This window comes from Varanus komodoensis, unplaced genomic scaffold, assembly GCF_004798865.1.
Source record: "Varanus komodoensis strain SLA01 unplaced genomic scaffold, ASM479886v1 scaffold59_1, whole genome shotgun sequence".
Lineage (NCBI taxonomy): Eukaryota > Metazoa > Chordata > Lepidosauria > Squamata > Varanidae > Varanus > Varanus komodoensis.
The window spans coordinates 676,819-748,907 of record NW_025336221.1 but is presented as its reverse complement, the minus strand read 5'-3'; the positions used below and the strand labels follow the sequence as shown (position 1 = coordinate 748,907).

The 72,089-nt window shown below is 41.1% G+C and overlaps 2 protein-coding genes across 4 annotated transcripts in view; both read left to right on the top strand.

Annotated features, from left to right (window-relative positions):
• PITPNC1 (phosphatidylinositol transfer protein cytoplasmic 1) overlaps positions 1–22,928 on the top strand; it is a 154,650-nt gene extending 131,722 nt beyond the window's left edge. For 2 of the 3 annotated variants that reach the window (XM_044449551.1, XM_044449553.1), the window contains 3 exons: positions 7,538–7,693; positions 12,064–12,127; positions 20,768–22,928. In XM_044449551.1, coding sequence (XP_044305486.1) covers positions 7,538–7,693; positions 12,064–12,127; positions 20,768–21,027 — 480 coding nt within the window. In that variant the 3' untranslated portion in view covers positions 21,028–22,928. Of the gene's footprint in view, positions 1–7,537; positions 7,694–12,063; positions 12,128–16,651; positions 16,771–20,767 lie in introns of all 3 variants that reach the window. The other variant, XM_044449552.1, reaches the window with a different exon arrangement.
• Positions 22,929–32,279: 9,351 nt separating this feature from the next.
• On the top strand, positions 32,280–69,562 carry NOL11 (nucleolar protein 11). Its single transcript, XM_044449548.1, has 18 exons — positions 32,280–32,411; positions 34,394–34,507; positions 39,712–39,768; positions 41,175–41,320; positions 41,731–41,788; positions 42,556–42,697; positions 44,296–44,493; positions 45,019–45,095; positions 48,754–48,877; positions 55,357–55,460; positions 57,387–57,452; positions 60,288–60,472; positions 60,651–60,776; positions 62,544–62,771; positions 67,719–67,797; positions 68,491–68,583; positions 69,099–69,206; positions 69,413–69,562. Exons 1-18 carry the CDS (start codon positions 32,280–32,282, stop codon positions 69,521–69,523), a joined length of 2,148 nt encoding a protein of 715 aa, XP_044305483.1. The 3' UTR covers positions 69,524–69,562.
• The last annotated feature ends 2,527 nt before the right edge of the window (positions 69,563–72,089 follow it).

Below are 72,089 nucleotides of genomic sequence, written 5' to 3'. Positions count from 1 at the left end.
CTCTTTCAAGCTCTTATACAAATCTGTGGTGCCAATATCTTCCTCACTTATACAGTGGAAACAGTGCAACTCCCTTATGGGGAAAGGCTACAGCATCTGGGATTGTTTAGCTGAGAAAGAAGGTGAATGAGGGGAGATATGGTAGCAGTATACAAAAATATGGATGGGGTGGAGAAAGGGGTGATGGAAACATTTTTCTCCATACTGGAATACTAGAACCTGGAATCATTCTGTGAAGCTGATTGGTGGGAGATTTGGGACAGATAAAAGGAAGTGTTTCATCACACTGTATGAGATTTACCTCCACTAGATGTAGTGATGGGCACCACTTTGGATGTCTTTTAAAGGGGATTGGATAAATTTATGAAGGAGATGCATATCAACAGTTACAGCTCCTGTTGAGTGTATGCTCCCTTCAGTATCAGAGGCAGTATGCGTATGTATAGTGGTTGATCTCATGTCCTGCTTGCAAGCAGTTCTTTCACCACTATGAGAACAGAGTGCCAGACATGATTGAGCATGGCTCTTATGAACCTGTCTCTACAACCATAAAATGGAGTTTATTGCTATTATTATATGCCATTGGGTCATCTCCACCTTATGGCCACCCTGCCCTATCCATAACAGCCCTGCTCACCTCATACAACAGTGTGGATGATTCTGGCCTTGGTCTCCAGTGAAAACAAAAAGGAGTAGAAACAGGTTGATTTAAATTAAATCAAATTAAATCATGATTTAAATCCCTAGTCAGCAAGATTAGATTTAAATCATGGTTTTCTATATAATTTGCATGCATGCCTTATCCATAGGTAGAGGAACTTCATTAAAATATTCCAAAAGTGCATTTCTTTTACAGCTTGCTGCCATTATAGGTTTTCTCCTCCAGGGAAAGAATAATATGATAAGTCTCATGCTAGACACAAAAAGATTCAAAGACTTGTGGAGTATTCTTCTCAAAAGATTTCACTCTAATTTTTCCTGCTTGCCCCTCCCTCCTCACACTTCTTGTGCAGATCTATTCCACTCTCCACAATCTTTTTCTATTCATTTAATTTTTTGAAACCTAGCAGTTAAGTGGTAAGGGGTTGATTCCGTGTACATAGATTTGAAAAGGAACAATGGAATTAAGGTCTTTTTCAAAACTCTGTATGTTTATTCCATAACATTTTTGCTGTGAAGAAGAGGCATGTGATCTCTGCAGACACTAATTCACAGTTTTGAGAACTATAAAACCAAACATCTGTGATAATAGCTTCTAGATAGAAAACTGCCCAATAATCTTACAGAAACCTCTGGAAGAGCATGGCATTGTGAATGGATTAATGGAATTCATTTCCGCAAGAATTTAAACATTGCACAAATATACAGCCTCATGCTACATAATTAAAAATTAATCCTTATTTCATGATGAATAATATTTGGACTATAATGTATCTTAAATTTTAAAAAACTATCTTTAGATAGATTTTTCCTGAGAAAGTATTTTATTTTTTTTAAATCAAAACAATTTGATTTTTTAATTTAAAAAATCATTAATTTTTACCCAACCTGAGTAGAAACTTGCTTTTCAGAAAATAAATGTGGAGAGTCTCAGAAGTTTAATTCTGCAATGGATACTGTATTCTTCATTTTTTCTCCACTTGCACAGTATCACAGAGTTAAGATAGCCTTGCTTGTAGACAAGGAGAAACAATAGGCTAATGACATATTAGAATATGATCCCAGGAAATGGAAGGCATTGTTCTCTATTTATGACATTATAGTTTATTGTAGGGATGGAAACTGCCCAATAATACATCAAACTTAGAACCAGCCAATCCTTTTTTGGAAACAGAGCCACCAAAGGCCACTCATTCTTCAGAAAAGGAAGTCAAATTATGGGGCTCAGTGGTAGAGGACATGCTTTGCATGCACAGGATTCCAAGACAGGCCTAGAAATACTGTCTAAAACTCTGGAGAGTCAATGGAGAACTTCAGGTATTGGACATACAGAAGATGAATGAATGAATGATACCCAGTGTGGTGTGGTGGTTAAGATCATGGGACTGGGACTCAGATGATCTCGGTTTGAGTCCCCGCTCAGCCATGGAGCCAACTGGGTGACTTTGGGCCAGTCACAGACTCTCAGCCCAACCTACCTCACAGGGTTGTTGTTGTGGGGATAAGATGGAGGGGGAGATGTAAGCTGCCTTGAGCCCTTTGTAGGAAAAAGGCGGGATATAAATCAATCAATCAATAACCAGATAGGTTGTAGGGACCACTAGCTGGTGGTCTAGGTACCTGCCTGCATAGATCAGCCTTTCCCAAATTGATGTCCCCGCCCCTGTGCAATATGTTGCACTATATTGCTGATCAGGGCTAGCAGCAGAGCCTAGTAGGCCCTCCGTCAGCAGTGTCTTGCCCATTGATGCTTGCAGAAGCTTTGCCCGCCCCCTGCAGCCAGCCAAAGCCTCCAATACCCTTTTGCCTCCTCTGTTCTCCAGTCCATAGCCAGCCAGAGTTCCATGCCTGCTGAAGGCCCTTGCCCATTGCAAGCATTGATGAAAGCCACACACCTACCATCTCTGGCCACTGAATCTTCCCTTCTCTGTGCTTTTTTTAATTTGGGAGGCCTGTGATAGCTGCTTCTCTTCCCCCTGCTGGTTCTGCTGGCTTTTGAGGAGCAGGGCACCTGGCTCTGCTTGCAGGGTTCCCCCTGTATGTATATTTTCAGCAGCAGTGCTGTGCATCAGTCAGGTGCTACCTTTGAGGGGATGCAGCCATGATGGAACAGGAGAAACATAATGGCTGCTCTTTTTTCTCACTGGTTTTGTCCCCCTGCACCTGGCAACTTATGATTGGTTTAGATCACTGCTATTCAAAATGCAAATAAGTGTTTTTTTCATTGAAAATGGAGTTCTGGGGCCTGCAGGCTCAGCTGGGTGCCATGGTGCTTTGCCAGTGAGGTCAGCCATAGGAGGGGGAAGCCGGCAGCAGCTGCACTGAGCTTAGAAGTAGGTGCTTCTTTCTAAGTCTCTGGGCCCTTGGCAACTGCCTGACTATGTTGATCACTGACCCTGGGCCTGACTCTGGTAATTCCCAGCCAGCATAGATCATCAGTGGAACCTTTGAAGTACACAGGAAATTATTATTCTATAGGGGAAAACCGTTTGTTGTTACAACTGTTATGTAGCATATGAGAATTCATTGCACCAGATTGAGGGTGACAGGATGTTTATGACATTTTGCTGGGAAACACACTTGTGTCCTCGAGCTGGTGTGAGGCATCACCTTGGGAAATGACTCAGCCACTTATTATCTTAAGTTTACCCAGTACTTTTCTTGTTCTGTAAGAATGGAATGGCAGCTACAGGAAATATCAAATAAACATAATTAAACTGGCCAAGCTTTGTATAGCGGATTAAATTGTGTGTGTATATTTAATCTTCATTGTAATACGTTAGGAATATAAATATGACATCTGAATATATTTTTATGTGTTTAGTTCTGCACTTATTTTTATGTTGACACTGTCAGTTTGCAACATAGAATCAAACATATTTTGGCAAAAGACAGTCAGGAACTAATTATTATAGCTCAGGGACAAAGTTGGACAATACATTACATATTCTTAGACAATAGAATAATTATTTTTTCAGTAATGTTTCTTTCACTACAGGGATGCAGCTTATGCCTAACTGAGGACATCTTCCTGGAGCAGACAAAATGTGAAACATTTTATACATTTTCTGTGTGAAAGCAGAAGTTCTTAGAAGACAGCCTATAGTAATAAGTACAGCAGCATAAGTACAACAGTATGCTATTACCATGGCGTGGTAAAAGAAGATGCTGCTAGACATTTGAGGCCACAGTGCTGTCCCTGTGAGCTTAGGATGACTAAATCTGGATTCAGACCCATATATTTAAACCCAGAGCAATGGATTAGCCAAAGTAGAAATGAGTGTTTATTCAGTGAGATAACCTGGAGTTGTTCGTACTCTCATGACTCCTTTCCTATACAGCAAAACCTCCAAATTGGCATTAGCCCTTTGACAGATTCAAACCTATGCACAGCTACATAAGTTTATGAGACATATTATAAGACACATTTTAAAATGTTATGTCAAACCCTATCCCAAGAGCAAGTTGTACATGTGTTTAAAATGTTAGTTTTAAACCTTTTCTTCAAGTGAGCCCTGCATATGTTGGCAATGACACCATATAGATCGATAGCTTTGCTAAGTTTCAAAAAGTTTGTTTTGCTATTGTTGTTTGCAGCATATGTCAGACATTTTTTGGTAGAATACTCCATGCCAGGAAATTAAATAAGTAGCCATATGCTACTTTAAAGAAAATTTAATTTTTCTTTCTATACCCTGTGCTGCTGAACTGTCTACAAAACATCTGCCTTAACATTTATAGGCAATTCAAGGTGATTGGCTGGCCTAGGTCCAGGAAAAAATGACTTCCTCTTCTAGACTATGTTCTTTTGAAATAACATTATATCAGCTATCAAGCTTCCTGAAATAAACTCAGTAAAAGTAATAAAGAAAAATGTACAGACATACAAATATACATAATATAAGCATGAGAACTACCTCGTTTTTTTCTTTGAAAACCTTTAGAAACACCATGGTTGGTTGATCAGATAAGCCCAGATCTTCCTTTCTTGAATCTTGCAATATCTTGCAATAGACCATGAAGCAAGTTTTTTTTTTAAATAATATGCCAAGGATATATTGTAATGAAGATATATCTGACTTTGTCTCGATTCTAGGCTTTCAACTGAGCAAGTTTACTACATCCATGAAGATACTTTCTCACTGATAGTAAACGGAGGAAATTTTATAGTGAAACTATATCTCACAGATGTAATATCTCACTATTAATTTTACCTGAAATAACAGTATCTAATATAAACATGAATATGATGTTCAGTGTAAATGTTCAAGATCAAACAGGCAGAAATTTGTATGATGATTATTAGTATTATTTCAAGCAGAGCAGTTCTATAGTTGTTAGACTAGGTTTGCTGTGGGATTGCTTGGATCCCAACTATGAGGTCAGAAAATCACTCCAACATTGTGATGGAAAGAACCATACTGGCTACATCTTTGCAATCACAAAGATTGCAAAGAACCTCAGAGACTTTTTTTGGGGGGGGGGGAGATGAAATGGATGCTACCAAGGTACAAGGTATGATGGCCGCATCCTTACCTCCTGCTCTGAGGTATCACACAACAGCTAAAATCAGCCGTGTGAGTGTTCTGTATGGCAGGAGGCATGTGGATCCTTTTGCCTTCCTTCTGCCTTGCATGAGATGCCTGTAATCCCCGAAGTTTGGGGCATCCAGATTGGACTGTGCCCTTAGTCACCTTTGCAAAGTTATTTGCAATAAAATGGGTAAGGCATTCAAAATATAAAACTCCTAAAAAGAATTTCTATTAAAAATACCAAAACTTCATAGAACCACTAAAAAACATCAGAATGGATTATAACTCAGACAGCTGATGCATCAAACAATCTGAGACTTAACTAGGGTTATCATGACTTGTTGATAAAGACAGTGGCCAGAATCTGAAGGACTGCTGCTGACCATCTCCCTCATGTCATACTGCAATGTACTGTTGAAACTCCCTCCATGAATCATGGTGTTGTTTGTGTGCTGTTAAGGAAAAGACCAGTCTCTAACGTCTTCTTTGGCTCACAGGGCTATGTTTGTTCTAGGCCAGTTGTAATATTCTGTGCTCTATAGTCCCTAGGCCAAATGTAAATTCACTTTTTGATAGGAGATACTTTTTTGAAAAAATTAAAAGGGTGTTATGCTCTTCCCAGTTCATTACGAATTCCTCTTGAAGACAGTGGGGTTTGCTCATGCTGAACTGCCACAAGGTTCCAGCCAGCAGCTGTCGGTCTAGTTCAGAACACAGTTGTTCTGCTAGTACCATATTAAAGACTGCTTGTAACCACTCGGTTTAGCATACCCCTCCCCTGTCCTCTGTGCTTCTGTCAGATACAATTTATGATGCAAACTCATTTTGACAGAATAATTTTGTACCAAATGGTACAAATTGCTCCATGTTTTCAGTACATTGTAATGCCAAGTGCAGAATGATTTAAAAATAGCATTTTCCATATTGGGTGCTAACAAGGCTGAGATGCTGCTGTCTCTCTGTGTGTTTCGTTTTTTGGATTTAAAAAAAAACCACCCTGAGATGCCAAAAGGAATTATGGTATTTGTGGGAGGGGGGCATTGTGGCAATGTTCAATCGCACATTCAATCAAGTGTTACATAAGAAGTCTAAAAAGGGTATTTAGCCTTGATTATGAATGAAATGTGTATTTATTGGAAAAACAGCAAAGCCAAAAACCCCCTCATTGCTAAAGTACTGTAACCAGAAAATCGAAACCAGAGATGTGTGTTTTTTGTAATAGTCCTGGTGGACTATATTACAAAGCCTGCATTTTAGAAGATTACTTTATGAAAGGGTCACATCTCTTAAAAAAAGTATTTCTAATTCTGCCCCAAACCCAGCATGTGTTATATACCATATTTTAAACCGAACTTACATACACTTGTAATGTGTAAAAGTATGCTTACATTTAAGTTATATTCTAACATTTGAGTAGAGATGTATTTTAGTGTATGCTGCCTCCTAAAGCAAGGTTATCTATTAAAAGAAATGTATCATCATCATCACCATCACATTACATTTACATTCTAACGGAATTAGACAACTAAACACTAAAAATGAGTTCCTGCTGCTGTTATTGAAACTCATAGGGAAGTGACCAAACTTTCAAATTGACTGCATGTTACTTTAGAAAACAGAACTGTAGAATTAATTTTACCCACCAATGAGTCTCCTTCCTCTCTTCAGTATATTTGCACAGTTTTCCAGCTGCCATTACTGATAGTAATAAATGGGATGGAGATGTAATAAGGGCTTTTCTAGCCCAGGTATCTTCTGTGATACTAAAAGAGGACGTGTGCCAGTGTGTCAATGGCATAGCTCCAAAATCATGAACCCCAGATGCCTGAAAACTTCCAGGTGTACTAAGAGGGTTCTAAGAATGTGCACTGTGGAATTATTTGAATCTAATGCTTTAATTACTTTAAATTAAATAAATGCATCTGTGTGTTGAGCCTGTGGTACCATCTTCATTCACTAAGGGACAGAGTTCCTTAAGTTCACAGTCACCCTTTGAAGCTAGAGGGAGTAGAAGGCAGTTATATGGTGGCTCCCTCTTGGGGGATGGGGTGGGTAGCAGCCCCCCTCCGATAGCTACTGGTGTGCAGCATACTTGGGGCCATTCCTATTGGTACCAGCTTTACTCAGTTGGGACCGGCACAATGAATGCAACCTTGACAGTAGAGTATCATTGCTTGGGCTTGGCTGTATCAAACTAAGGGCTATTCTGACCTGTATGAAGCCAGCTGTGTTCATTAGTTAGTAGGTATCCCTGTGCTAACTTGCAAGGGTCTTCCAGTGCAGATGTTTTTGCCCTACCATGATTAAAAAAACAAAAAACCAGATATGTCGCTTTTCTTTCGTAGGATCCGAAATACTTCAAATCGGAGAAAACTGGCAGAGGCCTATTAAAAGAAGGCTGGAGAGAGACTCAGGAGCCCATTATGTGTTCCTACAAGCTGGTGTCTGTGAAATTTGAAGTGTGGGGACTTCAAACACGAGTAGAACAGTTTGTTCACAAGGTGAGTGAAGGACAGTGTCCCTAGCTCATTTTCCATCTTATCCTGTGTGTGAACATAAGTTTTATGGGCAAGAGTCAGAATGCTCATGTGTGAATCTTGTTTCAGTGATTCCAATTACACACCATGTCCGTATGTTTAGCCTTGGATTTAATGTGCAGACCATTACAGAATTTGAAGTAGATTTTGTACGGCAACAGTTTTACAGTATTTTGAAACCAGTTTAGTTAATATAGAAAGTGTTCCAGATCACCTACGGAAGAGAATTGACACTGCTGCAGCAGCAATGCAGGATAGGAAATAAATTGTTTATTTTATTAAACTAGATAGCATTTGTTTATCACAAAGAGGAACAGTTTTCATGCTTTGTAATAAGGTGACAGTCCAAGTTCGGTTAAGAGCACATTAGCTCCATTTATTTCAGTGAGGTATCTGTGCACCAGTTTTGGCACATGAGGTACACTTGATGTGAGAATCTATAGATGGGATTCTGTGTATGAATCTACATAGGTATGGTTTCTGGGAGTGGGGAAATGCCAGGTAGAAGTCAAAAGAAAATGCCAGGTAGAGAAAAGAAACACAATAAGAAGCCATCTGTAAGCTTGGGGGAAACATGTTAGAAAGGGATGGAAGGTATTCATTTTAACGTCAAGGCCAGAGTGGGCCTTGTATGATTTTTGCCATGTGTAAACAGAGCCAAGGGAACCATAAAAGAAGGGTAGGGAATATCATACTTGAAGAGCAGCTGCATGCTAGCTTTTGCTTACTCATATTTTTACCCTGGGGCACACAGAAGAAGCAGTCTCACACAAAGCAGTTTTTTTCCCTTAGAGTAAATCAGAAATGCCCGCTAAGTCAGAGGTCCCCAGTGCAATGCCCATGAGTGCTGTGATGTCTGTGGGAACCTCCGCTGGCACCCATAAAGCTCTCACTTCTTTGCTCCCTTCAGAAATACTGCTTTAAGAAAACCCTTGGAAAATGTTAAGGAAGCCTTCTTTCTCTCCCTTTTTAACCTATAGCCTTGCTCTTTCTCTCCTCTCTACCCCTTTGCCTTGCTGTTGCCCCCTTCCTGCTAGCTAACACTGGGTGAGTGGTCTTGTTACTTCTCTTAGGTGGTTGTATGGAGAAATGACAGAGGTGGGAAGAAACAAAATAAGATGTGGTGGGTTCTGGCACTTCCTACAGACAAAAGCTATCAGAAAGTGCCAGTTTATGTCTGAGCCCAATGTGTGGTCTTTGAGAAGCTGATTCTCTCTTTTATTATTATTTCAGTGACCTCTCTGCCATTTGCTTTCTGGAAGTGCATCTTCCATCCATAGATTCACTGGAAATTGAATAATTGTTTTGGGGGTTTTTTTTGGCGGGGGAGGGATGCCTTCTGTTAGATTTCTACTATGTGCTACTATTGTAAGGGCCTGGGGGATTCCGTGCTTAGGGCAGGTTGTATGGCACATGACAGGTCTTCTCCACTGATAGTCAGAGGGCATGGCCAAGAGAAAAGAAAGGGCTGCCTTAAATCTCAAATGCCCCCTGACATTCTGAATCCCTCTCCCCAGTTTGTAGATCATTCCTTGGGAAGCTGTGCAGCGCCCAGTCAAGAACCACTGCTCTGTGCCCTCTTTGGCCTAAAGAGTAATACCTCATTCAGTATGCCCTTCCCTTTCTTCCTATACAATTTATATCCAGAGAGGATCAAATCCCTCCACTTATTTATTTATAAATTTATAGGCCATTGAATACCCTAACAAGATCCTCTAAGCGGCATCCAACGACAATAAAATATAAGACAAAGCATTACAATTTCTAGTAACAATTAAAAAACCCCAATGGCTGGTAGTGCACGAGATCTTAAAACAAACAGTTATTAAAATCAGGTTTCAAAATGTCTATGAAAGGTCAGTCTTCACCTGGCACCAAAATGAAAGCAGTGATGGCGCCCGGAGGACCTCTCTAGGAAGCCCATTCCAAATGGTTCTTCCCATTCTGTCAGGTTTCCTTTATAACAGCTCGATCTTAGTCCTTCTCTAGAACCATGCACCCCAACTCCTTTATCTCAGCTCAGAGTCTTCTAGTATTAGCATAGAAATGATTACGCAAATGTGTCTGACCCCTTTGACTGGCTGTCATGTCGTACTGTATTTTATGGGTGGCCAGGTTCTGAGGGCCCAGCGAGCCATTGGAAAAAAACCACGGGTGGCACTGCCTCACCATGGCCCACTCCTCTCCCCCAACACTGAAATCAGCCCTGATTTGCTACACATGGGCGCAGTGCCTTGCTGGAATGCATAATCATACTCCTGCAAGCCACAGGAGAGAACAAATTTACTTTAAAGGAAGGCATGTGGTCCCTGTGCACCCTGTTTTAAAGTGAAAATGTGGCCTTTTTTGCCACCACTGCCTTGCAGCTGATATTAAATGACAGTTTGGTGGCAAAAATGGTGAAAGCGGTGCCCTTCAGGTGGGCCCTATTCTTTCTGTACAGTATCATCTTGCAGTAAAACTTCCCCCCTGCAATCTCCTCCACTGAGTCCTCTCAGCTCTGCCTGTCCTACTCGTTTGGTGAGTGGAACAGGATAGCGCTTCAGAGAAAGCTGCTTCGGCAGTTGGAGGTCTTGGATTTCCACTTTCTAGCTAGCAAACTAACATTTGCTTCCAGGAATGCATGATGACCTGTGCTGATGTGACTGGGCCAAGGTGCACCATGACCACTGGCTCCTCCACAGCACCGTTTGTGAGCTTATCTAGTCAGAAATGTACATACCAAGAATGTAGCTGTTCTGCATTCTTCTCTTCTGTATTTTTCTATATGAGAGGGAAGGAGGCAGGAGTGAGAGAAACCCCTGAGCTATGCACTTGTTGGCCTGCTTGTAATTTATGTGCTAAAAATTCTGCACATTTTGTTTCAGTTCAGGGCCTTAACTAGGTCTAAAGGAACAAAGTGGGAAAGCAAATGCTGCAGCCTATAGGATGAAAAACAGTTTCTATCAGGGTAATACTAGAATGTTAATGTTGCTCATTTTCATTGCTTGCATATTCTCTTCTTGAGCATCCCTGTGCATGCTCAAAGGGTATAGAAAATAAATCTGCAGCTGAGATTAATAAATATTCCATGTTGCAAAGACCTTTTAAAATTTACTCCCTTTAAAACTATGCCTGAATTCTTTATACAATTTTGGACATAGATCATTGATATTGGATCTAATGTAATTTGGACTTGATTTTCTGTGTGTCCTTCAGATTTTATAAAATACACAATACCTATATGATCTATGAAACAAAAAGTGCCATTATGCCATATGTTCAGCTCCATTCCTAGGCACTTCTATGCACTATTTCCACCAGCAGACTGTATGGAGGAGGAACTGGGCCATTCCACAAGCTCTGCTGAAGACCTTCCCTGTGAAGTCTCCCCAGCCATCAAGTGTCATATCAGGGGATGTGGGGTCATTCCACAAGCCCTCCTTTTTGTTTGTGTGTCATGCCTTTTTAGATTATAAGTCTTCAGGCAGGGACTGTCTTCTTTTTCTAATCATATGTAAGCCACACTGGGAGTCTTTTTGGCTGCGGTGTGTAATAAAAATACATGGAATAAATGAGTCATTTTCACCTAGTATCACAGAGACAGTAAGCATTTTCAAACTGGAAGCAATTAGCTTGCTTTGTCTTTCAAAAATTGTATCCAAGAAACTCAAAATCAAGACAGAGGATTGTTTAATTATAAAATGATCGCAGGCTAGCATGAGGTATGTATGAAGTGATGGTTAAAATAGTATTGGGCAGTGTGTGGCGCTCTAGATGTTTTGCACTTTAATTCCCATTAACCTTCCCTATTGGCTATGCTGACTAGGATTGATGAGTGGCACAGGTCAAAACATCTGGAAGCCCACAAATTAATTTCATTTTCATTTATTTATTACATTTCTATACTGCCCAATAGCCAGGGTTCTCTAGGCAACGTATAAAGGTTAAATATCTTAAATGTACAATATTGAAACATGGCTGGAATGAATACATTTTGTTTTAAAATGAAAGCCAGGTGAATATTGTTGGTCCAATTGTAAAAATAGGTCTTCATCATCCTATATGTGTAATTATTACCAGTCTTGGTTGCAAATGTTGTTCTTAAATTGAACTGTTTCTACATGCACCTTTCAAAAAATGAACATACAAAATTAGCAATGGCTTTTCTTTGGGAGATATAGAGACCATACTTTCAAGAATGTCCCATCGTTATAAATCGGCTAAAGCCTAGCTTGCTATTCAGAACATTGATTGTGTTAGCTATAGCACATTCATATGCATTGTAGTTGCTCCTTGTGTTTTTTTATGTGTTTGTGTCTTGGAGAAGTCTTGAACCTCATTCTGATTTACAGGTGGTCAGAGATATCTTGCTGATCGGTCACCGACAGGCTTTTGCATGGGTGGATGAGTGGTATGGTAAGTCATGTTTTAAAGTATAAATGGCCAGTATGGCTGGCTACAAGACATATCTACAGCATATGTATTTATTCTATGCCATGCTTTTATGTGTTGCACTAGCCTTGGTTAAGGCTGCTGTCACAGAGAGCAGCTTTTGCTTTCCCTAAGCTTGCTTCAGAATAATCAGAACTCACTCATGTATCATTCATAGCCAAAGCCGAAGAGGGAATTTTAGAATGGGAGCAGGGTACGCTGCTGCTGCTGCATTTTTAAAGAAGATGGTTTTAATCCAACCATTGCAGTGACCTTTTTTTGGTAGCTACAAAAGACTTGCCTACAGCATTGTTTAAACTCTTTTATTAGTGTTTATGCAGCTTAGCATCTGATGCTCTTATGACACATCCCTCTGCCCAGTTTTTACTTATATTATTTCAAATTACAGCCAATTTCAATATAACACAGGATCATGCCTTTGGGATTTATAGCTAGCCAAGGGGTTGTGGTATTTGAACTAGTTGAGACTTAGAGACACCTCTAACTAGAAGCAGGTGAACCAAGACAGAAGGACACCAGCATAAATTTGCACGTCGGAGGGACTGGCCATTCAGCCTTGTGACCTTCCCAATCCCCAAATGCTAGTTCTCTGATGTATCTGCAATTTAACATCAGGGTAGCTTAAAAGCATTCACAGATAAGCCCAAAGTGAAAAGCCAGCATTGTGGAAAAATGTATAACCCGACTCCCCCCCTCAATATTTAAAGAATACAGTTCAAACCCCATCTGTTCTAATCCAGCACCCGCATGTAGCCCCTGAAAGTAGTACATTCTAGGTAAGCTTAATAAGTATTTTGAAGATTACAGGATTATCCTAAGGCTCAGCATCATTAATATTTCTTGATTGTGCAATAAATATGCAGGGTTTTATTTTTAAGTCAGTTTTTTAAAAACTGTTTTGCAGTAGCTTAGAAATAATGGAAGTGTAAAAGGAAAGTCAGATGGAATTGTGTCACTGGGAAGGTATGTTCTGATAAATGTGCTGTGATTTATTCAAACATTTAGGTACTGCTCAATCATATGATAGGACTATTCCATATCAATTCCTGAACTGGCTCTAAGAAAAGCTCTGGTGCCTGCAAAAGGGGGCACAACTGGAGTGAGGAGATGTAGGGATTGGGCCAGCTCCCCTATAAAAGAGCCTTCAAAGGTTCTGGATACCCGTTCTGATTCAGATGAAGCAGGGAGAGAGAATCCCTGCAGAACAGGAATCAAGACAGTCTCTGCCACAGGTCCCTGGGAATCTTGCAGGAGACCTAAGATGGAAGGAAGTGAAGGGACAACCCATGGTGAGTCTGATCAACGCACACTGCATAGATTATTTCCAGGGTAGGAATTCTCCCCATCGGTTGCACCCTTCCAGTAATGATAGCTAGCTAGGCAATGAATCCCATTAATAGAAGAATTATTCCATAAACTGCAGTAGCATTATATGGCTTTATCTGCTGCATAACTAGCTTTTATAAATTATAGCTGAACTTTCTTTTTAATTTTTTTTCAGAAGTTTAAGGAGATGTAAAGGTGTGTAAGGTTCAAGAGAATATGGGTTCCTCTTTTCTTACCGTGCTTTTGCCATTTGGGGAAGGGACAAGGAATGAATATTGCTTCTTTATATGGTATCCATCCTTCATGTCTGCAGAGTTTTATATCGTAGTCTCTTTAGTTCCCACACTTTCTGAGAGAAGCAGAGACAGGCCTCTCTCCTGTTTACACATTGTCAGCTTTTGACAATGGGCACAAAATAATCCCTTACATGCAGAGATTGATGTGATCTTGCAGTGGGGCAGAGATTGTGATCAAACAAATTTCTCCTCAAAGCACTGAGACTGGAGGGCCCCGGTAAAACTGTGGAGTGATCAAAAGCTAGAGCTGCCACTCACAAACTACACCCCCACCCCCTGCTCTCTGCTCTGCTCATAGCTCTCAAGGCCTTACTGCAACTTGAGACCGGGAACCTGTCATACTCGTGGTCATCATCTCTTAGGCAGAATGGGGCATAGGGTGAGAGCTCCCCCTCAATTACGCAGCCCTACGGTAGGACAGCAGTACCATGGGAGAGAACCGCAGTGCGGCGCCAGGTGTGAAGAGGACACCACTGTTACAGTTGCTCCCCTACATGCTGCGCATTGGCACTGCGACGGACTTTTTTGTGCTAGTGCCACAGGTCTGCCCTTGTGCACAGATGACAGGCTTCCAGGCAAGGGATGTGGCACTGTGGAGCTGGTGTTGCCTGCAGGGTGCACATTTGGTTTCTACTGTGATGTCGTGCTTCATGCTACAGCTTGGCAGGCAGAACCAGGCCCCAAAAGAGTAGTCAAAACAGCAGCAATAGTTATGAAAAATGCCATTCAACATTTGTCGGAATCCATCAAATACTGCCTGTGAAAATCTCTCTCTCTTGCATCCACACACACAGAAAGAAAGAGCTTTTCAAGACCCACAGCGTATTTTGAATATTGTTCAAGAATTGAATGATGAATAATAACTTTTGTACATGGAAGGATGAGTATTTATCCATGCAAATACTCTGATAGTCTATTAAGATGATACATTTTGAGGCCTGTACATGGCAGCATGGATAAACCTCCGCTCACACAGTGGGACTTCCCAGACCCCCCTGCACCCCCCACATACACACCTGTTTGCAGAAAGCTCTGTCTGGATTGCTGCGCCTGGATAATGGCAATTTATTTTAATAATTAGGATGCTTTAATGCCATGGGCTTGAATACTCAGCTGCAAGAGCATTGGAAGGGTGCAATTTCTTTCAAATTTGTAATGATTGGATGGCCATCTTCCTTCAGTGTTTGTTATACATTTAAAACTAAGTATTCTATAATATATGCATTTGTTGATGATATCAAGTGAATGCAATAGACAAATGTATTGTTTAGTTTACTCTAACAATGTCTTTTTTGTTGAACCAAGTGCTTTACCCCCATAGTTGCATGCTAACCCCCAATTCTAAATGTAATTTCTCAGAAGTGTTTCCATTATTTTAGGGAATCTTATTTCCAGGTAAATGTGTGAAGGACTGAAGCCTAATATGCACTTAGCTTTGTCATGAGACAATGCTATTTCTAGTGCTATTAATGAAGAGCATGTACTTTGCTTGGCAGAAGTGCTTCTGATCACGCAATTTCCCTTGCTTCTAAGTTTCTTCGATCAATGCTTTAATGCTCCTTCATTCCAAGTAGGGAAAAAGCACACTAATATTAAAATAGGGTAATCCATGACTCATGTTAACAGTGATGGAACATATTGTGAGATGTCATACCAGAAGATTCTGATACACTCAGTCCATACCATGTAACAGAGGAATACACTGGGATGTGTAAGAGCCTTTCCTTCCATATAAAATAACAGGGGACCTCCACACAGTGGAAGTTATGGGGTAAATCCACTATTAGTCTTTCTTACAGAAATCCACTGAAATTAATGGGACTTAAGGTAACCTAAACTAAGTCCCATTCATTCCACTAGTTCTGCTCTAAGTAGCAATATCACTGGATTTAACCCCATATGTGCATGTTCCTCTGGAGTTTGGAAACATGGTTGGGACAACCCTACCCATCAGTGTGCTGGAAACTGATTGCCTTTGGATTTATTGGGTAGCTCTAGGGGTGCTTCCAGCCAGAGGGGTCCTAGCACCAATCATCAGGATTTTTGATTTATTTCTTTTTATATATTACATTTTATAGCACCCAGTAACCAAGACTCTGTAGCTGAAATTATACATTTATTCCAGCTATCTTCCTTAATGAATTTTCATGGTAAGAAAAAAGAGGGAAGAAGCAGTAGGAAACTATGGGAGGGTTATGAAAGGAAGAAATAATTATTTAAAGTTCCCATATAATTGCATGAATGAAACAGGTTGATGGTATGATAAAAGACTCAAGTGGAAGCACCCTAGAATAAAAATAGATGCACCAATGTGTAACTTGACTTAGATTACAAAAAGTTTGAAACTTTAAATAAATCTATTACTTGCTAGTGTTCTACTGTAAATTCATAGGTTGTTTGACTAAAATAGTATCTAAAATCTGAGCTGTGCATTATTCAAATAATGAAGGCATATTGTTATTATAAAACATGTCATTCAGCGTAATACTTGGAGAATTCTTGACAAGGTAAGTGTATTCTTGAGACATTGCTTAATCCTTCCTCTTTTTTCCAGGAAATCTTCTAAATTAATTTTAGAAGATGTTTGTCTCTAGCAAAGCCTGCCACCCTGCATCTTCTTGCCTAGTTCACATCACGAAAATATCCCAAGCATCCAAGCACCCCTGTGCTATGATTTCCTTCAACTTAACCTTCTTATACCTTCCTTGGCTGGTTTAACTTAACTTTCTTTAACAGTAATTCTTCATAAAGCTATTTGGCTTCCCGCTTTTTGGCTTTTGCTAGAAAGATAGTTCTCCCCTAGGCTGTTCCCTTTCATTAAAATCGATATTGAATAGAAAACCCCAACATCTTGAACTTTTTTCAGATATGACTATGGAGGATGTTCGAGAATATGAGAAAAGTATGCATGAAAAAACCAACATTAAAGTTTGCAATCAACATTCATCTCCTGTGGATGAAATAGAGAGCCATGCCAAAGGAAGTGTATGTAGTTGTCTTTAAAAATATTGCCCACCATCTGCTAGTGCAAACAAAGGCCCCAAATACTGGGCTTTAAGTCAGATTCTACATTTCAATTATTTTTTTGGGAATAGACTTTGAACATTGCAAAGCATCATCCTGGATTCCTTGTGTGACATTTTCCAAGTGGAGATATGGAATTCCCAGTGCAAGGAACAATGTTTTGCAGCCACATATACTCATAATTTGAGCAATGCGCTCATTATAGAATCATGCATTTTGTTCAAACATACAAACGGAAACATCAAGCTCAGGGAAATCCCATTCTTTCTGTTCTGAGCTAGCTCTGGACAATGCTGATTGGGTGGTTCCTTGTGATGTCAGAAATGAAGCAGTTTTCATTTTTTTATTTTAATTGGCTGTATTCTGTCTGTGTTTTAAAGAAAGCCAGCAAGTATTTACAAGTGGGTAAATGTATACGCTTCCTTTTTAAAAAGGCAGCCATGACAAACTGGATCAGTGATTGATTTGCTAATTAAATTTGCCCTTTGTATTCCAAATGCAAAATGACTTGCCTACAAGGGAATGATGTGTTGTGGCTGTTTGTTTTTGCTTGTCTGAATCCAACTTTAGACCGCAATCCTATGTGTATTTAAAAAGAAAATAGAATGCTGTTCTACAACTTCCAGCATTCCCCAGCATGTCATGGCTGGCTGGTAAATGTTTTGCATGACTTTTTTCTGTCTAAATCTGCATAGGACTATTCCCTAGATATATTGACCTATTTCCTGTGAGAAATGAAAATGTCAAGTTACAGTTACTTTGATGCACCAGGTGTCAATTCTATATCCCAGCTTTCTCTGGCAATTGGTATGTTCTACAGAAAATGTGCTGGTACTGTCCTTTTCACCAATGTCTGTGGTCCGTTTAGATCAGAATCAGGCAACATGCACCCTGACCCAGCCGTTTTCCCTGAGAACAGACTCTGGGTTTTTTGTGCTTTAGGATAGCCTCTTATCAGCAGTCACCTTTGTGCACAAAAGCTCTATACAGCCGGGGTGGAATGATGCACAGAGTCTTGCTTTGGCTGCTTCAAGGCCACAAGAATGTGCAAACAGAAGAGAGCAGAGCAGTCACAATGGTCTCAAGAGGGTAAAAGGACGGCAGCTGGGATTAGGCCATGGATGCCCTGCTCTGCTCCATCACTGGTTGAACTGGCCTCAGTAGCAATTCATAGGCAAGGGACTGAAAACTAAGTCCTATGAAGGAACATGGAAGAAATTGGATATGCTTAGTTTTAGGCAGAGAAGATTGAGCGGAGATATTGTAGCACTATTCAAAACCCAAAGGGTTGTCACTCAGAAAAGGACTATAACCTGTACATTACCCTCGAAGACTATAGGGTGTGAAATGACAGGCTTAAGTTACAGGAGGGCGATTTTGATTGAACATGAGGATCTTTCTAGTGGTCAGAGCAGTCAGATAATGGAACTGAGTGCAAAGGGCAATGGAGGGCACTTCTCTGCTGGGCATATTCAAGCAGGAAGTGGACAGCTGCCTGTCAGGAAACCTTTAAACCGGATTCCTGCACTGAGGAGGGAGATGGACTCAACAGCCTAAGTGGCACCTTTGAGCATTCATGATTCTCTGTTCATTTGCTGCTCCACTTCTACCATTTTAAGTGGATTGTAATTTCCATACTGCTGTATTGCATTGTCCCATGTACTCTTCCCACGAGTACCCATGTACTCTTCTGCCCTTTACTATCATGTGGTTTGGCATCAAGTCAGCCACAGTGAGAGCCAGTGTAGTGTGGTGTAGCGATTAAGAGCACAGGTCTAGGACTCAGCCATGGAGCCCACTGGGTGACTTTGGGCCAGTCACAGACTCTCAGTCCAACTCCCTCACAGGGTGGTTGTTGTGCGGATAAGGTTGAGAGCAGCAGGACGAGAATGATGTAAGCTGCTTTGAGTCCAAGTTCGATGTCTTTCTGGGCCCTTGGATAACTTCATGACTTCAGTGAATCTACCTGCACACCACCATTGCCAGTCATTCTTCCTCCTCATCATCCTTTTTTCCCTTCATTCTTATTATTCACTTGCTTGACAGACAAAGCGCCAGTGAACAAGTAGGCAGTGGCATCTACTCCTTCTCCTTCACACCGTTGTACGGGTCAGAGTGAGAAACAGGTGGAGAGGGCTGCACTGGCGAGGAGCAGCAACTCCAAAGGGCTCTTGTCCACTCGGGTGTAGACCCTTGATAGGCACCCAGCCATGCCCACCCAACCATGATGCCCACCCTGCCTCATGGAAGCCTCATGATACTGATACTGTCATGTCTTCCAGTCTTATTCAGTACCTTTTCTAAAATAAGTGGAAGGTTATCTAATAGTAGGTTCTGAGCCACTTAACTGTAACTGGTGGTTATGCTCAGGAGGCTCTTAACAATTTCTGTTCAGCATCAATAGCTCTTGATTGCTTGACCTGCACTTCGATTGCGTTATTTGAGGCCATACTCAGTGTAAGAAAGCTGAAACTGAAAGCAACCTGTGGTTTGCCTTTGGTAAACAAATCCTTTCCTGGCATTCAAAACACTAACCTGGATTTGATATGAGCCATGCAAATCTCAGATGACCTTTTGCTGAACCCATCCTGAACGTTGAGTTGGTAGGGAGAAATAACCAAGAATCATGCTTTGGAATTTTCTACAGCAAAGGGAGACTGTGTTTCTAAGAAAGGAACACTGCCCTCCTGTGGAATTATGCCACAATGTCTAACTGATATTTTATTGTGCTTCTGAATGAAAACCCATGGCCTTAAAACAAGGGAATTCTTGAATGTGTTCTGTAACAGCCATTATTGAATTGAGCAGTTCCTTCAGTTTTATTATGCTTACTAGCTGAATGTTAAGATAACTGTGAGTATTGTCAGTATATCAGGGGAAAAGAGATTTTTTCCCAACCGCTCTTCTAACTCGATGTGGATCTGAATTCTTTATGTGACTTTATATATAACAAGAAACCACCTCCTTGTGGTGACCACCATTTTGAGAATTGGGGTGTAATAGGGGTGTATTGTACTTTCTTGCTACATGCAAACCCAGTAAGGGTAGGTTATTGGGTGATTGACAAGCCACTTACGGCCCTGATACAGTCCACAGGTGCTAGGTGGCTTGTCAGCAACCCCACAACCCACCCTTGCCAGGTTTGCACATAATGAGAATCTACAGTACGTGCCTGCTACACCCTGAATACTCAAATGGTGGATGCTGCTGCAGTGAGAAGCCCTGCAGGGAAGTTTACCCATGGGGACTTACTATGCATGAAGCTGGCAAATGACATCTCTGAGCTAGACCAGATGGACTGCCACATTTTCTTCAATGCTATACTTCTGCTGATACATGTATTTAACCATTCATGAGAGCATGACTCCAACAGAGATGTGAAAAAAATTCTAGAATGGCAGGGTTTCAGTCATTCACAATAAGCATCTTTTCGTAGTGGTTGGTCTTGTCATTTCTTCATCATGGTCTCCATGCATCACACATATATGGGTGTTGCGCCTGCGCAGTGCCTGTTGCCGGGAAGATTTAAAAGCATTTTGGTCTTTATACAGAGAAAAACACTTACATGCTCAGGTGGTCAACCTTGTCCTTGTTTAAGTGAGGACAGGCTTGGGGCAGAGGTAGAAGAAGCCCATCATGTATAGAAACAAAAGATTTATGCCAACATGAGAAATTAGGGGGGGTTTGCCCCAGGAGGTCAGTATGCTGGGGTGGGGGGGTCCAACAACTCTTAAGTATGAGATGAATGGTAATGTCTAAAATGTAGCTCCTGAAATTTCAGTGAGCACTTCTGATAATGATGGCCAGAATGCCAGTTACCCTTGGAATTCTAAGACAGACATATTTATGCTGTGAGGGGAATGCATCCTTAGGACTATTACTGGAATAAAAATGCAGTTGAAATAAGCTTATACAAAGTTCTAACATTAATATGTCTTTCTTTTCTTCTCATTTGAAGACATGACTATGGATGAAGTCCGAGAGTATGAACGAGCAACTCAGGAAGCCACCAACAAGAAAATTGGGATCTTCCCTCCTGCGATATCAATCTCTAATATCTCCCTCCCTTTTTCCATCCGCAGTGCTCCTTCTAGTGCTCCTTCTACACCTCTATCCACAGATGCGCCCGAATTCTTAGCAGTTCCCAAAGACCGACCACGGAAAAAATCTGCCCCAGAAACTCTCACACTGCCGGATCCAGACAAAAAGGCTCTCTAATCCCAGCATGTTTTCTTATGACAAGCCATGACTGACAGAATAGCATTGGCAAAGCTCATGGTTGTTGCTTTATTTAAACAAATTTTCATTGGTCTGGAGGTATGCCTCCCCCCCCCACCCCACTCAGGCTGTCCCTTAAACTAGTTAGCTAAATGCATGCAAGAACATAGTTCATGTGCTCTGATCCCCAAACTAAAGCTCTAAGCCATATTGATGATGTTGCTATCAACAAAGAGTGAAATTGCTTGCAAATCAAACAAAAGATATTCTGATATGTAAAATAATATTTACAACAGAAGATGTTACAGGAAATTAATCAAGCTGGCAAGGACATCTCAAGAGAATGAGGTCCTGTTTAAAGACAGGTTCAAATGACAACATTTCTCATTTCAAGCCATTATATTTCAATTTCTAAAATCCTTTTTACTCTCAGGCCAAGTGCACCTTAAAGTAAACCTTTGAACTGCTATTTGCTGATCAACACTTGAATACCAACAGTAATTATTCAGATTCCTGTTTTACTGAATATAACTCAGGATTTGGGGTATAGCTAATGCACACTTTAAGCTTTTCAAAATTAAAGAACCAGTGTGCTACAGCTCTGGGCTGTAAGTCATTTTGCTTATTTTGAGACCCTCGAACTATTTGTATCTTCCACAAAATTTGTAACTCCTTTTTATTGTGTGCTGTTGTATAGCTTTTCTGTGTTGGTATTTGAGTGTCTTGTTGCAGGGAGAAAAATGGGAACATAAGCAATGAATTAGCCTACAATGCCTAGTCAAATATGGTTATCCAAGCCCAAGGCTGATGGATTCAAACTGCCAGAACTTCTATGAAACCTGCTAAAACTCCTGATTCAAAATCCCATTAAAACTTAAAAGGAGAAATTCAATCCATTTTTCACAAGGTTGTGATGAGGCATTAAGCTATTCTAGGCTATAAAGTTTCCCCTTCTGCTAATGAGAGATGAATGGTCAGCAGCTGAGTTGACATTTTGCAGAAAGCTTTGTTAGTCTATTGCAGAAAAACAACAGACCTGTGGCACCTTAAAGAGTAGCACATTGTAGCACATCTTTAAGACGCCACAAGACTTTCTGTTGATGTGACAGATCTGCTTGATGTAAGAGAATGTGCCTATCTAGAGTAGGGGTAGGGAAATAATGGCAGACCTTGGGACAAATCAAGATTTCTGAGGGGTGTTGCCTAACAGCTCACTTAACAAACCATAGAAAGAGCTTTCAGGCTAGAAAAAGGAGCGGCAGCAGCAGAGAGGCAAACAAGAAAGGGAGCCTTTTAAATTTACTAGCTTCCTTTTCTCTATCTTCACTATCATATGTGGCAATGGGCTACTTCAGCTCTAGACAAAATGAACAGAGTATTTTAACTGGTAGACCCTGGTTTGTTTCATCCTGTCATTGGAGAGAAGCTTCCAAATGAGGAAAAATGATTTTTTTTTCCTCAGAGATTTTTTTAAAGATCTCTCTGCCACCTGAAAAAGGTTATTCTCTTGGCCATTCATCTGCCTGAGTTAATAATAATTAGAAGGCAGGGATAAGGGGAGCATTCAGTAGGCGCCCCGAGGCTTCGGCGAATGGGGCGGCATAAAAATGTTTTAATAAATAAATAAATAAATACCCTAAAACCAGACATCAAGGTCAGATAGGATTTCCTATGCTGAAATTCCCATGACAAGACAATAATAATGCATTGTGATGCTGCTTCATGAGTAAAATTTTGAAAAGAGCTCTTAACAGCCTAAACTACCTCAGCCAAATGCGGTGGAGAGGTATATAAGCCCTTGTTCTGTTCAAGACCAGGAGAGGCCCAGTTTCAGCTCATCAACAGGAGAAATACAGAGAAGGGCAAGTAAAATGATCAAGGGGTTGGAACAACTTCTGGGACTTTTAGCTTAGAAGAAAGGCAAGTAGAGGGGGACATGTTTAAAATTATGCATGGTGTGGGGAAAATGGAGAGGGAGGCATTTTTCTCCTCCATATAATACTAGAACCCAGATCATCCCATCTAGTTTATTCATGGGAGGTTTTGGACAGGAAGTACTTCTTCACACAATGCATAGTTAAATTACGGAATTTGTTGCCACATGAAGTAAAAATAGCCACCCATTTGGATTACTTTGAAAGGGTTATGGACAAGTTCATGGAGGAGGAAGCTAGCAGTGGCTGCTAGCCTTGCAGACTATATTCTGCCTCCATTATCAGAGGTGCCATGCCTGCTTACACCAGCTGCAGAGGAACTTGGACGGGCAGAATTCTTGTACCCAACCTGTTGGAGGGATCCCATGGGCACCTGCTTTGCCACCATGTGAATGAACTGCTGAACTGGATGAACCATTGGTCTCATCCAGCATGGCTTTTCTTATGCTCTAGATAATGACCATGATCACCTAAGACCAGCATGTTTTATTTAAGTCACAAGAAGTTGTGGTGTGTGCCAGCAACCATTATGATATTCAGCCCCTGGCAGTTTTTCCATGACATGTCAGATTGTTCAAATCTGGATTACCAGCATTGTTTGAGGAACAACCCTCAAAAAACTCATGGTGCATTTCAGTAGCATGACAACCCATGGAAGCCTTCCACTGGACACTGAATATTTAAAATGCCTATTATGTGCTTGTAACTTATTTGAACCATGGTGGACCAAGAGGATCATGTGAACCAGGTTAGTGACTGACTGGCAGATTGCCAAATACAAGGAGGAAAGTGAAACCTTGTGTAATTTAACAAATTGATGGAGAAGTTGCCGTTCCGTCTTTGTTTTACAAAGTACAACAGCATTCCAAAAGTAATGTGGAAATTTTCTATGCCTGGACTTCTTCCAGAAACAAGGTAGCCTGCTGTCTGCTTCATGAGCTGTTTCCTTGATGTTAAATATCTTTTCCAACAAGCAAGGTAGAATTTTAGAGGGGATTCTTCTTTTGGCTCTGGTAAACAAGGGTTTAGGTATCAGTAGTGTCTTGTCATACAGTTGGGAAAGAGATGAGCTCGCCCTGGCCTGTTACCCCTCAATCCATCTTCAATGTCACAAATTACCTCCCCATATTATAATTAAAGCAAAAAAGGGGAGAAAAGAAAAAAATCAGTAGCCCTGCTTATTCCTGACATTAATTGTCCCACTACTGTACAAGTGTTGAAGACATGATAGAGGACAAAACTATGTTTAGCCATTTCCTTTTACTAATGTTCTTGGTAATTAGCCCTGCTCAAGTGCATCAGGCCTTGCTGCACAGAACTTGTAGCAGGGTTGTACTCTTGTACTCTCAGAGGCATATACAAATATGCATACAGACTCCAGGGTGTTAAAACTGTCTTTGAATCATGGAAAATGAGTGAATACATTCCTAGCAAGCATGGTAGCATGATTTAAATCCCCCACCATCTTTCAAGTGGCTTTTTGTTTAATAGTTTGTTTCTAAGGTGACTGTTTAGAAGGGTAGTTTTTGTTATGGAAGGTTGATGTGAAATGTGAGAGTAGACTATACTGTGTGAATTTGAAAGCTTCCAAAACTAGTAGTTCTAATTCAGTACTTGATATGCCACTACTTAGCTTCATACCTTCTCTCTCTTATTGTTCATGTTCTCATTTTCCCCAACACCCAGATGTTCTGTGTGATTTTTTTCCTTATTATCACAAGCTATTGTGTGTGTATGTGTGTGGGGGGGTGTTATATAAATCTACCCTGAATCAGCATGTGGCTATAGGTAACAGACATATGTACTACTATCAATTTACTTGTGATCAGTTCGCTAGACAAAGAAATTTATGTTGCTCTCCTTTCATATGTTTTGCACAAGTCAAGTGACAAGACATTAAACAGGTTTTACCGTGTTGGCTTAGTTTTAACTGTCTTACTTCCTACTGTATTATTGTGTTACTTTGGCTTGGGAATATGATCAGGCATCTGTAAATGAATAACTTATCTTAAGAAGATGCTTGTTAAAAGACTGCAAATCAGAAACAGAGGAAAATAATAGCATGTGATGGAAAAAACAATGAACTTTTCTAAGATACCTCCTCTACTTAATGTTCTAGCTATAAGCATATGTTCAAGTAGATGTGCTATCAAAATTTGGTGCTTATTGAATGGACACAAAAAGTTTGATTCCACTGCATGTCTAAATGATGGCTAGCACAATCCATATCTGCCTCCTACCCTCTATTTTTATATTAGTGGGGGCTAACAAATAAAAAAATTCTACATTTTTGGAGTACAGACATGACAATATATCCCATGCTTTTCACTGACCATGCTAAAATCCTCTCACTCTCTATTTCCTCCATTTGCATTTGCCATTATCTTACCAAATTTTAACAACTTTTTATTTTCTTTTTTGTCATTCTATGACATTTGTATATAAAGTATTTCCAACATGAGAGGAAAAAGTAAGTTCAATTCCTAGCATATCTTTGTTGCACTAATATGTCTTGACATCATACTCAGGCAAAATATTAATCTAAAAAGAGTTTTATTTAAAGTTGTACCTTGAAAATCTTAGTAATGGTTGCTCAAATTTTCCTGTAAGAAACATCAGAGTGCGCACACCAATTATGTTTGCCAGGTAATATGTAGATGGTATATTGATGCCTTTAAAAATTCATGTAAATTTAAAAATTCCGTGTAAAAATTCATGGAAACCTTCATTGGACCCAAGAGTGTTTAAAGACTGTTACCAGCATGTTTTGTTATAGGAAATACTATTCTACACAAACAAATTGTGATTGTCAAATAACCTGTCAAGCTGCTACAGGATAAAGTTGATTTCTGTTGCTCTTCACTCCTGAGTAGACATAACTCCTGCTGGTTTATACCACTGACTACATGTTTGCGTATTACATCTACTTCATCTTCCAGGCTGTGGTCCTCAGACAATTTATTGCAGGAGAAAACCATTGGAGTGGTGCTTTTCTGGAACAGATGACTGGAAACTGCATCTTCAATCAGTTTCCCTTACACAGATTTCTATTTAGTAGCTGTTTCATCATTTGAAAGCTTTGTTAACGTAAGAAAGGAAAGCAAGTGTTTTAATTTGAAGAGCAAAAGCTACACTGATGTAATGGTGGCTTTGATCCAAAGGTGCTCTGATATGAACAGAAGGGTTTCATTGACTCTCCCCTCCCACTACTTCCCTCCATACCATTCCCCATTTGCTTCTGAAGATCCCCAGGACAATATGGGGGCAGAAATGGAAAGGAAGAGTCAGAAGGGCCCACTGGGCAAACAGAATTCCTTTCATGCAGCTTTTGATCCAGGCTACTGTGATTTGCTGCACTGAAATTTAAAATGTGCTGTCATTTAAAATATATCAAATGTATTCATATCTGCAGTAAATGCAATGGGAGGATACATGATCTTGTTAATAGGAACTCTCCCGTCTTTATTCAGACTTAACTGAGGTGTCTTGTTTCATAAAGACTTAAAGCTAAACTACTTTTGTTCTCCCCTGCCCACTGGTGTAGACAGCATGTTCTTTGGATTACAGTTGTCTCTGATTTTTGAATGTTACTAGGAATGAGTTTTATTTCATTTCTGTGCCAATCCTTGTGACTTTGAATGTTGTGTATACTATTAGTGTTTTTGCTGATAGGGTTAGTGTTACATTGGTTAGATGAGTTAGTTCCATGAAAGAAGGACCAAGTGCCCCAAGTTTAACAATACAAAGCTGAATCAGAGTTACCATGCACACCACTTAATTGTTGCTTTTCAGTTATTTATTATTGTTGTTTTTAAAACAGCCTTTTCTTACATTCTGTTGTAAATAAATTACTGATCAATCTTCTTTCCAAGACTGTTTGCTTTCTTTCACTAAGTTCATGCAACAAGATGCAACTTTATCTTTACTTAAGGATTTTCCTTCTACGGAACTGGTCTGTGGAAGCCTAAACCAGATTAACTGATCATTATGGAACGTCCAACAGGGTGTCCTGGAGGACACAAGCAAAAGAGGGCTAGTGCACTCAGGTCCCACATGTAGGTTTTCCCACAAGCAACTGAATGGTCACTGGAAAACCTGAAGAGTTTCTATATTTTATATGTATTACCAGCAGAGCCTAAGAAGTCTTATAAGATGGAGACATCAGCTTATTTCTATAGTCATTGATGGGTGAATCAGTCAAAGACCTTGTGTGCCCCTTTTCCATTTACTGTATTCTATTTGGTCATTCATAAGGAAATCAGGGTGAGAATTTTAGAACAGCTGAATATATTACAAAGCTGCATCGTATTTAATCAGGCCATTGATTTATCTACCCAATACTGTCTACTACTCTGACTAGAAATAGAGCATTGTACAGATATGCTTGTATGGACTACTGATTGCAATTTAATCACTAACAGCACAGCCTGGTGACCCATAAATGAAATGTTTGAAGTCTGGGTTCTGACACCGGAGGTAGGACTTTATGCTTGAAGCACTGCACCCCACAACTGACATGAAATAATAGTGCCAGTTGTTTCTCAGAGATTATGGGTGATCTCAGAGAAGGGTTGGGGGACAGACCAGAGGAGACTAATACCATGAAAATACATGTATCTTAGTGGTGCTTCAAGCTCCTTCCATCCTGCTCCTAAGTGCAGCAGCTGAAATCAGCTGCCTAACCACTTTGCAGGGTGGGAGAAGCACAGTGGTGCCTTTATTTATTTTATTTATTAAAACATTTCGATGCCGCCCCTTGCCGAAGCCTCAGGGTGGCTCACAACACAAAATAAAATACAATAAAATACAAAATAACAATATAAAATTAACAATATAAAATAAATAATATAAAAGAAGTCGCCCTGCCCAGATAAATCAGCAGATATTGTTAACAATTAAAATGACACTTAAATAAAAAGGTCTTTGCCTGGCGCCGAAAATTTACCTTCATGTTCCTCCCGCACTACATAGGTTGCCCATAATCCTCTGAATTCAAAGTGTTGGGGGTATCGCCATAAGAATGCACCCTAACAGCACGACCTTATGCACGTTTAGACAGGAAAAGCTCTAAACCTCCCACAATTGTTCAGCCAGCATGAGAATGATGGAATTTCTGTTTCAGTATTCTGCGAAAACATAACAGTAATATTCTCTCTGGTCTCTGACACTAAAATACAGAGAGCTCTAAAAGCCTTGAGAAGAGAAGACTGAGGTGGGGACATCATATCACTTTATAAGTACCTCAAAGGCTGTCACATGAAGGAAGGAAGATCTCACTGATACCAGAGTGTAGAACACGGAATAATCGAGCCCACTTGCGACAACCCAGCTTCAGGCTAAATATCAGGAAAGGTTTCCTCACTATCGGAGCAATACGACAGTGGAACCAGATGCCTAGAGAGGTGGTGAGCTCTCCCAGACTAGAGACATCCAAGGCAAAACTGGACCATCATCTAAGTGGAATGGTGTAAACTGGAGTCATGCAACAGCAGGAGATTGGCCCCAGTGTCCTTCTTGGCTCCTTCCAACTCTGCTATTTTATGAGTCTATGAAGTGGTAAAAAGTCGCATAGACAACACTTCCATGAAGGAAAGCATGTGCAGTCTGCATGCCGAATGAAAAGCCAGGATGCTGTACTGTTTAATGTGTTAGACTGGAACTTTAAAGATCCATGTTCTAGTTGCCACTCATACATGATGCTCACTGGATGACTTTGCACTAGTCACTGACATGTAGACCAATCTATCTCAAGGGGATGTTGTTAGAATAAAATGAAGAGAAGGAAAAGAGATGCTGGTAATTGGATGGCACACAAATTTCATAAATAAATAAATACCAATCTAAGCTGTGCTGCATTCATTGCAAGAATATAATGGAAGGGATGAAAATGTAATTTTAAAAAATTAAAATGTATGCATGCCTGTTTTGTTGTGTTGGCAAGCTCTGACTGGCTGCAGTTTTCCATCACATAGCAACATGCCACATCTGCAATCTTTATGGACTATCTACTTTTTCCTACAAGTTAAGCAATGTGAATTTATCATGTCTGAAGCAGCTCTGGCCATTGGTTAATAATATGTTTTGCAGCAATTGCCACCGGGTTATACAACGATATTCAGTCAAATTGGTAATAACCCTGCTTTGAAAGAGAAATGTACACTCTTCATTTAAAAAGATGAAATTGATTTCTATGGAAGTTAAAGTTGTATACTTACAAATAATATCAATAATAACAGATGATAACCACCTTCAACCAGTTTTATCTGCTAATGAAACAAAATAAATATAATTTTGAAATTACAAAAATGTGTACTTCATTTCTGAAGCCATTCTTTTATCAAATGCAGCAGAACTTATGTTCATTTAAATGAATCCTCTTTGGCATGATCAGCCATCCATATGACTGTTTGAAGAGCTGAGGGGAAAATCATATGAATATACATAGGTGTATGTATATATATATATATATATATATATATATATATAAAATACACCAAAGAAAATTCTGAGTCTGCAGTCTTAACATATTCCTAATTGGAAATATGTAGGCGTAGCCTTACCAGATGGAAAAATGAAGCAGCCACTCTGATGGACAGGTTTCAAGTAAAATTGGCAAACAAAAAAGTTTATATTGTTTGTAAATAAAAACAGGATTCCCAACTTATAATGTACATTTCGTTGAATGTACATTATCTACCTCACCGAATTAACCATTTCTGAAATGATTTGTGCCAAACTGGCCCTAGGACTCTGCAGTGAAAGAACTTAATATCTGGGAGAAGGTTTTTTTCCACACAGCTCTTCTGTCACTACTACTGCTCATGACACTGTACAGTGGTAATAATATCCACAGTCATAGCTATAAATGGTTGAAATTTATTTACACATTTATATGCCACCCCTCTATTATCAAAAATAGATTAAAACTTGCAGTTTAAACGGTCAACCACTAACTTATTCTGAGAACCAATTGTACCAGAACTTAACCCTAAACTTGTTCCACAACTCAGCATGGAACATATGACATAATAAACATACCTAGTGGCTAAAAGTTTGCCTGGTGCCCACAAAACAGGAAGTTACCAATTTGAAAGTCAGGTTTCCTCTGAATCCACCAGGTGGCATTAGCAAGGCACAATCACTCACCTCATTCTCCCATCTCAAAACGCTACACTAATTTATATAGCTGTTGGAAGGATTACAAAATAATGAGCGTAAAGCATTTTGATCAATCAAACTGCGTGATGCATGCCAGTATCAGCTGCTCCTAACAAAAATCTCATCTGAGGAGGGCCAACAAGAGTGTAGCCATAACAGCACAACTGAGAAGCAGGAGGAAGGGCTTGACATGCTGGGGGAAATTACTCAAATTTTAGAACCGCCATCTCTCATACAGCAAGGGAAGGCCAGGGGGTGGGGAGAAAGAAGAATGTGTCTTTTAACCATGCCTGACTTCTAAAACTTACCTTCTTTTTGGCAGACTTGAACATTACTAAAACACTTCTATCCCAGCTTTTTGGAGGTTTGAACTGGAACACTTCTAGTGAGTGGAGATACAGTGCAACTTTTGTAGCAGGTTTAACTTGTTACTCTAACTGGTTTAGAGACTCTTTCCCAGCCCTGCTACAATCCATTATTGATATTCCCTTATGGCAGTGGTGGGCAACCACTTTTTTTTCTAGAGGTCAAACCAAGTGAATAGGTTGGGTTATGTCAAGGGGTAGTGGGAGAGGTGAAAGTGAAGTCTGCGGGCGAGAAGCATGCTGAAAAACATCCATCCCACAGAAAATGTGAGTACATCCAAAATTTTGTAATTACAAATTTCAAAGCTTTCAATTCCTATGTAATTTCAAAGCTTCCAAAGTAGAGGAAAGAATAGTTAAGTGTCAGAATACGCCATAACTTCTAACACTGGCATTGGTTCATGGAGCTGTGGCAAATAGGCATGGCATAAAAATTGATGTGCCAACTCAAATGAAAGCCTAAATATCCTTTTTATTAAATATGGCATCATTTTATTGTATATATACATCAGGGACATGGACAACAATATTTCTGAAAGTCTTTCATAAATCTATGGAAAACAGGCTGAATATAATGCATTATGAGGAACCATAATGAGAATCTTCAAGAACCCAACATATTCCACCTGTAAGTGTACAGTAAATGAAAGGGTAGCACATGTTAAATGTCCTGCAATTTATCAATAACCACATTTACATTCAATGTATGGTTACCTATGTATCTGAAAAAACAAAAGTTTTGCATTATCTTAACATTATCAGATTTGTTATAATAGCTTTCACTGAATCAAGACCAAATGCTCCAGCTCGATCTAGCCACCAGTACTGCTTAATGTTCAAGAGAATGTATTTAATATAGACGTTTTAATCTAGAGCGAGTTAATCAAAGTCAGTTTAGTCTAGAACAAAGAACTAAGTTTTGTTTATATATTATGGGCATGGCCCTTCCACACAGGGCAGTATTAATGGTGGGATCTGTAACTTAATGGGGTTATAAGCCACCTTGAGGCTGCCAGTGTGCTTAAATGGCTAGTCTTGCAGTAGGACCAAAGGGAAAAAATTTCCATGCAGCTCGAAGAACCATGGATGACGTGGGACAGTCATTCTCTCACTTAACACTGCCTACCTCACTGGGTTGTTGTGAGGATATAAGGGGTACGAAAAATAACTATGAAGATCACTGCTAACTCTTGGAAGAAAAGGGATAAAGGGGAAATGGCGCCAAGGCGCGAGGCAAAGGGATAAATCCCTATGGGCCTATGCTAAAGGAACGCACCTCGACTCTTTCGATATTTGAGGGGCGGCTTGTCCGTCTGCCACTCAACTGCTGACCCTTGTCATTCTTCAGGACCCTTATGGGGCTCCATGTTTTCTCAGCATCACGAAAACTCGGCTTCCAAACGTCCTATTTTTGGGCTTGAACTCTGAATTGCACGTTGTCGGCGCTCCCTTTTCCCGCAGCTCGCGGGAATGAAGGCGGCCTGAGCCGAAACTAACCGCCTGCCATTCCCGCGTCCCTTGGCAACCAATCGGGATTACGCCGTTCACCACCGGCGGGCGACTCAGTCAATCCCTGCAACTCCTGGGCTTGTGCGTAGGAGGCGCTGCGGAGTCTCCCGAAAGCGGAAGGTGGCTGCTCCTGCGCGCCGCTCGTTCTTCCGTCTCGGTTGTTCGAATTCCCGCCCCTTCCCTTTCAAGCTTGGAGGGAGAGAAGAGAGTGGCTCGTTCTGACGCAGGCGTACTGCATTCTTCCGGTTGGACCGCCTCCGGCCCCAGTTCTCGCGCGGCCTTCAAGATGGCGGCCTTCTGCGAGGGTTTCACGCTGTGCACCTTGCCGGGGGCTCCCGCTCACGCCCCGCTGGGGCTCGAGCCGGACGCGGACCGGGTGCTGCTCACGGACCGAGGCCGGACGGTGACGTTGTATAAGGTAGTGGCAACCCTGCAGGCGACGCGCAAAGCCGGATTCGGAGGCCCGTGCCGTGTTGCGCCGCGTGCACGGGCGGAGGGTGTTGCTGGGGGCGAGAGAGAGTGGCAGGCGAGGCGGAAAGGAGGGGAGTCCTCTGTTCTTTAGATCGGGGACGGTGTGCCCGGAGCTACGTGTTGGTTCTGTTTGGATGGGCTTTTGAATGGGATGGGGCTGGGGAAAGCAACCCTAAAGCAACTCTTAACAGTTTTTCGTTAAGTTTTTATTAACTTCTGTAACAGATGGCATTTAGACTTCGTCGAATCTTGGATTAATATAGAGGTGGCTAGCTTGCTTTTACTGAAACTTATTCGTGGTTTTTCTACTGGGGGCAGGCTAGACATGCACATGGTGGGCATGTGAACGGAGCCGGCTGGAGCCAGGGGTCAGACTAGGTGGCCCGGGAGACCCCTTCTGACTTTCTATGTTTCTATGTGTTTTCGTATGTAAAACGGGGGTGTTTAAACGCCATAGGTATTGATTGCTACTGATCTAGCTAACGCTTATGCAACGTTAAATATGTTAATATTCTTATTGCTTCCGGCTTCGCTACAAGTCTTTTAAATTCACAATAAATTATAAGTATGCACAAGTCATTTTATGAGACTTGATGTGGCCCAAGTCCAATAAGTCGTGCCCAAATAGGCCGTTTGAAAACAACAGCTCTGTTTTTGCACCAGCTGCATTGGTTTAGGATCAGGTTATTTGAAGCACTGCCTTCATCATTGTAGCTCTAGCTGTATGTTTAAATTTGCTTTTGGGGAATCTATCATAAGTGTCCATCATGAAGATTGTTCAGGTTTGTGTGCACAATAGAGAAGGCATTCTTGGTGGTAGTCCCAAAACTGTCAAATCCTTATCTTACTGATTTATACTTTCGAACATTGTCTTTAATCTGAGATTGTAAGTAATTTGTCAATCTAAGAGCAATTTCTTAATGGTGTATTTGCACAAATGGTAAAACATAATTTAAGATTACATACATGAATTAAGGAAGCCTAGCAGCATATGCTGCTAGCAGGATCTAAAGAAGGGATAAATGAGTCCTCAGTTTTGTTTGAGCTGTTTCCTTGTTTACCTTAGCATGCACAGCAAAAATTGTGACTTAAATTAAATTAGATTGTTAAACCAACCAGAAAAAAAGTGGTACAGGGTTTGAAGTTTGCCCTGGGACAACATCCTGTGATATTTCTGATTCTTGTATGTGCTGGTGGGGATTGGAAGGGGCTGTTGATATCTGAAGTCCAAAAATATCAGCTAGGTACCAGGATATGCAGAAAGGCTGTATTAGTTTTTGTAATTCCTGGTAAGCCTGTAACAAGGAATGTTATGACAGAGCATGGGAGTTTCTTTGGTAGAAAAATGAATATTGTTGGTCTTCAGTTCTGAGATCATTATTAGAGCTTTAGGAATGTAAGGAAGTTCAAAGGAGTATGCACATTAAATGGGGAGATCCTAACATCCTTGCAACTGAGAGAGTGCTGATTGCTCTGTATTAGGATTAATCTTGCAACATTTAATGGCTCTTGATAAAATCATGCGTTATATGCCTGAATATATATTTTTAATTGTGCTGAACAGTTTTTGAATAGATCATTTAATATGACTTGCACTGAGGGGCAAGTGCTACAGGGGAAGGGTCTTTTCAGCAGTAGCACTCTGGCATGGAACCTGCTCCCTACAGAGATGCACCTGGTGCACCAATGCTTTATTCTTTTCCACATTAGGCCAAAACCCTTTTATTTAGCCAGTATTTTAAGGGATGACTGCTTTCTTAGATAACTGGAATTATTTTACTGCATATTTGACTATTGTATCTGTATTTTAATTGTGCTGTTATATTTTTGGTTTGTAAGCCATCTTGAGATCTGTTTCAGGTAAAGATGGGATAGAAATGTTTTAAATAAATAAATGATAATACTTGATTATTTTGGCTCTTTTTAAAGGTTTCCGATCAAAAACCTTTGGGTTGCTGGTCAGTCAAACAAGGACAAACAATTACATGCCCAGCTGTGTACAATTCTGGAACAGGAGAGTTTATTGTTGTCTGTGATGACAAGGTATGAATTCCTATTTGACTGAAAGTATCTGAAATTATATGGGAAACTTGTTGAATATGGCCAACCTCCTTGTGCTGGTATTCTGACTGGAATACGGGGAGCTGCTTTGGACAAGCTGAGTTTTCACAAAATGACCCCCCACCCTGGCAATTTGCGAATTGGGACCAACAAACATTTGGGCTTACCATGGGTGTTTTACTCCCTCCTATTGTGAGCCAGGTTCCCCTCTTCTTCACACTTCCAAGACACAGAACATTCTTTGGCAAAGTACTTTATTCTCCAGTGCACTTCCAGCAAGCACAACCAACGAAGAATTAATCTCTGAACATGCACAGAGTAGTTCATTACACCCAATTTAGCAGCTATTTCCAAGCATCCTCCTTTTGCATATTCCTGGGACCCTTTCCTGAGAGACAAGCCTCTTCTCTGTCACACCTCTAGTTGGTCAGCCCATCTCTCCCAACATCAGGTCATAGAGTAAGTAGTCATGCCAGTCTTGGCTGGCTGCAGGAGTTTTTCTCCCATAATCCCACAGTGCAGTTGTAAACCCAGACTATTCTCAATGCTTGTCTGAAGGGAAGAGTGCCCTTGAGATAAGGCCCTTTGCTTTTCCCATTTTAGTGTCTGAGAATTCTGATTCCCAGGGCCCCTCATCACCGACAAGTCTGTATCTTCCTGAGCTACGCACCAAGAATAACTGTCCCATTTCAACACCTCCCTCCCTCCTGCTCCTTTCCTTCATTCCACCACAAGTATTCCAGAGAACACCACAAAGAGGAATTAGTTTTTCTGGTATCTGCAATTACAAGCCAGTTTTGGTTTGCCAGAGCTGTCCCTTTATTTTTTAAATTTATTTATTTTTTCCTGAGATGGTGAAAGCTGACTGGAATTGGCTTTCAGTTTCTGCTTATGAAGCAGTTACAAGCCGCCCCTTCAGAATGCTGCCTGACACTTTGCGGGGGCTGCCCATGCCTGCCCACTGTGTTCTAATAGTTCCCCCTCCCTACATTGCTCAAACAGGACTCATTCCCTGAAGTAAGACAAGAGCAAATTCCAGCCTCAGATGAGACAATATGGACTGGGGTGTTTCTTCAAAGGGGGCAGTGGGCATCCCGCTCCACATTCTTTTATTTGAGGCTGGAAGTTGCTCCTGGTGTCTCAGGAAATGAGTCCTGTTTTGGGGATGATTTTAAAAACTTTTTTTGTTCCCATTCTGAAGCACAGTTATATTAATTAAAAATGTCAAGAAGCCCCTCCAAGGAACTGCAGGGCATTTTGAAGGGGTGGCTCATGCCTGCCTGTTAAGAAGATACTGCTTGCAGGTGCTTTATCTGGCTTTCCAAAAAATAGTTAAAGCAACAGGCCATGATTGCCAGATAAAGACAGCTAGTGATTGCATGGGGAGAGGGGACAGTCTGCCAACATTCCCACCCCCTGTGCTGATTGGGAGTCACCAGACCTTTTTAGATAGAGGGGCAATTACTTTTTGCTGTTCTTGCAAACAGGCTGGCTTGCTGTTGTGCCTTGCCCTCGTGGATCATATTGCCAGGGTTCCACACTACAATGAGCCACAGAGGGTGGTGACGACAGTAGAACAGCCAACAGGCACTGCAGTGGTGAAAGAGCCCCTGTTTGTAGTGCACAACAATCTACCTATGATGGTACATGATGGTGCATTGTTGTGTTTCCTGAAGCAGGTCATTACATCAGACCATTGGGTTGGTACATTTAACCAGTGCAGTTGACAATAGCTGAGGGCACAAATAACATGAGACAATGCTCCACAGCATGGCATCTCACCTTCTGTCCTGAGGTCACACATTCTTACAGTATCTGCTCTTGAATAGTGTCCCATAGTATCTGCTCTTGAATGTGGCAGCACATATCCCATCAGCCCCTGGGAAACAATCACACATGTAGTGCTCCTGTGTACTCTGCCTGCTTCTCCATTGGCGCACATACTCTGCTGGACATGTTCTCAGCCAGCTGCTGCCCCCCCCCCCCCCAGCCCACTGTTCCACAGAGCCACCATCTCTGCATTAGAGCAGAACAGGCTTCTCCAGGAGCGACAGAGCAGCACCCTGCATGGCTGCTACACTCAATGGCCATGCATAAGCACACACCAACCCACCTCTTTTCTCACAGGATTGGCACATGCTGCAGCCCAGCACATGGAGGACAGCAGCATGGGCACTGGTGCCAGAGACAGAAGAGCATGCCCTGCTGGCCAGACTTCTGGGGCTTGTGAGGAGTTTCCTGGATTGCCAGAGACTGGGTGGGAGTGGGGCAGAACCTGGGAGGCCCAGGCTTCCAGGAATGCTTACCCTGGTGGTGTTGCCCCACACTGCTCACACACTCCTAGCAAGCAGAAATTCTTCCCTGAAAGGAGAATGGGGCTTCCCTATGTAGCACAACAGCAGCAAACTTCCAGAGCACCGCTCTAGCACAGGGCAGTAACCAGGCAGGAGCACCACACACAGCTGTCCTACAGTGGCTGCTGCTCAAGGTGCTTCCAGTCTTCTCTGCCAATGTGCGTTCTCCAATGCCATCACCCCACTGCCATGCCCTGTGATGCCTCGCCATGATGCCCTGCTACTTTCCCCCCATGACGCCTGGGCATCACAGTGGCAAAGCATTGCAGTGGAGTATGGTGGGTTGTCATGGCAGCGGGGCATTGGAAAGCATGCTTCAGCAGGGGGCGTGGAGGCAGCCAGTCGGCACTCTGCTTCTACAGCTCAGCAGTTGCTAGGCAAAACAGTCCATGGAAAACGGGGACTGCCGTGCCTGTTGCAGCCAGGGCCAAATTCACCAGCATAAATGAGGAAATCACACAAACACTTTCCAACTTCAGTTATACATAATGACAAGCAATGGTGAAGCACAGACTGTTGATTCTCCATGGGAACTGACAGCAACAGATTGCACTTCACCATGCTTCCTGGGGGTTTTTTTCAGCATGGCTTGTCATTATGTGTGAATTCAGCCCCTGGCTGGCAACAGTTCTTCAGGGTTCAGGCAAAATTTGTTTTTTCTTTCTTTCAAAAATATTTTTAATTTTTTTGAAAGCAAAACAACTATAATAAACAGAGCAAGCTGAAATAGACAAAGCTGCCAAGTGAGTTTGATACAAATCCAACCTGTAAAATCAGCCCCCAAAAATTTATCCATCAACACTCCATAAAAATGTAACACAAAATACATCTTTAATGTATACAGCAACAAATCCTCCAGTCACTTCAGATCCTCCGCAGCTTTCCCTGTCTTTTCTAAACACCTCAGATCCACTTAGCATGCTGCACATTTCCCAGTCCATTCCACCATTGTTCAGTTGTTGGGGGCTCCAGTGATCTCCATCCAGAACCAGCTACAATTCTGACACCCTGAACGCCTCTCTGACACTATATTTTTAAGACTCATGAAAGACCCCTTTGATTCTCTTAGAAGAAAAAATTCAATGCATTAATATTAATTGATAATGTCTTCATTCTGTCTCTTAAACTCAGTCTGAGCTCAAACAACTCTTTTCAAATCTGTCATCAACTTTCCGCCATCTAATTCAGATCTCCTTCTCACAATTCTCTTTTTCTCTGCTTTTCCACATTTCCACATTTCCAACTTTCACATTTCTTCAGACCTATAAACTACAATTTGACAGAACAGCTTAAAGCAAAAGTGTTAAGGGAGCAGAATCAAGAAAGAAGGGGAAAAAACAAAGAAAAGATAAGAGGCAAAAAAGGAGAAAGAAAAAGGACAAAAGATGAAAGTGGATAAAGCTAGTTAGTCAGCCTTCTACCAATATTAGAATGATTAGTCCCATTCTATCTCTATTAAAATATCAGCTTGAATTAGTTTGTTAAGAAGAGGCATTGTTCCAGCATTCATAGCAAGGGGCCTTGACTTTCAGTCTTCTCCAAGTCCAGTAGGTAGAGCTAATTGTCTTCTTTCCTTGGTTCGTCATGTTTGTTCTTCGTTCTTTTGGGTTACTTATTTTTTATTCTTAAGTGGGGCCAGGACCAGCGAAAAATCCCCAAGTCCCATCAGGGAGATAGATAGATAGATAGATTGTTTGTTTATTTATTTATTTATTTATTTATTTAAAACATTTCTATGCCTCCCCATTCGCCGAAGCCTCGGGGCGGCTCACAACATAAATTAAAATATAATACATTAAAAATATAAAACAAATTAACAATATAAAATAAGTCACCCTGGCCAATATGATTGTTCCTTAGAGCAAATCATGTATAATATAGATCAAAAACAACTACAAAAAAAATATCCCTGCTCAACCAACCAGCAACTCCCTTAATGGTGACGAAGGGGCAGGGAACTGTTTTCCGCTGCAGTGAGCTTCAGCCAAGATCAATTTATAATGTCCATGATACTTTAACAAAAATATCAAACAGTTTACAGCTGCAAAGTTAAGTAGAAGAGTGCCCCTTTCAAGGTCCTTTCCAAGCAGAGAAACAGAAATTCCTTAAAATCTGGATCACAACCAAAATCACAGCCTCATGTCTCAGCTATCCAAAAAGCAGCATTGTCCTCCTCCTCAATTCAAAAGGCACAATTAGGCAAAAAAATTCCCCCAGCTTGTACCAAGGTCAGTTTATGGTATTCGTAATTCTTAGTTTTAGAGTAGAGACATTAAACAGCTTTGCAAATGAGACACTGTCTATCAACAAAAGATTATCCGTTTCAGAGTCACTTCAAAATTTGCAAACAAAAATGCCCTAAGAGTTCAAGCTGCATCAAATTGGTGTGTTATTCCCTTGGCAAAGAAAAGGACATAATATAAAAAGAAACAAAAACTGAAAGAAAGATAAAAAGAAAAGAAAAAAGGAGTAAGTGTGGTTAACTGTTTCCAGTTTTACTTTATCAGGCCTTCTGATAATCACCCAGACGTGATAAGGCAGAAAGCAGCAACATTCACTGCTGCTCCATCAAGTCACCATTCCCTGGAAGACCAGGCCAAATTCTTAATTTACCCTGCCTGGAGATGCTGGGAATTAAACCTGGGATCTTCCCTATGCCAACCAAGTGCTCTGCTTCTATTAAATGCATTAACCAAACTGTTTTGCATCACTGCTGTTTGCATCACAGATTATAGATTCCAGCGTGTCTTAAGAAACTTGTGTCTGTGCAAACTTTGAGAGTAATATTTATTGGATAGAGGTTTACTTCTTTTAAAAAAACTTCTTTTCAAGGTTTTACAGATTTGGAAGGAAGAAGACACTAATTTGGATAAAGTTTTTAAAGCCACAGTAAGTATTAGTAATTTGCTTTAAAATGGTTGTAAATGAAGGGTTGTTGGCATGAACTTTCAATATGCTTGTACCAGTCTAGCTGATAATGGGTTGGATCTAGTTGTGTCCCGTGAACAAAAAAAAAGTCTGTGATACAGCAGTCTTCCAGTGAATGAAGGGGGTGATTTTTGCTGATTTCCCTGCAGTCCCCCACGCCCTCTGAAAAGCTGCTTCATAGGGCCAGGGGACCCTATAGAAAATGATGCTGGAGGCTTGAGAAAGAAGGAGGAATTGGTGGAAATTTCCTTCCTCTGGCAGAATCCCATTCATGGGAAGTCTAGAACACATCCAATAATCAACTGATGATGTCTCAGTCCCTTCTCTTCCTTGTCCTTAGTCAGTTTCTACCAGCAATACATTCTTTTTGAAATGACAAGACAGTTTAGAAGATCTAAATTGTTTTTCTGGAGGAGAATTATATTTCTATTGTTAGCATCAGTTGGATTTGTAGTTTAAATGTGTCACCGATGGAGCTGTTGCAGAGCCCCTCAACTGCTTTGAGTGTTGTTACAGCAGTAGTCTTTTCCTCTCCAAAGATGTAAAGAACAATAGCAGTGTATTTCCCACACTGCCCAGTAGTTGAAGCCCTCTGGACAACTACTCATGAAATGCAATATAAAATATAAATAATGGTGAGACAGTCAGTAGAGATATAAAACCAAATTTTAAACAACTCTAAACTTGTCTGAACAACTCAGACAGGCTTCTGTATAGCCTGAAGTGCCTGATCCTGCCCAGTCTTGGAAGCTAAACAAGGTTGGCCCTGGTGAAAATCTAGACGGGTAACTTGAGTCCTCTATTGGGCAGGCAGTTGAGCCCAATGGCCTGCTAGACCCCCTCCAACTGTATGATGCTTTGATGTTAAGGTCATTCAGTTAGGCTTGTTGAAACAGCTAATCTCCTGTCATTCTCTCCCTGCCCCCAACATTGGTAGAGGGCAGCCTTAACTTAGTGCCAAAAGTTAGTAGAGCTAGAACCAAGCATGTCTAAGTGAGGAGATCTTTCCATGGGGTGGGGGGCGCGCGGAGAGCACTACCTCAGTGAAGATCCTCTTTCTTGTTATTACTGGCAAGCTTCCCCTAGAGGCGGCTTTTGGAGGAGGACCCAGATGTTGAGCACAGTGTCTGGATAGAATATTTTTGGGAGAGCCGTTCCATCAAATATTTTAGTCCCAGTTGAAGTACTTATCTTTAGAGTCAGAATTCAGTTATGCCCTATTCAGCTGTCCCCACCAACACTTGACCTAATTAGCTTTCACTAATTTTGCTGATCCTATGAAAATTTCTTAGGCTTTGTTATGTAGATACCTGCATTTGCATTTTCAGAATAAAGAACAAAGTTGAAGGTTTTGTTTGTTTTTGCAGTTGTCAGCAGATGTGTATCGGATACATTCCCTTCCTCATACTGAACCACTGGTGCTGTTCAAGAGTGGTGCCATCAAGAGTTTAGATGCTTTGCTAGCAGCACCACAACAAGAAATTGAAACTATTTTGTCAGATGAGGTTATTAGGTGAGTGTAACAAGCTAGTGCTAACTTTATCATGTCTCCAAATGCCCCAATCCCTTTTTGCTACATGAGATGTTTATAGAACATCTCTAAACTTCATTAGCATGGATCATGAGTGACTATGTGCCATTGTAATGTTGTATTTATTTTCATTCCTTCCTGCCAGCAGTTCTTAAACAACTTGAAACTGTTAAGGAATACTGTGAATAAAAGCTGTTAGCTTACCAAAGAAAGACTTGTTGTAAAACATGAAACTATTTCGTACATTTGAACTCTTACTAACTTCAGTGTTGGCAGTTTTGTTGAAATGGCTGTTATTTTAATTATTATTTAGTTAGTTAGTTAGTTATTCATTATCCCATTTTGCACAGTTTTAATTGCCCTGTAATAATACTCATGTAACTTACTTTTAGATGGAGTGATGCTTTCATGGGGGCTGAACAACTTGTTCTCACATATGTTACTGAGCTGGTGAGTGTTAAAAATTGCAAGATTGTAAAACACCCATGGTAGTGCAAGAGTATTTACATTTAAATTTTAATAGAGGTATAATTTGCAAATATTAATTCATATTTACTGTTATATTTTTAATATACTACCACATGTATCCATTACCCAGGGATACACGGTCAGTCTCCAGGGTGCATTTCTATTCCTTACTGCTTGGAAGCACCCAAAACTCAGAGGTTTCCAAAGCTTCTATAACTTATCTGAGCAATGACCATGTAGAATTAAATCCTGGAATATGTACCTTGTAATGTATATGCATCACAGAAGTAATAAACCATGAAGCTGACCAATGGAAAGAGAGGGTTACTCAGACCTTCTAAATGTGAAGTCCTCTAGTTAGGGATAGTGTGGATTTTACCCACTGATCACAGTCAAGGTATTGATGAGCACTGCAATATTTATATTGTATATGTTGCTGGGGTTTATGTTTTCAATTATTAGTATGTTTGGGACAGGATAGACTATTGATTATGCTCAAACACAGAAAGCCATTTTAGTTTCAATATGTTACAAAAATAGCTTTTCACAATTGAACATCAAGAAATGCCTCAGTTAAAATACTTTTATCACATTGGGATAACAAGTCCTGCCTTATGTTTAAAAAAAAAAAAAAACCCTTTCAGGCATATTATGCAGTTAGCTTCTGTCTAGCTGCAGTGTTTTGTTTTGTTTTGTTTTGTTAATGATACTGGCTGTCCGGAAAACAGAAAAATGCTCTTTATTTTTAGGATGGGAATTACTTCATTTATGTTCAGCAGTGTAATCCATACATCCTTCAGAAGTTTAAACTTGAGAAGGGGAGTGAATCATCCACACCACTGAGCTTTGCAGCTTACTTGAAAAATAAAATTGTCACACTTCTGTGTTTGTGTAAGTATTTAAATATATATAATTGTGCAGTATGAGATCTGATGGAAGGGCAGATGATCAAGAATGATGCTACTTTTAATTTGTATAAATTACAGGTGTAGCGACAGTTAATAGTTCCTAATGGGATAGTTTTATATTGCCATTAGATGAGCAATGTATATGTATGCTTACAACTTCAATACATAATAACTGCACTTAAGTGCAATACCAAAACATGAATTTAGACTTACATACTGCCATGTTCTCTTTCTTCTCTCTCTCTGGCTGCATTCACACAACCCAATAAACAACCCTATGTGGTTACCATGGTTCAGGTTTTTGCTATGATCTATTTAACAAACAATCAAGTGAGTTCTACTTTATCATAGTTTCCATCCTGCCTGCTCAGTACTCCCACTACTGGCATGTATCCCATCAGCCGCTGCACCTGAAAATCAGTCTCAAGGAACATCACTCCCTGCTTGTGTTACCTACCTCTTAGGTCTGCAAATATTTATTTTTATTTATTTATTTGAAACTTGTGTATGCCATCCCCACATGCCTCGGCATCTTGGAACGGCTTACAACGTAGAATTAAAACAATAAAGCAGTAACAAGTACAGTAAAATTATATAAAAACAAAAAAGCGACTGTTAACAATAAAATTAATTTTTTAAATAGCCATTAAATAAAAAAGGTTTTAACCTGGCACCGAAATAGAGGCTAGATGGCCGGGGCGCTCCTGCAATTGCCACTCTTTCCAGAGAACTCTGGTTGTTGCATACTGGCACCATAAATCTACGATCCTGGCTTCAGACAACAAGACCAAGCTATGGTGGTGCAGAGAAACCATAGAACAAACTGTTGCTTCTTGTCATGGTTTCTAAAGACCAAACTTACAATGGTAAAATACCATGAATGGGTTCAGACAATATGACAGACAAACAATGGTAAAGAATCAGCATGGCTTATTGTGCTGTCTGAACCCAACCTTTACGTTAAAGGAGAAGATGATAGATTTACAATTCCCATTTTTTTGCCATTTCATCCACACCTCAAATCAAGATTCCAAATGTTTGCATCCTCGTTTGTGGGTAAGCCATGGCTTGGAAGTTTCAGTTGTCCTACAGTTGTGCACAAGCCCATGGCTCATGCCTGCCCTTCCTTGTTTAAAATATTATTCTCAACTATAGTTTGCTGTTAGTTTTTACACAGGGTATATTAGATGTTGAAAACATAAGGCTCTTTCTAATTTACTTTGGGGTAGTTTTACAATCAAAAATATTGAGGATGGTATGTGAGAAATGGCAAGCTAGGGTTGTTTCTCGCCATAAACAAAAATGGTGGGGAGGAACAGCCAAAGCTTCCCTGTTTCTTTGAAATGACCTGTCAGCTAGCGTGTATGCCTTAACCATAACTCCTTTGGGTATCCATTGGCAGTTGAGCCTAGTATGACTGTGCTGCAGAAGAACGAAGGAAGGAAACTCATTTTGCCTTCCCATCTATATCTTCTCTTAAGCCAGACCTCTGTATTGCCCCCTGTCACATAAACTTTGTGGATCCTAACTTATATTCAGCATTCTTGCTAACCACAATTTCTTGCTTGATCCTCTTTACAGATTCTGATGGGTATGTGTATAAGGTGCTTGTACCGCTGCAACAGAGTGGCTCTGAGGAAGAACAAATTTTGCCAAAGTCATTTCTGATCAGACTTGTAGTATCTGGCAGTATTCTTAAAGGAACTTCAATTGTCATTCTTGATAAAGATCATATTGCCATAACAGGATGTCTGGATTCCCCAGATAGTAATTTGAAAGGTAAAGTAATTCAACAGTTAGACTAAAATAACCCAGCTTAACTTGTTAAATCTAAACAGGAAGGAAACATCCAACAAATGTTCTTAGAACAGCATAGCAATAAGTGGCTGAAGGCAAGATGCTGTAGAATATATGAAGTAGAATAAAATGCAAGAGAGTCCTGCCTGGAGGTTTAAATCTAAAATTAATGGTCCCAAGGACGGAAAACAGGAAGGGGTAGGAAGAGCAGTAAAGAAGACACACATTGTTCTTGATCTGGTACAGCATGTTTTATGGGGATTAATGAATTATGCAACTGAGGGTTCACTTTCTTAAAGATTTTAATAACCAATTAGAGTATTAAATGAGACAATTACTGTAATAAACATTAATGAACCATTCCTAGCAGTGTTCAGCAGAAAAGCTTTGACTTAACTCCTTTTGTTGTATATTAACAAAGTTATTTTAATTTCCATATAACAATAATCTGTATAGCCTGTGTGCAAGCAAATGGCCTTCTATCTGATACCTTTTCCCTATTTGTAGATTGTCTTTCTATATGGAATATAAAGTTTCAAACACTGCAGGCTTCAAAAGAATTGCCACAGGGAACCACTGGACAGGTGAGTGGCTCACTTGTTTCATTTAACAAGACTTGACGCTAGTTCAGAATAGAAGTTCAAGATATGGACCTGCTTCTGCTGGCATAACCTACTCTTTGTTATTAGCATAAGTTAGTTGTTGCGTCATGCAAACAGTGACTGCTTTGCCAGTTTGGTTTGTATTTTCCAACAGGCCACCCTGTGGTGCTATGGTTGTTGTCACCTGTGGTGGGTTGTCATGGTGTCCAAACTCAAACAACATAACTTGACAGCCAGTGGGCTACTTTGTGAGAATGGCCCAAGCCCCTTGCTGCTCTTGACAGGTGTCTGCCAGATGAGCACCACTGACAGCAGCCCACAGAGTGCCAAAGTGGTACTTCAGCTTTGCTGTCTTAGTGTGCCCCCTTTGATATAGTGTAGAGCAGCTATCCTTGCTGGGGCTCAGTTTTTGGCAGGGATCTCCAAGATCTACTGCTCCTTAGTTTGGGGTCATGGGCCCTCTCAGCAAGGAGAGGACATCCTTGCCAGTTGCTGGAGAGGTCCACTTTGAAGCCACTGGCAAGGTTGGCCAAGAGGTGGGAGCTTGGGGATCCAGTTCCCCAAGCTGCCCCTCTTGGCAGTGACACAAAGTGATCTACCTACTGCCCTAGAGTTCTGCTCTGATCCACTCAGTGGTGGCACCTTAAGGGTTGGGCAGATCAGGTAGTACTGCCTCCTGCCCATGATATCTACTGTTAGGCAGGAGGTGGGAGCCAGTGATGTGTTCAGTGGTGCTTCTCTGTCTTCCTGCTCTCTCCAAAGTAAGGGGTGGGGATACCAGATCATCTCCCCCATTCTCCTTGCTTCACTTCAGGGCATGAGCCCTGTTTGTGCTATGAGGACAAGAAGGAAAAGTTTCTTCAGCCTTAACGTAAACAGGGATGCACCCCTGAAGCACAACAGGCAGAAACATCTGGCCTTGGCTGAGACGATGTGCACAGGGCCAGCAAGCAGCCGCAAGCACATTACCCCAGCCAAGGCTGGAAGTTGAACTCACTGCACTTCAGGATACGAGCTGGTTCTATAGGGACTGTGACAGCCACAATAAAACTTGTGGAATCAGCTTGTAGTTGCAGCTGTCAGAGGAGTCTCATTCCTCCTTGCGGTGTCCCCTGGGGTACCACCTGGAGGTATTGCAGGGGAGGGAGCAGAGTACCCATGATGAGACTGTTCATCTGTTGGACTCATTGTGGGTGCTTCACAAAGCGATCTTCCCACCATGCTTGACTTTCCAGGTCATTTGACTCAAGCAAATTCAACCCTGGGGAGAGAAACAGAGCTATCACAAAATAACATTCTTTTGTTTTCAATGCATTTATAAAATACTGGCCGCATCATACTAAACTGTGTCTTATTGTATAATTTCCTGCCTGCATTGGTGAGGAGGGTTTGAAATGTTTTTGCTTCCACTTTTAGTGTGTTTTGTTGCCCAGACACAGAATTGTGGTTAATGCTAAGTAAAATTAGCTTCTGCAAACTAGACTAGTGTCCCTTGGATTGAAGTTGGCTTGCTTGAAATGAGCCATATTTAGTTTCTTGCTTCAGCCAAAATGACAACCTGCCAAAATGACAATATCAAATGAAAAAATGACAATATCAAACATGATAACGTGGAACAAATTCCATTTAATTTTTTGTTCCCAAACATGAGATGGGGGAAGTAAAGAGTAAACATGTGCACCAGCAGGAACAAGCTACAACAGCACAGTTTAGTGCAGCCTTCCTCATCCTGGTACACAGCAGATGTGCTGGGACTACCTCCTGTTCACAGCCAGAATGTCCATTGGCCAAGCTAGATGGGGTGATGGAAGTGGTAGTCCCAACACATCCGCAGAGCGCCAGGCTGGAGAAGGTCTGTTTTGCTTGATATGGGGGTTCAGCCATTATATGATGCAACAAACATAATTATCAAGGGGTGTGCTGTTTTCTAAACCAGAGGTGGAAAACTGGTGGCCCTCCAGATGTTTTGTCTTTATAACTTACTTGATCTCTCACCAGTGATAGCACTGCCTAGGGTTAATGTGAATTGTTGTTGAAGCAAAAACATCAGGAGGGCCACAGGTCACCCGCCCCTGCCGCAAAGTGATATTTGAGCTGAAAAAGTGAAGCCAGTTATCTTGATCTGGGTATTTTGCCTTACTGGTCTCTGGATTTGTTGATCTAGTTTGCATGTTACAGCAGCTCATTGGTTTCAGAAGTAATCATTTTTATGCATGAATGCGAGAGAGCAGGTGTGCTACCTGGAGAACACTGGTCTTGTTCACCAGTGATCAGCTCCTATTAGGCATGATGGTCAAACTCAGACCAGTTTATTTTTGGGGCTAAGCAACCCAGTTCTTAACTAAGCAGTTCTTGGTTTAGCATCTGGGTTGTTCAGCCATGAACCAACCCAACAATCCAGGTTTGGATGGCAGGCTGTTCAACTGGAGGAGCTAATTGAGATCTGTGGACTAAAAACAGAAGAGTCTGGCATGCTTCAAGAAGAACTATTTATGAACAATTTTTAGTCAGTGGTTTATATGCAAGTATTCTTGTTGGCTGCAAGGTTCTCTTTTTTGTAGATATCCATCTAGTTCATATCAGTGGAAGATCAGGTCACACACATAGAGTGGACCAAAAGAATGCCACTTTCTAATTATACACTACAGTACTAATTCCTGGTTGCCTGTTTGAAGACACTTCAGACTTGGTGCACATGAGCATTGCAACTGTTTAATGCACATATATGGGCTAACTTTTAAAACTAAGGAACTGCCTTTATGAAAGTTGATTACAGAAAACTAGTAAAACAAATAATGAGAGAGTATCCCTTAAAACCAGGCTCAAAATAGAAAACTTGAGTGGTAAAACTGTAATACTTTTAGTAGTGAAAACACTTTACGAAAGCAGTGGTTGGTTGTTTTTTAACATTCACTTTTCCTAAAGCTCAAATCAGTTTACATACAAAACACAAAGCAGAAAAAATGTCACAAATGAACTCTCACTCAAAGGTGTGCAGATGCAGAAAGGTCTTACAACCTTTCCAAAATACTTCCCGAATATGACACAATGACTGTATGGAAGGCCACCACATGATGAAGCATTCAAGTGACTGCAGGGTTACATGGTGATGTGTGATGGTTTTATTAAGAGCCTAAGTGTGGAACCAGTGAATGCTGGTTTCAGCAAGTGTGCAGAGCTTCTATGCTCTCTTATGCACTGGCCTAAGAGAGCCCGTGTGGTATAGTGGCTGGAGTGCTTGAGACTTAGAAGATCCTGGTTCTAGTCCTCAGTCAGCCATGTTGTTCACTGGATAACTTAGGGCCAGGCATGGATTTTCAGCCTGACTTTCCTCTCAGAGTTGTTGTGAGGATAAAATGGAGAGAAGGAGAGCTCTGTAAGTCTCCTTGGGTTCCTTGCAAAAGAAAGGCGGGGTAGAAATGTCACGTAATCAGCATCAGCATCATCAATCTAGCACTAGTTAAATTTTCATGAGATGGCTGACCCGCAGTAGTAAGATAGCCACAGTTCTATATAAACAAAAATGTGACTTTCTATACAATACAAATTACAAGGGACAAAAGTTCTGTGGTATCATAGAGACTAATTGTGTACTTCATTACATCACTTTTTGCTTGCTAATTATGTATTTAATCTTTAGTGTTGGTGTTATGGAGATAAACTCTTCATAACTCATGGTAAAGAATTAATAGTCATCCTGTATAAGTGTGAAACCTCTTCCTTGGCTTCTGCTGTTGGGAAAATCAAGAATTCACAAACATCAGGTAAGGGGTTTATTTCAAAGCTTTATATTTACTTCTACAGGGCAGCCTTTCCCCTAAAATTGTTTTGAAAATTTTCATCTAAAAATATTCAAACCAAAAAGATAAACTTGGTGTATCTGAAACTGAAGCCTTTATTAGTAGGCCTTGGCCTGAGATTGTTCAGTAAATTCCGGTGTGCATTATCTGGAAATGCCTCTTGGTTATAATTGGCTATATATAATCTCTATATATAAAAATAGAGGTGCCAAACTTGCTTCCTGCTTGCCCTATGTCTGGCCGACTGAATATGGTCTGGATAGCAGATTGCAAGATGGGTTGATAGAAATAACCCAGTCGAGAGATAGCTATTTGGTATCAGCAGCACGTAGGGAATTTTAAAGGAATCAAAATCTAGGATTCTGGCCAGAGGAGCATGTAGGCTAAATACAGTTGTGCCCTGAGGGCTGGTTTTATGAAGTGGAGGTGGATAGGGACCTTTTCAAACAGTTCAGATATTTCCTAAATAAATATATAAACTATAGAATGGTTAAAAATGCTTGATCTTCCAGCTCATGTTATTTTTGGACTGCAGTAAAGGTTTTCTTAAGAAATTGCTCTTGCTCTTTGCTTAGTCGTAGTGTTTTTCAGTATACAATCAGTTAATGGCTATAGAATCATAGAATAGAGTTGGAAGGGGCTGGAAGGCCATTGGGTACAACCCCCTGATCAGTGCAGGACACCAAGCTGAACCATCCCTCTCAGATAGCTGTTCAGTTGCATCTTCAATGCCTCTAGTGTGGGAGAGCCCACAAACTCCCTAGATAACTGGCTGCTTTGTTGTACTGCTCCAACAGTCAGGAAACTTTTCCTGATATCTACCTGGAATCTGGCTTTCTGTAACTTGAGCCCATTATTCTGTGTCCTGCATTCTGGGAAGATCAAGAAGAGATCCTGTCCTTCCTCTTTCAAGTACTTGTAGAGTGCTATCGTATCTCCCCTCAGACTTCTCCAGGCTTCAGACTGGGAAACATGCTCCCCAGAGAGATTTGGCTGGTACCAACACTTCGTTCGTTCCAGCACCAGGCCAACAACTTTATTTACAAAGTTTTTTAATTGTTAGATAAAATATATTTTAATTCTTGCATTGGATCTCAAGTACTGTGGCTCTTTTGGGTTTTTAATTGTTTCGATGTTTTAATTTTTGGAAACCGTCTTGAGATTTTCATGAAATATAGATGGTATAGAAGAACTTTAACAAATATGCCAAGTTCTTTCAATCTGTCCTCATAGGGCTTTGTTTCTGGACCCTGGATCCATCCTTATTGGCCTCCTCTGAACCCTTTCCAGCTTGTCTGCCTCTTCCTTAAACTGTGGTGCCCAGAACTGGACTCCAGATGAGGCCTAGCCAGTGCTGAATAAAAGGAAACTAGTACTTCACAGGATTTTGAAGTGATACTTCTATTAGTGCAGCCTAAAATAGCATTTGCCCTTTTTGTAGTGTTATGTAAAAAGCTGCAAAAATACTTCTCCTCAAGATAAATAACCAAGACTACCAACAGAGTAAGGCGTTTCCTTCATTTATTGCAATAGACGGTGAGAGCCCACTCTATCAGAATCTCTCCAAAGTACAAACACGTGAAACAGCTCCTTTTACCCCTCAACCTGTCCACCACAGTCCTCCCCTTTTCCCTCATTGGATAAGGTACTAGGAGGTTACAGTCTTTCCATCCACCTACTTCATATCCCATCTCATCCCACTACATACATCTACATACATCATGTGTGCATTATACTTAGTCCATTGTCTATTCAAGATGTGTGAGTTCATAATATTCATCAACCTATTACGCCTGCATGCTTATAACTACAAGTTCGCTAGTTTACTCCTCTCTTAACTTCACCTTGCCCTATGACCCTCTGTCTCATAAAACTACTGGGAGGATGAGATAGGAAGTAACACACTTTCTTTCAAGCCTATTTATTTATTTATTTATTTATTTATTTATTTATTTATTTATTTTTCGATTTATATCCTGCCTTTTTCCTACAAAGAGCTCAAGGCAGCTTATATCATTATCTTTTTCTACCCTCCACATTCCTTCAGACAGACTTCATAGCTTGGTTGTTTGCCTATCTGTTTCTCAATCACTGAGTTACTTTCTTCAACAGCCACATCATATTGTTGTGTCATATTCACCAATTTCAAGATGCTTCTACTTGCAATATTGTTGAGTAGAATATGTATCTTTAACAAATAATGTGATTTTGCTTCACTTTCTGTTCCTTTTGTTCTACTTGAAAAAGTCATATCCTTCAATTGTTGAATTCCAGTCATGGGAGTAAGTTTTGCCTATCAGGTCATAGTCACCCTCCTATTTAAAGAGTTCAAGTTCATGCTGCTTGTTTACCATACTCCAGGCATTAGTATACAGACATCAAAGACCATGTGCTTTATAGTCTAACTTTCTTTCTACATTTTTTGGAAGACTATTATTGGGCACTGTTAGAGCTGCTCCCTCTGTGGTGTGCATAAGCCTTTGTTCTGTTGTTATGCCCAGCTGTACTTTTCCCTCCCTGTAGGATTCAGTTTAAAGCCCTCCTAATAAACTTCATGCTGTAGCCAAACTCATTCTTTCCAGTCCTTGTAAGGTGCAACTTGTCCCTTGCCAGCAGTCCGTCTTCCAGGAAGTGTAGCCCATGGTCCTAGAATCCAAATCACTCACCTCGGCACCACCTTCATAGCCAGGCATTCACTTGGAGTATTTTTCTTTCCTGTCTAGTCCTCTTCCAAGAACTGGAAGGATTGGAGAGAACACTATCTGGGCTTCAAAGCTCTTGACTTTCCGCCCTAAAGTTTCAAAGTCTGGTGTAATTTCTTCAAAGCTCTGCTTATCAGTGTCATTTGTTCCCATGGGCATAAAGAAGAAAGGAAAATGTATGAGTGGGCTGTATGAGCCTTGGCAGTCTTTCCGATATATCACGGATCTGTCCTCCAGGGAGATAGTACACCTGTTGAGTCCATGGGTCATCCTGACATTCATGCGTTTCCAGGGAGTCTCCCACATCTAACATTCTTGTTCTTGCAGGTCTTGCTATCACTGCTACTACTTAGTTGCCTTTTAGATTCTTGTTCAGTGTTGCACAGGATGATTTGCAGTTCTTCCTCAGCAGGCTGTACTCCAGTTTCATCCTCAAGTAATTGAAAGGGGTTGAAGAGTGTCTGATGCAGCGTGTCTTCTACCTCTGCACCTGTCACCCCTTTTGAAGGAGTTTTCTCTTCATTTCCCCTTCCTTCAGGATTCTCTTCTGCCTCAGCCTTCTGCTCTAAGAACTCTTCATTTTCTTTTATTGAAGAGTTTTATTTTATTACCTTTCCAGTGGACACTCACTGCTCTAGGGCTCTCACCTTTTCTTCTAGCAGGGCGACTACCTTGCACTTGTTGCATGTGTTAGACCAGGTTGACCTCCAGCAGGAAAGCAAACATTGCACAGACGTTGCAGATCATCACCAGGGAGTCTTCTCAGTCCTTTCTTTCTGCTGCCTTTTTGATTCTACCTTGTTGGGCCCATTGTGACAACCAGTGCATTCTACTGTCTTCTCTGAAGGTTAACGACAGAGTTCTACCATGGTGTAAATGGGAGTATATTACCAGGAAGAAAAAAGGGGGTGGGAAACTGAGGGGCGGGGGAGAAGAAAAGGGGAAAAAACCATTAGGGGCCTTCCCCCCTGAACTCCACTACCAAACTCCTGTTTGCTCTCTCTGGTTGCTTTCCCCCTGGAAGCTTGGCTGCTTGTATCCCAGAATCCCTAGACCATCTGGGGCAGCTTCCCCTGATCTGCTCAGCTAGTCAGGAGCCAGAATGAATCTCTGCACCTGCACAGCTGCTGCTAGTACTCAGGCCACTGCCTTTCAGTGGCAGCTCTCAGGAGCACATGGCCTCTTGGAAGAGACTGTTTGCTGGGTGAGGCCAGGGCCCTCACCCCTTTGCCTCTGCCTGCCTTTGTCTTCTCTTCCACTGCAACTTTCCCCCAAACTCTGGTTTGCTCTCCCTGTTTGCTCACTCCCTGGGAGGTTGGCTGCTTGTATCCCAGAGTTCCTAGACCAGCTGGGGCAGCTGTGTCCATAACACTAAAAAGTGCTGCACGGTTACTAGGCGACATGGTATTTCACCTTCTGTCCTGGGGTCATATATTTGCATAATATCTACTCATGAGTTGTTTCCACATGCCTCCATCTTCCCTCCAGTTGGTGACACATCTCCCTCCCTCCCTCAGCTGGGAATCAATCCCACAGTGCCCTGTTCTTAACTGCCTAACCTTTTATTTTCTGCTGCTCTTCAGAGCCATTACTCATTAGAGTAGGGTGGTTGCTGTCCAAGAGCAACAGAGGAACACTCCCTGCTGCTGCCGTACTCCCTGCCTATGCATACGCGCATGCACACAACTCTCTGTCACTGCACATGTGGTTGTTGTTTCCTTCCCCCCCATGCGCACATTCAGGATTAGCACATGCTGCTGGGCCAGTCTTCTTCCAGTAGCCCACCAGTGCCAGGAGCAAAGGAGTCGCACCCTGCCAGACACTCTGTCCTAAGGATGCCTGGGTAGGCATCTGCCTGGGAAAGTGTCTCCACAAAGACTGCGATTGCCTCCAGCTCTGGGTGTGGGGGCAGCAGAGCAGGGGACAAGGGCTGTTCAGGGCAACAGTATCCACTGGCAGCCTGTGCACTCCTCATAAAGGGCAGCTGTCCCACGAGGAGCCTGCTTACTCCCAAGACAGGGCAGTTGTAGGACTTGCCTCACCCAAGGCACCAATCCAGCTGAGTGCAGTAACCAGGCAGGCGTGTCGGGCAGGATTGCCCCCCACAGTCACTGCCACCGGAAGTGCTCCCTTTATTTTCTGCCAGCATGTGCCTCTCTGATGCCCCTACTGGCAGTGAGAGCCTGTCACCTAGCATTAAAGCAAACTGCCTTTTCTCTGTAGGGTTTCATGAAAACCAAACAGGTTGCACTTCGCCATGCTTTGTGAATTCATACATAAGGACAAGCCCTGCCTGTGTAGTTTCCAGCATGGCTTGTTGGTAGGTGTGAACACAGCCAATGAGAACTATGCAATAGAAAAGCTTGGGTAGCTTACATAACATGGAATGAGATTGATTAGGATCGGGGTCCTCAAACTTTCAGTAGGGGGCCAGTTGAAAGGTGGCAGCAACTGGTGGGGCCTGGGGGTGTGGGCCAGTGAGGCATCGTGGGGTGTGCATGCGGCAGCGGCTCACTCGCTTGGAGATCTCCGAGCGAGCAAGCTACCGCCTTCCTGCCCACTCTGCAAGGCAGTGGCGAGCACGTGGGGGAGGCAGGCGGCAGCTCGCTCCCTCGGAGATCTCCCAATGAGTCCAAAACCATCTCTGAGTGAGCAAGCCACCGCCTCCTGCCCGCACAGCAAGGTGGCGGCGTGCACGTGCATGGGCGGTAGCGATGTGGGCCTGATAAATGGGCATGGCAGGCCAGATCTGTCCCGCGGGCCATAGTTTGAGGACCCATGATTAGGATGATATACTGAATGTGTGTGATGGTTAGAGTCTTGTAATTGGTTCCCATAATGATTTGTAGATGCAGGACACCAGTGCCAAGCGCTTGAAGTATTGGGTGCATAGTCTGGGTGAAATGCAGCATGATTTTCTCATGCCTCATGAACTTCCTCTTCTGTGAAACAGTTTTTGAGGGTGTGCAAGGGGCTCCTGGGGAGAGGGGGAATCTTTTCCTCTCCTTTTTGCTGATAGATACTGTTCCATTGGTGAAAGGGTTGAATTAGATACCACACCCTGACCTGCTTTGCAGGTTATTATGGCTCACTTAAAACTTGTTTAGTAGTTGAGTTGTTTATTAACTCCTTATGGTCAGGTTCATGTGATTTGCTGCAGCCTGCAGTGGCCCAAGCAAAGGTCACATATGTAAAATAGTGGCCTCACACATCAGGAATAATCATAGGTTATTTAATGTATAACAACCTATGGTAGATAATGGTTGATCTTAAGACACATTTTTTCATTATGTGGAAGGTGGCTTTTAATTTAGTTTACTTCATAATAGATCATGGATTTGGTTTAAGTGTGAACTTGGCCTTTGCATATTTGTGTTCATTTTAGACTTCATTTAAATCTGCCTGTTCTAAAAAAAGCAGTGCACTATATTTCTAGAAACATAATTCAAACTGAAACCTTGTGAGGTTTTAGGTCTTTGAAGATACAGCCTATATCCAGTGTACACATCTACACCTAAATAAAATATTTTTGATATAATGGTCAAGACTTGTGTTCCTTCTGTCACCATCCAGAGTGAAGGAAGGAGCAGGTTGTGAGGAACATAATTTGCATAGATTCAGTTGCAGTGTAAAACCCAAGTTCTTTGTTCAGTTTTATATCGTTGTTTTTGTTAAAGCACTTTTTGGGGTGACACGCATAGCAAGAATTGCTTAATATTTTGTTTTGTATTTTGTTTCCAGAAATGAAGACCCAGTCTGTCAACTGGAATATGCTTCAGGAAGATGACTTCACACATGTACAGCCAGATCAGTCTCTACCTGTGAAATGTGAATCTAAGAGGCTGGTATGTTTATTTTGTCATCATCTTCCCTGTTTTCCTTTACTGTTGATATAACAAGTATGTAATATGTCTTCTGCATGATATCCAAATGTGACTTGGTTGGCTCCATTTAGCCAGTTAGTAAGCTTAAAAAAGATTTTTTTACACAAATTGACGTAAGAAAAAGCAGTTGTTGTGGAGTACACACAGAAGGATGCTCGTGTGTGTGTGTCCTGCTCATGGGCTTCTCATAGCTATCTGTTTGTCCCTATCTGAACAGAACACTGAACTAGATGGGCCTTTTGTTAGATCTTGGTCTAGCTTTCCTAGGTCCTAGAACAATAATAATGAATCTATTCTTCAACAAGTTGACAAATACCAAAAGTCCTTAAATATCACCTGTGCAAAAAATCAAAACATAAGCAAAAGTGGAGTGCTCTTTTTCTTATTTACCATAGATACCCTCCAAATCTGCTATCTTTAATACCATATCAATTTGTATAACCCTCAAATGGCCCTGTAAAACTTTTTTGGTAATTGTCCAAATGTCTGTAGGCAGTACTATATACGGATCTTACTGTTTCAGAACACTAAGTCTAAGATACCAGTTTTGATAGCATTTGCTAAGTTTTGTAGGTTTGCAGACAGCATCATGATCCGACAGAAGTGCCTTCCCTTTAAAGTCCCTCCTCCAATTCCTGCACTGCTGTGGAAGATCTGTCCTCCAGAACAACTTTTCAGGAACTTGTGGGGACAAGGAGGAGAAGAAGCCTATGCAAATCATTCCTCCCATGGCTTAAACAGGAGTTCTTCTAGCAAGAACTCTGTATCCAGGCCTATAGCTATTTCAGTATGATTAACAGTGACCATTGTTGGATACCCATCTGACAACCTACCAACCAGCAGATGGGGGACAGAAAGCCTTAGATTCTTGTGATGGGGTTGTAGGGGAGGGGTGATTGAAGCAGCTAAAGCAGTCTGGAGTGGGCATGTCAGAGGAGTCTGTTCTGTGCTTCTCATAGTCATCATGTCACCCCTCTAGTGATCTTCCTTTCCCCACCTGAGTTCTTAAAAAAAAGTTGAATGAAAGCCATCAGTCTCACTTCACAAGAGGTACAAGTCCATCATGTTATTGGAACATACATGGGGATAGCGGGGCTGGAACAGACTGGGTGAAGTAAGGCATATTTGCATGGCAGTACTTCCCTTCTTCCTAGGTTTTTTTGAAGCTTGCCTGATTAAAGGAACACAAAGCATAATTTTCCCCTTTTCTCTTCTTTAGAATGACATTAAAAGTGGGGAGAACCTATGCAAAAATCCTGAGACTTGCACATTCACATATTCTCACAGAGCTTTTGGCATTTGTTTTTTTTTAAAGCTGTTTAGAGGTTTGGAAGAGGTGGCAATGAGTGCAGAAATTAGTAATTAGCCATAGCTGCTAAGCTAGGCTCTCAAGCAATGATATGTATGTGTAATTTGGAATGAGACCCTCAGAAAGTGCAGCTTCTAAATGAACATACACAGAGGAGGTCAGTGTAAATATTTTAAAGCAGCATTTTAAAAAGTTATATCCTGCTTTTCCACAAAGGAAAATGTTCTCAAGGCAGCTAAGAACAAAAAGAACAAAAATTAAAATAGAATACTTTGTTCAGACAAATATAAAATTACATTAAAATACTGTTTAAACGGACAGTGCAATAATAAAATGGCACCCAACCCAACAAACCGACTTACGTGCTAAAGGCTGCCTGGCCCTACACACACTTCTATGTGAGCAAGTGAACTTTCCAGTAAGCTGGTTCCTAATCCATATAGAGCTTTATAGGTCATCAGCTCTGTAGACCTTTGGGTATAAGCTATAATTGTAGAACTGACCATTGCTTTTCCAGCCTTTACAGGGCATTAATTATCTTTGTCAAATGAGCCTACTTTTTATGTCAATTATTGCAGCTGAGATCAAGAAAGAGCACTCAATTTGAGACCTTGACGGCAGAACAACTTTGTTTAATGATCAAGGTAAATATGAAAAACTTTAGCAAAAGAAGGGGGATGATGACAAGGTATCTTGAATGGCATTTTCTATGTTGATGTATCTTTGTACATGAACCAGGCAAAATAGGATGTAAAACAAAAGCTGAGTAAAACATAGAAGCCTATTTGTAAGAGAAATGGAATATAGATTTTTAAGCAAGCAAATATAAGCTTATTTTAAATAACTTGGTGGTAGCATCTGTTCATCAGGGTTCTGCTCAAAATGCTTCTCTCAGCAGAAGTTGCAGGTGGTGCTTTTTGCCAGTTTTCCCAAAAACACCCCTTCTCACCTTCTATTATAGAGTATCTCCCAACCTACTCAAGTAAATCTGCAAGCAAAGGGAGAAACTGACCAAAATGATTTTTTCCCAAGGCATGTAAAATCTCCAGAAATTTTGAAGCTATAAAAGTTTACTTGTCCTTCAAGGGGGGGTGGGGGGTTGGTTGCAGATAAAAATATGTTAAGGAAATTAAAATTACAGAATTAGCTTCAATTACAATTTTAATGTCAGTTTCAGGAACATAAATTGATTGTATGACTTGGGCTGCTTAAAAAATTAATATATTAATTAAATATAATTATTTAGATAAAATGGAATTTATTATTTATTATTTAGCTTGCATAAATACTACAGCCTGTATACGTTAAGTGATCGATGGGTAGCGGGAGTTCTTCCTTCCCTCAGAATTAATTTAACAGTTTTCCTGCCCTGTATGTTTTAGCTCACTGTGAAGGTTGAGGGTTGATTTTTGACGCTGACCAGCTGCTTACTGATAATTCTATTATAGTTTACAAAGGGACTGATGATGTTGTTATGAAATTGCCGTTATATCCCACTTTTTTCCCCTCTTCTGAGGAACTCAAAGCGGCTTACATGGCTCCATTTTATCTTCACAACAACCCTGTGAGGTAGATTAGGCTGAGTAACTGTCCTAGAGTCATCCAGTAAGCTTCATGGCTGAGTGAGGACTAGAACTTAGATCTTCCAGGTCCCCAACTCAGTGCTGAGCTATGTGGAGAGCATAACTTTCAGTGTGAAGATACAGTATATATGAATGTTTCACTTTGCAGTCTCATTGCAATGTGAGCTAAAGGCATGCTAGTGAAAAGGATAACAGCTTGTATCCTTCCTTCTGCCGTCCAAGGTGTGTAGATGTGTGCGCACACATGTGCACACAGAAAAGTAATGTGTGTTACTATGCACCTGCCAGAGGTCCCCAGTAACAGTAGGTACAGGAGGTCTAATTGCAGAAGACTTTTCCCTATACGTCGTGACACTGCAATCTATTAAGAAATATTGGAAGAAGATAACAAACAGCATCAGAGAAATTACAGGCTGTGAGTTGCAATTAACCCTGACAACTATACTGCTGGGTGATATTAAAGATCAGATCCCTAGAGATTTGGTGATGAGGGTGAGTTTTATCTGAATAGCTGCAAGAATCCTCTTAGCAAAAGATTGTTGATGAATATAAATCCCATATCTGTTGCAATGAAAAAGGAAGATTTGGTCTGCAGTGGTGATAAAGTATCAGGTTATAAGATGAGACAGTAAGAAAGAAGGAGCTCAATCCAAACTTCTCCAAAAAGTTGGATACCATTTGTTATTATTGGAATATGTTCTAGCCCAGTGATTTAGCAGCTATAGATATACTACATATGTATTAAGTTGAAATGTTGTAACTACCTTGAATAAATGTATTGGGATTCAAAATTGGAAAAGTACATAACATAAAAAACCCTCAAGAAGCTCAGGGAACAATCCTGAACTGTGTGGGATGGAGCTATAGGGCAGGGTAAAATTGGCCAAAATTGAGCAGGGAGTGTCTTTCAGGAAAGTGTGGTAATAGTACATAGTGTACCTGCAATTAAAGTTACAAGATTGGGTTGGTTGGTTATACTGATTTTAAGATCTTTTGACTGCCCCATCTAGTTAAAAAATGCCTGCATGTGGCACCTGAGAAATGGCTTTCTTTAGAATAATGCCTTTTCTAAGAAGGCAGTGGCTGTGACTCCCACAGGCATCTAAAAAGGTTTTGTTTGCCTTCAGAAATTATTGCTGTGCAGATCAAATGAGTTAAAACATATATGACAGCCATAATTTATTTAACTGGGTGGCAAGTTCAATATTTATTTATTTATTTATTTATTTATTTATTTATTTATTTATTTATTAAAACATTTTTATGCCGCCCCATTCGCCGAAGCCTCGGGGCGGCTTACAACAAAAAATTAAAATAACATTTTAAAATATATACAATAAAATACAAATATATAATATAAAACATACACTATAAAACAAGCCGCCCTGGCCAAATAAAATTCAATAATATTAACATTTAAAATACTGCTTAAATAAAAAGGTCTTCGCCTGGCGCCGAAAAACAAATAACGACGGCGCCAGGCGGACCTCTCTGGGGAGCGCATTCCATAACTTAGGCGCCACCACTGAGAAAGCCCTCCTCCGAGTAACCACCCTCCTAACTTCTTCCATGGAGGGCTCCCGGAGAAGGGCCTCTCCCGCCGATCTCAGGGGGCGGCTGGGCATATAAGGATGTAAGTGCTCCTTCAGGTAACCAGGACCCAAGCCGTTTAGGGCTTTATAGGTCATTACCAACACCTTGAATTGGGCCCGGACTTCAATGGGAAGCCAGTGATGCTGACGGAGAACTGGAGTCATGTGAACATAACGTCCAGTCCCCGTCAGCAGCCTGGCAGCTCTATTTTGGACCAATTGAAGTATCCGGACCGTCATTTTAATTAGTATTTGTAATGAAAACTGTTCTTGTACAATATTGAATGAAATATTCTTTTTTTAGGAATCATCACAAAATATAATTGAAGATAAACTGAAGATATTTTTGTCCTATACTCAGAGGACAGACTTCCAAGCATCAGTTGGATATGTAGTTTCAGCTCTGGTGAACAGGTGTAAAATGGAGACATCATTTTATCCTCGCAGTTGCCTCGTGGAACTGGTTCAGACACAAGGCCTCTCTTACAGGTGATGAACGTCTCACATTTTCTAATAAAACATAAAAAGGCCTTCTTGGGCAGTTTTGACTCCCAGGAATTGATATGAACTTGTGGTATTCAACTTTGAAAAAATGTTGTAAAAGGAAAAGTTACTATTTAGCAAATTACTTCAATGTGACAGGTTCACTGTTTATTCTGTGCCCCAGTATGTGCCCAGAGTTGATGGCCATTGCCTTGGAGAAAACAGATGTACACTTGTTACAACTGTGTCTACAGCAGTTTCCTGATATCCCTGAAGAAGTTACTTGTGCTTGCCTGAGGACATTTTTGAGGTAAGTCAAAAGCATTACTGTTTGTTCTTACAAGAGCAGCAAAATTGGTAAAGATTGCCATGCCACAGTTATCCTGTGAGGTGGACTACAATTCTGCTTAGTAGATTCGTTTCACTACCCGTTTCCTTTTGATTCAGGGTAGGGTTAGGATTATGAGCTGCATGCCCTGGAAGATACAATGTTCATCTCTCCAGACAGACTGTCAGCTTTCTGCCTGCTTTCCTTTAATTACAAATAGGCAAACACAGATGAGTCCAAATGGTAGGGCGGTTTGCTTGCCAGAAACTCACACTCAAACCTCAGGTTCAGTCTGAAAGAAGACGGTTGTTACATGGGTGAAAGGGGAAAATTGCACAGGTGCTTGAAAATAAACAGGAGAGACCTTACCAGTCTCTGCTAAACTGTTAAAGGTAACTACTCACAATGTAGGGGTCATCTGGAAAGTTGCAATATGCAGAGCATCTTTGGATGGTCAGAGGAAGAGATGTCAAGAAGCACTAGAGTGAAGAACAACAATACCCCTCTCTTACTGTATTTTAGTGTTCACCAGGAGCCATGCATGGGCACACATGCAGACATACCTTCCACATGTACCTCCCTTGCTATTGCAAGCTTGGGGACCACAGCTTGCACAACCCTTGTCTAGGAGGGAGACTAAAGCATCCTTGCTTTAAAGAAAGAGACATTGAAGAGTAGCTCCTCGCCACTTCTGTCTGTACTGACCTTAGATCACTGCTTTGGTAAATAGTAGAAATGGGTGCAGCCTTGCTTGCTTATTTTTCTCATGTATGAAAGCTGTTTAAAGTAGATACTGTTCTAGCTTTCATTGCTTTTGAGATTTTTTTTTTGTCCACTAATATTGACATAGTCTCTAATGAGTTGTTAATTTTCTAAGCATGAAACTGCAAATTCTTTCTTTTTTAGATTGTTTTCTTTATTTTTTTAACTTTATTAAATCACTTCATAACAAAAAAATAATCACATTTCTAACATACATAAAATTATACAATACAAATAAAAGAAATACAATTAACGTTATAGTAAACCATGATAAAACAGTGCATCGCACCATCAGGACCTTTGGTTTCCATATTAAATTGTTTACTCTTTCAGGAGGCCTGGCCCCTTCCAAAACTGCAATAAGTCTTGTGAAGTTTCCCAGTCTTTCCTTTTTATCAATACATACTTAATAAATGATCCCCAAATGTCATCAAAATTATTTTTATTTATAAAGTCTTTTTCACTTTAATATCACAAGTTAACTTGTCATTAATAGCTATATTCCAATCATCTCTAAACCAATTCCTTAACTGATAATCATGTTTTGCTTTCCAATTCTTTGCTGTAATTAATCTCACAGCTGTTAGTAAGTTTGTTACTACCTCTTTAATATCCCTTCTCTGTTGTTCTCTATCAAATATTGACAGTATGATTCCTTTTTTAGATTGATTGACTCTAGAACAACTGTTTGTGTGCACACGCGCATGCACATATGTGTACATGTGTGTGTCCGAAAAATCAGGCAGAGTAAATTAACTGCATGGTGATTTTTTAATATTCAGGCATCTATAGAATTCAGTTTTGACTGCCATAGGATATATATCAGCACCCATTTAACATAAAAATACTTCCATGCATGCAAGTGAAGTTCTTTGGTCTGCCTTCATTGCAAATAACCTTTGCCTTTACTGAAAGATGTGTTTTTTTCCACAAATATAATCAGTATTATGGACATTGCTTCTTTTTTTTTTTTTTTTTTTTTTGCAGCATTGGTGATGACTGCCTTGAAGCAATGAATGTGAATTTAGATTCTGTACCAAGCTGTGCTCATAATGCACACAATAGTAAAACAGAAAAACAGTCTAAAATTGTACAGAATGGCTTCAGTTCTGAACTCATGGAAGAGGATAGCTGCGACACACAGTTAAATCTGAAATCTGATACAGTGGACACAAGTGAAATATGCCCTGTTGGACCACAAAAGGCAGCATTGCTGTATCCTTCGCACAGTTTTTTTAAAAAACAGGGTATATCAGTGGTATAAATGACAAAGGGTAAAACTAAATCAGCTTTCCCCCACTTTGAATCTATTCAGTGTTGTATTCTGAGCAAAAAAGGCGATCTGTAGATTCATTCCCTTGAACTGGTATTGCCGCACACCCTCAATACTGCTATGAAGGCATGCCATGGATGGGACTACTAAAGCAAGGCTGCTTGTGATACCCGTCTCCTACAATGATGGCAGAATCCTATCACATTTGGAAATTTCTTGCTGTGGTTTTGTTTAACATGAGAGCCTCTGTCTAGGAATAGAGGCTATTGATCTCAGAGCACGCTGAGATGGTAGGAAGCCTCTGTGGTCCATGGTCAACAGTGATGGGAGTCCCAGCATCTAGAAGGTCATAGAGTCACTCATTCTTGCCTTAGAAGGGAAATTAGGCTGCAGAAAGTTATCTTGAGCTGAAGATTGCTTCCCTGTATCCTGCGGTGATTTATGTAGTGCCTTCTGACAGTATCCTCTATCTCTCCATATTAAAACAGGGAGTGTATGGGAAGTTTTGTGGACTGTACAGCTTTGCCAAAGGTAGCAAATAATGTTTACTAGAGCTACGCTCCATCTGGGTCCAGGGACCTACCTAGGTTTATCTTTAGCATGCACAATCAACTCCAGGGCTACCTCCTTATTCTGAGGTGCTTGCAGCCTTGTGGCCAAGCTTGCAGGAAGGCAACTTGTTTCCACAAGAATCAAAAGTATGTATGTATGTATGTATGTATGTATGTATGTATGTCTGTATTAAAAGCTTTTCTATCCCATGCCCTACAATTGTCTTGGGATGGCTTACAATAAAAAAGTAGAATAAAACAAACCCCACAGCACCTGACCATTAAGATACTAAAACCCCAGTTAAAATCAATTAAACATTTAAAAAGGGAAAATAAAAAGGGGTTTGCCTGATGCTGAAAAGAATATAACATCAGCGCCAGGCAAACCTCTGGGGGAGTGTCTTCCATAGTCAGGGTGCAACCACAGAGAAGGCCCTCCTTCAGGTACTTTCCCTTCTAATCTTCAAGGATTGCTCCCAAAGCAGGACCTCCACCTCATATCTCAAGGGGTGAGAGGGCACATAGGGAAAAGGATGCTCCTTCAGGTATCCCGTGTAAGGATGCAGTTGATGGATCAGCTGAAGCTGAAGGAAAGTGCTCATTGCCACCGCTGCCACCTGGGACTGCTCTCAGTTGGGGAACACTCCCAAACTATGAACCCTATCCTTTAGGGGCAGTGCAACCCTGTCAAGGACAGGGTTAAAATCACTTGCCTGGAAGGCTGAACCACCTACCAACAGGACCACCATCTTATCTGTATTAAGTCTCAACTTAATGGCCCTCATCCAGCCCATTATTTCAGCCAGGCATCAGTTAAGGACAGCCACTGCCTCACCTGGACTAGATGTAAAAGAGAGGTAGAGCTGGGTGTCATCAGCCTACTGATGACTCCACAGTCCAAACCTCCTAGCTGTTTCATGTAGATGTTAAAAAGCACCAGGGGGGGGGGGTTAAAATGGAACCCTGCGGAACTCCATGGCACAGAGCCATAATCCCCCAGCAGTCACCTTCTGGAATCAGCCAGACAGGTAGGAGTGGAAGCACGGCAAAGTAGTGCTACCAACTCCCAATGCAGCTAGCCTGTCCAGAAGGATACCATGGTCGATGGTATCAAGCTTCTGAGAGGTCCAGGAGAACCAACAGAGACACACTCCCCTGTTCCGCTTCCTGCACAGGTCATCCTACAGGGTGACCAAGGGAGTTTCATTTCCATAGCTGGGTCTGAAACCAGACTGAAATGGGTAAAAGACAAGCAGTTTCCTCCAAGAGCGCCTGGAGTTGTCCTGCTGCCACCCACTCAAGCACCTTGTCCCAAAAGCAGGATATTGGCCACCAGCCTATAGTTGGCAGCCATTTCCAGGTGCAGAGATGCCTTCTTTAGGACAGGCCTGATCACCTCTTCCTTCAACAGGGCAGAAACCTGGCCCTTCCTCAGAGAGGTGTTGATGACCTCCTGGACCCAGGTACTTATCCCAATTTTGGCTTTGATGAGCAGCCGCAAGGGCAAGGGTCCAGTAGACAGGTGGTGGGTTGGACCAATCCAAGCATCTTGTGCACATCCTCAGGCTGCAACAATTGAAACTCATCCAATAAAGGTGGACCAGACAGCGCTCTAGACACTCCCCATTCTAGGTCCATATCAGCTGTGGAGTCCAGCTCGTGGCAAATCTGAGTGATTTTATCCTTAAAGTGCTGGGCACAGTTGTCACAGCAAGCTACGGATGGTGCAATAGGAACCTTTTTAGGGCCAGAATGTAAGAGGCCATGCACCACCCAGAAAAGCTCAGCTGGACGGCACTGTAAGGATGCAGTGGAAGTGAAGAAGAATTCCTTCTTCACCACCCTCACTACCACAGCAAAGGCTTGATAATGAGCTCTAAATTGTGATGGTCCCGGGATTTCCTCCACCTGCACTTTAGTCATCTCCCAGCCTGCTTTATCACCTGCAGCTCAGGCATATACCATGGTGCCGAGCAAGCGCTGCATGACGGGAGAGGATGCTGAGGAGCGATCATGTCAATTGCCCTGGTCATTTCCACAGTCCACAAATCAACCAGGGTATTTAGAAGTTGTCAGGGCATATTCTTTTTTATAGTGGACAAGAAACAAAAGTTGGCCACCTCGCCTTTGTATTTGGATTTTCAGGAAATGGTAGATGTATTTAGAGGTTTGCTGTCCACAGTTAATCCTGCTTGACTTCTGCAGTTGTTTCCCTTTGAGGACTATTCATCTTGGGAAATAAAAAAAAATTGCACTGGGTGAGAGCAGGTGAATAGAGGGTGAGGCACAAGGGTCATGCCGTTTTTGGTCAAAAACTGAACACTCAGCTGAATAAAATTTCACTGCTGCATGTTGCTTGTGTAAATCAGCCATCTCAAAATAGGCAAATGAGTTGAAAGAGTCTCCAAAAATCCTCACTGAAGCCAATCACAGCCTCTCACAACAACCCAGCTGTGTATACCGCTGCAGATGGGTTCCCAGAACACCCACCTAGCAGGTGACGCCCGCACTACAAGGGTCTTGCCCTCCAGAAGAGAATTCCTGTTTTGGTGGGGGGGATTCCCTCTCATACATGCAAATTCCCTCTCATACATTCAGTTTCCCCCATGCACAGCATGAATGTAGCTGAAAGATGATCATGGTTCCTTTCTTCCTGTCCACGATTTTCTTCTCCCTCAGTCCTCCAAGTGGTATCCCAGGAGACACTGCAGGGAGGAATGAGACTCCTTACTTTGACAGACGTGATCGTAAATCTCAATTGTCCAGCAGTGTCTGTGACACAAACAGGGTTCATGTCTTGAAGGACAGGAGCTGGGCAGGTACCCTCCCCTCCTGCCCCAGAGGGAGCTGCGTGAGCGGGAAGGGTTGCCCAGTGCACACCCAGGCAAAAGGGGGAAATCCGCTGGGCAGTGCTGTGCAAGGAGCAGCACTGCTCTGCTGATTCCTCCTCTGCCCCTTTGCATGCTTCAGAGCAATATTCCTTGAGCACATGAATGAGCCAGCAGCAGGGGTAAGAAGCAACTGGGCGGCAGTACCCAGCTGGTGACGCTGTGTCTCAGTGGATTCACCCGCTGTCCCCTTTTCTTCCTTTGTCTTGGCAAACCAGAGTAAGAGAAGGGAGACCAGTGCCACCTCCCCCTCATTACTGCCACCCAGTTGCTTCTCAGCCCAATGGTGCAGGGAGTGTCACTCTAGCACACTCGGGGGAGATCATTTGAGTGGTGCTGCTCTTCTCCCAGGGCCAACGTGCCCCAAAGACGATGTTTAGGGTGGGAGAATCAGGGATGCCTCTGACAGTTCCGTCAGATGGCAGCTGTCAGTAGCTCTCTCTGGTTAGCTGCTTGGCAAGACTACCAGCAGGCCATTCTTGCAAAATGGCTCATGGTTCTTGGCCTTGGTACTGTGATGTGTTGTGTGTTTTCCAGTTTGGAAGATACAACAAGAAATTGTGGTACCATGAAACCATTAAAAAGACTGTTGTTTCTGTTTGTGGTTCCTCAAAACCAAACATAATATGCTGAAATAGCACTACAGGGATCAGAGGATGTGACAAACCAAAAAAGATTAAAAAAATACTGTAGCTTGTTGTATTGTGTGAACCTGCTCATTGTGTTTTTTCTGGCTGAGAATTGATAAAAGTTTTTCAAGGACCAGCAGTAAAGGATGTTCATATGTGGAACATTATCCCTTACAGGATCAACAATCAAAGGTTGTTTTTCTCTGGCCAGTAAAAGAAATATGGCAACCAGGAAACATTTAGTTGAATGCAGTGACTTGAATCCAAGTTATCTACAACTTGCTGAATGAAATGAAGTGTAATAAATATATTCATTAACTTTAAGTTGATAAAATTTGGTTTGAAATGTTAGTTAATTTTTATGCTTTTACTGTTCTTTATTTTATATTTTATATCTTATTTTATTAATTGTTGTATACCACCCAGAAAGCATCAACTATTGGACAGTACAGAAATAAAATTAATAATGGTGCTGTTGACAAGACACTTTCGCTGAAGAAAAGGCAGAATGGGATTTTTTTTCCAACTCCCCTTGTGCATCTTGAAAAGCTGGTATAGAGGGCTGGGGGAAATCCAAAACAATATGGGATTTGCTGTGGGGGAAACTGCAGGGATAAGGAGGAGTCTTCTGCACCATTCCTCCAATAGATACCTTGGCTGGATCTCAGCCTCTTCTCTTAATGAAAGGAACATTCAGGGATCAGCTCCTTTTGTTAACCCTTAGTTTTTTTAAGGATGTTGCTTTTGGAACCTTTTGAGGAAAGGGTTGGATAGAAATCTCAACACACATTAATCCTTGACACTATTACCTGAAACTTCAGAAATACCATTCTTCGTTCAGCATACAGTGAAACATTTCTTTTGCTTCATTTGAAAGATCTTTCTGCTGAACAAGTTATTGTAAGTATTGGCCTATCTCTTCAGGACCTAGTAACTGTTATTTTTGCAAAAGAGCACTGATTTTGATCTTTTATTGGCCAAATACATTGCCACGTCAATACCTTGTGTTTTTTAAGCATTAACTCGATTATCATTGGATTTTAACAAAAAAAAACACTGGCGATGGCCTTTATCAGCAGTCATGTTATGACTAGATCATATTGTACATTACTGTGAAAACAAATGTGTCTGTAATTATCCACTGAATAGTCTTTGGTAATGGTAAATTTTAAATTTCAGATGCCATGCTAGTCTTTTAGTATGTGTACATTATAAAGTTTTCCATCTAGTGCTGTTATGCAGATTCTTAGACAGATGTCATATAAATGAGGAGTGAAGAACAGAATTACTATTAGATTGTTGGATCTTCAGAAGCTTTACTTCTCTGCAGTGCAGGCAGCTATGTACAAGCCAGATGCAGATTCATTGAGGTCTGAAACTGATCAGTGTAGTAAGGCAGGCTTGTATCAGCACTTGTCTTTGGCTGGAAAATTATGATGTGGTGGTTTATTGGTATACTGAATTGAGTACACGAGATGAGTAATTCTTTTTAAACCAGCTATGCATTGGTTTGTAAATACAGATTTACAACAAAAGAAGGTCATATGCTGAAACACAGCAATTTAAAATCATTATCCTTCTCTTTCTTCCTAGTTATTTCTCCGATATTTGCAGTACCTGCACATGAAATGCAGTGAAGAAGCTACTACAGACCTATCTGGAATATTTTCTGTGACCATAAATCAGGTAAAAAGGACAATATTAAAACTGTTCCTGTGGCACTGACTTTGTACACAGTTACCAAAATATGTGGCAGTTAATGTGTGTTTAGGAGTAGAGGTTTTATTACCTGTTCATTATGAAATGAGTGTGGTTGGAGTGGACACCTATAAAACTATGTCAGAATTCCATGGAAGAGAGAGTTTTGCAAGTTAACTCAGATGTGCATTCCCCCTCTCTCCACCTGGGGTTGCTAGGATTGGAGGGTACATTTTGTATGGCATAAAATCATAGAAACAATTGAGTTGGCAGGTTGCACACTGAATCTTCATAATTCCAAAAAGAAGTCTGAGCCACTGTCATGCATAATTGTTAAATCTTCAGTGGAATATGTTACTGTCAGCTGAAACTTTAAAGCTGGAATACTAACTGCATTTACAATATAATTCTTTCTGATTATTGAGACCAATTTGCACATAAATGCACTGAATATTTAAGAATGTCACACTGTAATGCTTATGCGATGCTGGTTCCATTCTCAGATCATGGACTGGATCTGCCTCCTTCTAGATGCGCACTTTACAGTTGTTGTGATGCTGCCAGAAGCAAGAGGGTTGCTTTCTAAGCTACACAAGTTTGTCAGAGCCCAAGTAAGTTTCCCTTCCTTTGATATTGCAGCTATAGAAACAGATTGGTCAAACTAAAGCACAACATAATTTTCCCTTCCATTTAAAAACCATAAATGTCATCCTTTGTCTTACTGCCTTTTTGAGGCAGTGACTATTACTTGCATTCTCACATGTGGTGCAGTCCTCATGATTATTTGCAGCCAAAATCTTTACTTTTTCTTTTTTAGGTACGTTTTTACTCTGAACTCAACAAGATTGAAGGAAGCTTAAAGCAGTTACAAAGGATACAGCACCCAGAAGATGGTTTATATTCCATTGAAATACTGAAACTAGTTTGAGCTTGGCTTATTTTCATCATAAAATTAATATGAATCTGTTACGGCTATTTTTTTCTTCCTACCCAGAGTCAAGAGCTCGTTTTTAATGCGGCATTTCTCATATTGCTGCCCAGGTGCAGCAGCAGTGCAGAATCTCAGGTTCCTGGGCCAAATCTGGCACTCTGAAGTTTGCCTGATGGGTGTCCCCCTTTCCCCAGCCTCTAACTGTTGAGTGGTTTATCTGGTTTTACGTAGTTTTTCCCATTCTAAAAGCTTACAATGCCTCTTCTAAGGCTTAGTTACTAGCAGTAAGGTTTTAAAGCTACAATATGTTTTGTAGCTTGTCCCCTGTCCCTGTTGCCTTATGCCCCACGAGAATGCAGGTCCTGAGACCTTCTCTCTGATCTTCGGACTGAAAGAGGTTCTGCATCCCTTAGTCATGGTTCCCTGTAATCAAGTGATGACTGTACCATCTTAGCTGAAAGCCCTGTACATATACCAGGACTTGAGTTTTTTAAGTACAGAAAATATAAGGGGGCATTCAGGGAAAGACGTAGGCAAATCTTTAAAATAGTTCTATCTTCTTTGCAATTACAGCTTGTCTGTTCTGTAGACTTAGGGTAGCTTGTAAACAAAAGCAGCAAAACTAAATGACAACTCTGCTGCTAAGTTCTACGTGGTATTAAAATTGTTGGTAACTAGTGTCATCAACTTAGTGCTGCACATACAATGCAGTTATATATGCAATTTAATTGACCTCTCTACTTCCTACAGCCTTGCTCAGAAAAGGTCTTGGAATATTTCTGCCCAGGTACAGCAGCAGTTTCAGATTGATTGACTGATTGATTGATCAATTTAAAGTTGTATTCCGCCCACTACCAAATGGTATCGAGACGGTCTTGCAATTAAACAAGATAACAAAGAACAGATAAAGATCTGTTCTCTTACAAAGAAAATTCCAGAGAGCAAAGACCACAAAAAGTGCTTCAGTCCATGCCTTAACTAATCATACTTGCTGGTGGAACAGCTGTTGCAAAGCAGGACAACCATAGTAGGACCACCATAGCAAAGCAGAAAGGACTTCACAGGCTTGTATGGGGAGAGCCATTCCTGAAGGGACTATTCAAAGCATTAGGAACCATAGCTTAAGTCTTATCCTCTGTCATCTTAATTATCAAATTAATATTTGATGTCTGCTTACTAATCAGTCTCCTGTTTACATCTTGCAGGCAGATGGCACATTCTGCTCAGTGTTGGAAAAAATCACAGTAAAACAGTGTTGTGCCAGCAGATAAGGAGATAATAGAAGCCATACTTAGGTCTTGGTGAAATCAGGCTGTAATTTTATTTAAAGGTTAGGGTGTTAAGAAGACAAGAGACTCGTGTTGTAATGCGCAACTTCTCAGGTATTGAAATCTGAAAGGGGGACAAAAAAGATCCATCCCTGCTCCCTTTGTCTATTAATCTGTCCCTGTTGTTGGCCTAGTTTCTATGACCAAATTCCCCAATATGGTCATCTACAGCTAGTTGTGCCAATAAGCCAGAATTCTTTTTCTACAATCAAGTAATAGTTATAATCAATACAAATAAAACCACTAAGCTAGAAAATGATACAGTGACACATAGCAATAAGAACAAGGGAAGCCTATCACTGTGGAGAGCCAAACCAAACCATCCTGTTTTCCATGACCAGTTCATTGATTGGACAAAGATCCTCCCTGGCCCTCTCAGCTGCTGGCCAGTTGTGATCCAAAGTGAGATTATAATAGCAAGTAAATCACACTAGCATTGACTGGAGGGTGGAAAAGCTTTGCTGTTGACAAAAGTTTGGATGTGTTAAATTATAGATACTACAGTCATTTCTAAAAAGATGCTCTAACACCCTTCCACATGTTGGCTGGGCATGATGAGAATTGTAGTTGTGCATATTTGGAAGGCACCAGATTAGGGAACCTGGCATATATATGCGCTGGATAAAACATATTTTATCCTTTCAGCTAGCAAAAATCTGTTTCCTGTTTACATCTTGCAACCAATCAGTACATTCACCTCAGGGTCAGACTTTTTAAAATGTTGAACTTGGTAGTATGTTAGATTTGCACCATGTTATGCACACTGCATGAGAGAGCCCGTGGACATAAAGTTTAATTATACTTTTAATGGTTGAACACAGAGAGTTGGAGGGAATCGTCTTGCTACCTACAGGATATACCAAAACAATATGTGAATATGGCCATAAAACATTCACAGGATGTGAATGTTCAGCATGCTTCAGTCTCCATCTCCTTAGAGTGATGTCTTATCTGCAGCAAAGTTTATGGAAATTCAGGAAACCCAATCATTGGACAGCAGAAGAAAGTTGTGCTTGAGTGGGAAAAATTGGGGATAATTGCCTAAAATTATATCCTATGTTTGAAAGTATGGTGCCATTGTCAACTTCCCTTTCATCAGGATAAATGTGTACCTGGTGCCAGAAATGTGATCAGCATGAAATCATCATGGAAACATTTTTATATATAACTACATCTCAAATGCACGACTCAGGTGTTTTATCACCTGAATATCAATAAGGTGCTGCAGTCTGCCT

What these genes read in the sequence shown, in the direction of transcription:
- NOL11 (XM_044449548.1), top strand. Translation starts at nt 32,280, where the DNA reads ATGGCGGCCTTCTGCGAGGGTTTCACGCTGTGCACCTTGCCGGGGGCT. An exon ending in TTGTTGTCTGTGATGACAAG is followed by an intron (nt 34,508 to 39,711) that starts GTATGAATTCCT and finishes CTTCTTTTCAAG; the next exon opens with GTTTTACAGATTTGGAAGGA. An exon ending in TTGTCAGATGAGGTTATTAG is followed by an intron (nt 41,321 to 41,730) that starts GTGAGTGTAACA and finishes ACTTACTTTTAG; the next exon opens with ATGGAGTGATGCTTTCATGG.